Here is a 72,089-nt window from a genome sequence, read left to right as displayed (position 1 = left end):
ATCAAAATTCAGGTGTAAATAAAAAAATCTTGAAAGAGTTAGAAGAAATGAGAGGAATGTTAAATAATAGAGGAGAAGTAGGCAGAAGACATTTGGATGAAGTTATAGAAGAAGCTGCGAAAACTCCATTTACAAGGGAAGTACAATTAGGAGGAATACCACCGACATGCAATTTGCTTGCTTTAACCAGCATTTTTGATGGAACAACTTGTGCAATTCAACACATTAAAGCCTACGTGAGGTGCATGTTGCAATGGGAAAATCATGATGCTGTATTATGCAAGTATTTCGCATCCAGCTTAACAGGAGAGGCGTTAAAATGGTTCAAAGGTCTACCAAAGAATACAATAACTTCCTTCAATCATTTGCAGACTACATTCCTAGGGGCATATATAAGTAATAATTCTTCGCGACCTGGTATTGAAGACGTGTTTGGACAAAAACAAAGGATTGGCGAAAGTTTGAAGCACCTAACTAAAAGATAGAGGACTATGTGTAGCTAAATGGATGGCCGTGTAGATGAAAGATATCTTATATTATCATTTATCAATGCTATGTTTGCAACCAACCTATTGTATGTCCAAATTTTCAGAGTCAAGAATACAATCACAATGACTGAACTGCGAGAACTTCAAGAAGAATATATTGTTCTAGAGGAAAGGCAAAATGAAATGGAATCATACCCAGTTGTGAACACCAGTTCACAAACAGCGAATGCAAGCTTGTTACCCAAGCTAATAAACACAGTAGCAAATACTTCGCAAGTACAACAAGAGAAGGTGACAGGTAACAATCAACATAAACTGGTAGTTATGGGAAGCCGAGATCAAGATGAGTATGAAGGAGAAAGAAATTTCTACAATCGTGGTGGAAATAAAAAGGTTCAAAGACTCGATCAACCAAAAGAAACTTATGGAGGTCAAAGACAAAACTATAATAGAGGACAAGGAGGTCACAAGGTAGTATGGGAAGAAATCAAGATGCCACCTCTAAATGCAAGTGTGGAGAAAATATGGGAATCCATAATTTTGATGGAGAATATACCAACACCATGGAACATGGGAACAGAACCACCTCCAAACCACAGAAGTCATGAGTTTTGTTCTTATCATCATTTTCATGGACATACAACAAATGATTGCAGAAATGTAAAAAGAATTATTCTGAGAATGATAGATCAAGGAAAACTAAACCACTTTTTGGTAGGGCACCCACAATCTCAACCATTGCCACCACCACCAGAGCATCACAAAGTAAACACGATGAAAAAGAAGGAAACATTCTTCATAGAAGTTGGTGCAAAACAAAGAATCTATTCTGTCACTCTATCATACATTCATACAAGACAATTGAAGATTTTCATGACAATGTTTTAAGTAGAGTGTTCGCAAGAGATAATGATGGAAGAGAATTATGAATATTGCGAAAATCTCGCCACTAGAGAATGGCAAAGCAATCATTTCTTTTACCGCAGAAGAAATCCCCGAAGGTGAAGAGGTACATGATAATCCATTGTAGTAAAATTAGAAATTAATCCAAAACCGAAAGAAGAGGAGGATGATGGCTGAAGATTCATGGGCAATTAATAGGATTCTAATCGATACTGGAAGCTCTGTGAACATCTTATTTTATCATACTTATAAAACTATGGGAGGAAGATGATGATCTTATACCATCATATAAGATATATGGTTTTAATGGTACTGCTAACAAGCCTAAAGGGGAGGTTACTATGTGAATTCCATTGAAGGGAATATTCTTCTGAAATCTTATTATGTGTCGTTGATGTAGAATCACCCTACAATGCATTAATTGGTCGACCTTGGCTACATGGGATTCTAGGTGTAGCTTCAACTTTCCACATGCATCAAATTCCCTCACCCCACATGGTGTAGGAATCATAAAGGGAGATTGGGTTGAAGGAAAGGTGTTACGAAACTGAGATAGAATCTTGCGAAGGAAGAGCAAACAAGAAGGAAAAGGCGACACAAAATCAAAGAGACACAAGAAGTGAGAGGTTGATGGTGGATGCAATCGAAAGAAAGAAGAAGATGTTGCGAAACTAATGCTAGCTCAGAATAAAAAGATGAACATACCACTACCAAGGAAGCAGTAGCAGAAAATAAAAAAACAGAGGATGCAAAGGTAATAAAAACAAGAAATGTATGAATGATTAATTGTTGCGACACTCTCGCAATAAGTAAAATTCTCAAAAATACATTTTATTGAATGACAAAATTGAGATTGCGAAATGCAATACAAATATGATGTGCGAGAATCTCGCAGAGATAATGAATTTACAGAAGACAATCAGAGAACAATGACAAAAGAGAAAGGGGCGAACCTTTATGGCGTACACCCTAGTTCGCGAATACAATTTCGCAAGAGGCAAATGTAAGACCTAAAGTACGTCATATAAGGGGGTACCTGTTGCATGGCTCAGGGAAAGGCTACACCGCCACCGGAACCTGAGTCATGGAGATTTGGGGTCAATAAAGCCCATCCGGGAGAGGCACCTTGGATTCTCAGCTTAAGCATATGACTTAGGTTGGGCGACTAAGGTAATAAGGACTCTCCCAAGGAGTGCAGAATCTGATCAAGGCGCCGAGGTACACGGTTGAGTCAAGAGTGCCAGGGGCGTTTGAAGCGTACCTTGCCATTCTTGACAAGTCTTGGCTTATACTGCACTCGGCCCGAAGAAAACCCCACTTAGGGTGCAGTCTCGTAACCATAAACCCTATAGGTAAAAGGGATAAGAGGCTGCGAAAACAACTGGTTGTTGTTAAGACTGGATGGGAGGAGCTAACCTTGTATGGTAGAAGTACGCCTCCTTGAAGGGGCAACCAGGGGGAAGATAAGGGCGGACCCTCCATTAGGGAGCTGATAAGTGTCTTAAGACGCAAATGTCATGAGGCTTTTTACTCGCAAGGGTATTAAGGCTTGTCATATTTGTGCAACAATCCTGAAGAGGCAATAATACAAAAGAAAAATAAGACGAGATCAATGGGTTTTCGCATGAAAGTGCGAAGACGTCCTGCGATTTCGTCGCAAGACGGCAATGTCATGGGGCTTTATTTTCGCAAGAATATTTAGGCCTGTCATATTGTCGCAACATTCCTGAAGAGGCCATAATACAAAAGAAAAAGTTAAGGCAAGATCAATGGGTTTTTGCATGAAAGTGCAAGAACGTCCTGCGATTTTGTCGCAATGACAAGAGGTGGCATAATAAGACCTTTAATTAGGAAGGAAAATAAGACCACACAGGAATGAGATTTTGAAAAGAATCAAAATTCACTTCGCATAAGATTGCGAAATTATACATAAAACTGCGAAGTTGAGGCACAAAATAAGAAAAATCTGCAAAATCTCTCATTTGGATACAAATAACAGAGGCAAGTATGGGAATGAATGAAATTAGAAAATGTTATTTGTCTCCATATGATAGATTTACACAAAATTCAAAAATTAATGATTATATTGATTAACTGTATTGCAAGGAAGATTGTTTTAATGAATGCAGGTCAAAATGAAAGAAACTCATATATTAAGGAATATGGAACCAAAAGAATTCGCAAATATACAGAAAGAAGGAATAAATGTACAAGTATTACAGAAGATCAAAGAAAGAAACAAAGACTACTTCTTAGTTGATCCTTCATCATCTTCATCAGACTTGTTCCCTTCTTCGTCTGCATCAGAACTTCATCACCATCAGAACCTTCATCACCATCAGATTCTTCATCATCAGCTTCGCTATCAGAAATAATCAGACTGGGAATTCTTTGGGATCTCTCCAAGAGACAAGGATAATCAGAATGAGGATACTATGGTCATCACAAACCATTTGAATAGTTTGATTGCGAAAATGCATAGCATCATTCTTAAAGTTCGCAACAGTGATCTTGATTTGATTCTTTAATCTAGAATACTTTCGTTGCGAGAAGAAAGATTCTTTGCGAGTTCCTCTTTTTCAGCTTCAAGTTCCTCAATCTTTTCACGATATCTACTTTCAGAATCTGCGAGCAAAAGACAATCAATTAATAACTTGATGAAAATTCATAAGAAACAAAAGATTAGTAAAGAAGAACAGTTAATACCTTCTCTGTCAGAAATCATATCTCTAATCAAGGCTGTATGCTCAACTTGGAGACTAACATTTACACCTAAATCTTTTCTGGCATCATCTAAGATTTTCGCAGCCCAAGCAATTCATCCTCATTATTATAAGAAGACGAGAACGAATTTGGTTTTCTCTTTCGCAGAGCTCGGTTTCTTGCGGTTAGCTTCATCTCGTTCAAGTTGAACTTCAAGAAGGGTCTCTTGGAATTTCGCCAAAGCCTTAGCACCTTGATCAGAGATGCGATCCTTATCATCTATGAGACCGCTAATTTTGGTTCTCAACTCATTGATTTTCTCTTTAGAATTAAGAAGAGACGCTTAAATCGGTTGGCTAAGCCTAAACTAGATCTATGGTCAATTTCTAAGAGGCGAAATTTGGATCTAGTTCATTCAGAGAAAGAGATGAAATTTTATCATTTGAGAAACTATTTAAAGATTTATTAAGACGCTCAAGAAGGGTATCATTATCCAAGGCATTAGGAAATGAACGAAGAATGGTAGCTTCATCAGAAAGACCATAAATGTCTGCAAAAAGGATCAATTAAATAAGATAAAACAACAGGATGAATGAATGAAGGGAAAGGAGAAAAGTAACATACCATAGATTATTAGCTTGCTGAAGACTAGAGATTTTGTTCTTATACGAAGAAGAATCAATTTCTAGTTGTCTGTTTTTCTTCGAAGACATTTGACTTCAGCTTCCAGTTCTCATTCTTTGTGAAATTGAAGATTCTTCTTTTCAAGATTTCGCGTCTCCTCTCTAGATCTGAGGCAACACGAAAGAAGCTTTTCCAGCCTGCGAGAAAATATAAAAAGTATTAATAGAAAGAGATTTTGAGTTACAACAATGAAGAAGTAAAAGGATGAAAATACCAGACTATTAAGAGAATGCAGGAAATTGGGAGTCACTGATCTAGAAACTCCACGAAGAGAATTCACCATCCAATAAAGGCATCGCAAATTGTAGCGAGAGCTTTACAGGTGTAGCGAATTGTATCTCCCATTCCTTGCAAAGAATCAGAAAAGAGGCCAGAGAGCTTAGCCATAGAAGATTCAGATGGAGATCTTCATTTGCAGTAAGGTCATCATTATCCTCATCATCCTCATCATTCTCGGAGTTTTCATGAGAAGGAATATTTGAAGGAGAAGAAGAACCGACTTTTCTTTTCTTTAAAGGAGGAGCAGTTGGTTTTTCCCTGCGAAGAGCACCTTTGCCTTTATCACCAGTCTTCGCAACATTGGCAGGTTCTTCTATTTCAGCAATAATCTTCATACACAGATAGAAATAAGAAATGGAAGCAACAATATACTGTTTAAAATCATAAAGAGAATGTTTCTTACCTCATCTGTGTATGACGAAGAGCTAACGAGGTACTAGTCTTCCCAGTCATGTTATAACTATCTTTCAGTTTTTGGATCTGTAGAATGTCGCAAAGGTCAGCGAACAAAAGAATAAAGACAAATAAAGAAATATAAAGTAAGCGAAACTGGAAGAAACATACCTATTTCTCCTTCTCGGGCCAAGAGAATACCCAAGGTTGATAGGTAGCGAGATTCTCAGGAAGAACATTTGACCCAGCAATATAAGGTCCTTTTAGCATCAAGGGAAAAACACATCATTTATCATCTTTGGATTAGCGAGGAGTTGTATTCTTACCAGAATGCCAATCAATGTCTTGCATGAGTATTTTAGCTTCATCAATGTTATATTTCCTTTTCAAACGAATACCCCAGCGAGTATTCTCTTTCTTTATGGAGATCAATTCATAATTTTCAAAGAAACTCGCTACTGTGTATTTCTCAGCAATTATCTCCAAGTCTGCGAATTTAGGATCCCTAAGTTCTTTGGAGTACAGAGATCCTTTACCAGCACCACGGTTAGCGAACTCTAACATCAGACGGATGCAATCCCCACTCAATTGGAAAATAGCTCAAAAATCCCGAGTGAGCGAGAATTTCATAGAACATAGGAATATCTGGATCATAAAGAGGAATGGGGAGACCTGCGAGAATTTGACCTAGAGAAATTATGATTGATTGATCATCACAATATTGATCAGAGAAAATTTTGATATAAAGAATTGATTTGGCACTTTCACCAGGAATAGTGGAAAGTGTGAAACCTTTCTCTGCAAGATCTTTTTGGATGTCTTTTAAGTTTTTCTCATGTTTAGGGCCACTTGGAGGCATATTTGAATATAGAGAATAAAAAGTAAGAAGATTGAAGAGGGAAGGATTACAATAGCGGAACTTACGAAAGAACAATAGAGTTGCAGAGATGAGAGAATAAAAAGAGAAGAGAAAGTAAAAAGAAAGTGGAAAGAAGAGTAAGAAGAACATATAAAGAAGTTTTTTTACTTGAAGAAATAAACACCATAAGACGAAAAGACATGAGCGGTTGAAAAGCAACGGTTACAGAAGACGTGTCAAGAAACAGATGGAAGAAAGAATAGTGTGATAAATGCAGAATATGAAGAGATGAACAGCTGCGGCATTTCTCACATCATTCTCTACTTTGCAGAGAAGATATGAGAAGAGGCAAGATGTAGGATCAGAATCTCGCAGCAATAATGCCTCAGCGAAATTATCAACAACACAACACAACGGCGTCGCAGAACAATTTTGGAAGTGACATAATAAACGACGTCAGCTAAAATCATGAGAAAAATGTAATGTTTCTACGAAAATGAGAGAGTTTGCGAGATTAACATTTGTAAGGTTGCGAGAATGTCGCAAGACATATCCGAAAATAAAGGACAGATTAGCTGTCATCCACTATGTATTTCCCTATAAATAGTCGTTCAGTTGTAAAGGAAAGGGAGAGATCTTTTTCTGGGTGAGAAGAAAGTAAATAGGAGAGAGAAAATCTAGAGCAGTGGTTATTCTCAATTCCTTTATCTTTTCTTGTAAGATTGTTCAAAGATTCATCAATAAAATTAAGATTGTTAATCTAAAATGAGTTGAATGTTAATGAAATCATATGAGGGGTGTAGTGTAGGATTTCCTGCAACTACACCAACAATGTCATAAATGGGGGGATGTTCATTAGGGTATTGGTCTGGTGGTCTACGACATGCGGTGTAGCAATACAACCATTATGAGAAGTGTCTGAAACGTGCAAACTGTTTAGCAGAGTATAGGAGTAGTGGGTGTGCAACCCATTCTTCCCTAACAAGTGAGATACGGTTTTGAATTATGCTCTTCACTACCTCCACCTCACCACTACTTAACAACCTCCACTTCCTACGAGATCAGGATGTGCAGTTATGACTCTATAAAGAATTTGTTCTCCAGTATGTTCAAAGGGGAAATCAATCATCATCACACGTATCTAGAAAGTAGAGAGAACACATCGCTTACCATCTACAAGCAAGTTCTACCTTCTGATACATAATCATAAACAACAACACTTCACAGAGTTTATCACTATGACACTTCCTATGCTTCCCTCCCTAAGGCCAACCCTTCTCATTCCTTTGTGACCGAAGTAAGACCGGAATGGCCATTTCTTAATTTAGGCCAGAATTGTACAGATTGGTCTCTCGAATCTAAAGTACTCCTGTGCAGTACATTTGTTTAGGGTTTAAACTCGTTTCTCATCAACTTACCCCATTTTTACTCTTTTCACCAGAATCAGTTTTTACCCACAAATACAACATTATTAGTCTCAACTAGCCAAAGACAACATTTTTTAACAGTAAATTCTCCAGATTTTCGACCATCTTTCCATAACCTTACATCGTCACTAATGGATGGAACGACTCCATTAGAGTCCAGCAGGTGAAGTAATGCAGCTATATCACAGATGACATTGTCGTGAACTCTTCTAGTGATGCCTAAGTTCCAAGATTCAGAGATACTCGAGTACATTTGACTGACAGTGTGTGTCTTCGCATTTTAGGCATTGTAGGCTGCAGGAAATTGGTTAGCTAAGGACTGCTCACCAATCCATACATCGCACTAGAAACTTATCCTACTGCCATCGCCCAGTTTGAAAATACAGTTAGTTTTGAAAGACTCATAGTGCTTGTGGATACCTCTCCATATGCTACATCCATAAGGATGATTCGTTTTCTTGGTTGACCAATCAGATTACGTCGTACCATACTTTTCAGCTGTGATTTGCTTCCATAAGGGATTATATTTTGAACCAAACTTCCACAACCACTTCATAAGCAATGCAATATTCATTAGATGCAGTTGTTTAATACCTAATCCACCTTTTTCTTTTGGCTTCACCAGATATTTCCAATCCACAAGGTGGTATTTTTTGTCGCCAATACCACCATCCCATAGAAAATTACGCATGATTGTTTCAAGCTTACGAATAATGTTCATATGAGCTTCAAAGATTGAAAAATAGTAAATCCGAAGGGATGAAAGTACAGAGATAATCATAGTTAGCTTACCTCCTTTCGAGAGGTCTTTTGCTACCCAAGACGGTAGGCGAGATTCAAATCTTTCTACTATTTTGTTCCACTTAATATTGGATCTGTAATTCTCTCCGAGAGGCAAGCCAAGGTAAGAAGTAGGAAGAGATTGAACTTTGCACCCCAAGGAAACAACATAAGAATTGATGTCATGAACTTCCCCAACTGGAATAAGCGACGTCTTGTGAAAATTCACCTTAAGCATGAAATTATTTCAAACCATATCAGGATGTTGCGCAGGCTGGAAATGCATTGCTGGTCATCTTGTAGGAAAACAAGGGTATCATCGACGAACTTAAGGTGTGTACTTTTAGCTCCACCTGGAACAATTTCGAAGCCTTTGAGCCATCCAACTTGTGCTGCCTTTTCAAAGAGTAAATTTAGAGCTTCTGCAATTATCAAGAATACGAATGGAGAGAGAGGATCTCCCTGACGGAGACCTTTTGAGATTTTAAAATGACCATTAGAGGAACCATTGATAAGCACAGAAAAATTCACATTGGAGATAGATGCTTTTATCCATCGTCTCCATTTAACTCCAAAGCCCATTCTCTTCAAAACATAGACCAAAAAAGACCCAGCTACATTATCGTAAGCTTTTTGAAAATCGATTTTACAGAGAATAACTGCTTGTTGAAACCTTTGAGCAGAATTGATGCATTCATTCGCTATGATACCTCCATCCATTATTTGCCTACCTTCTACATAAGCTGATTGTTGATGACTTATAATTCTTGGGAGAACCGTTTTGAGTCTGGTGGCGATGACCTTTGATATGATCTTGTTTATGCTACTCATTAAGCTAATTGGAAGAAAATCAGTGATGAACTCCAAGTCCTGCACTTTCGGAATGAGAACAAGAAAAGTTGACTTGAGTCTCCAATCAATCGAGTTGTTGTAGTAGAGTTCATCCATGACCCGTAGAATGTCATGCTTCATGAAATCCCAAGACTCACTGATGACAAAGATGTGCATTCCATCAGGACCTGGAGCTTTCTCCTGTGCTAACTCAGCTAGTGCCTTTTGAACTTCTCCTTCAGTGAACTTGATTTCTAGCTTGTTGGCTTCATCATGGGAAATTGAAGGGAAAGTGAGTCTATCTAGCTGGGGTCTAGAAAAAGAGTATTCTTCAAATAATCCCTGATAGTAAGAAACAATTTCCTCTTTGATAACAACTTTATCGCTTGTCAAAGCCCCATTAATGTTCAACTGCGAAAAAAATTTACCACGTTGTTTAGATGATGCATACTTGTGGAAAAAACGGGTATTATTTTCATGTTCTTCAATCCAGTTGATGGTATCTCTTTGTTTCCAAAAATCGTTATGCATCTTCGCTAATCTCTTGAAATCATCCTTTGCTTCTATTTTTTCCATCGCTAGTTGAGCATTATCAGGATCCAACAATAATTTAGACTCCACAAGTTGACCTGCAATGAGATTTTTTTGGATTAAGGTGTCAATTTTTCCAAAAACCTCACGGTTCCATTCACTCAACTTTCTTTTTAGAGCCTGCATTTTCTTTGCGAGAATAAAACCAGGAGATCCAATGAAGCTAAATTATTGCCACCAATGTTGCATAAGCTCCAAGATTGTGGGGTCTTGCAACCACATCTTTTCAAATCTGCACGGAGTTGGACCCCAACCTTCATTCTGCGTGGACAACAATATGGGACAATGATCTGAAAAAGGCTTGGGTAAGTTTGTTTGCTCAATCCTTGAGTAATTGTCTTCCCAAGAGGAAGAAATAAAAAAATGGTCTAGCTTGCTCCAAGAAGAGTTTCTGCTCCATGTGAAGTGACTGCCAATTAAAGGCAAATCCATGAGGTGGTGCTGCTGAACAAGAGACGCAAATTTCTTCATGGATTTAGAATTGCGATTTCTGCCTGATATTTCGTGCAGGAATCTTGTGACATTTAAATCACCACACAACACCCACGGTTCCTCCCAAATGGTTTTGATGTCTCTTAATTCATCCCAAAATTGATTTTTTTCATTGTTAAGCACAGGACCATACATAGTAGTAAGTAACCAATTGAAATTTTCAGAAATAAAACGACACCTGATTGAAACCGAGAAAGCACCTAAGAGGGATTCAGTTACAACAACCTTTTTGGTATTCCACACTACTATAATCCCTCCTGAGTTACCATTAGAATCGAGAGATACCCAATCGAAGTTATTGCCTCCCCAAAATTGATTCACTTGATGCCTTTGCCAAATTGAAACATGAGTTTCTTGCAAACATAAAATGTGAGGTTTCCAAAGACGTAACAAAACCTTGAGTTCATCCCTTCTGCTTCTATCACAAAGACCCCTGATGTTCCAAGTTATAATTTTTGTCTTCATAGATCAACCAAGTTAACGGATGCTGCTGCTTCGTTGGATTCATTCTCTTTCTCTTCTTATGATTGTTCAAATGATTCGAGAAGATTGAACTCGTTCCTAGAAGTTGATTTGTGCATAAGGGCATTGAGTTGATCTTATGTTTGCTGAAAAGAGACACCAATCACGGGGCCAAATTCTTGAAACTGATTAACCAACAATTGAAGCTCTTGCAAGTTTTCTACTGCGATTTGAGGATTTTGGGTAAGGGTGTTATCTGGAGAGCGAGTTGAATAATCTGCTAAAATTTTTCCTGGTTGCTGAGGAGATTCACTTGATAACAAAGAGTCGAAAGAGTTGGATTGCGTGGACTGATTGGGCTTGTCCACTAGGAGAGAATCAATTTTCGTAACATGGTGTTGTACTGCATGGGCTTCTGAATTTCTGTTGGTGCGGGTGTTGATCCATTCGGGTTCTGGGACCATGGGAGCAGAAAATAAATCAAATTCAAAATTTGAATTTGCATTTAATGTTGGTAGTTGCGGTTGCAGGTTTAGCTCTGAGAAAAGTACTTGGTCAACAGCTTGAACGGTACTAAAATCTCTGAAATTTTCAGGTGCAATAACTTCTCTTGATGGAACAGAACCATTTGCTCTTCTATCCCTGTGTTTCCATTTTTATTACCAGAATTGCCATTCGTAGAAGTTCCTTGTTGATCTAACTGATGAACTTGCAGCTGCTGATGAAGAGCATGATTTTGAATAGGTTATGCGAAGTTCCCTGATTCAACAGTATGATACTCTTGGTTATTAACAAGTTCCACGTTGTCTATAGTTTCACCTCCAATTGAGAAAGATGATCCTTCTATATGCATCATCTTGTATTCGACAGGGGAGTTCACCGGACCTGCAACTTGTAAGTAGATATCAGAATAATCAACACCATTCAAAGAGTTTGCATGAGAAGAAATAAGACCACCCCACATTTTGCCTAATTTCCTGTAAGTTTTTAAGTTCCATATGTGGAGTGGAACTCCATGAATCATAAGCCAAACTGGTTTTGGAATATTAGCTCCTTGTGATTTGATACTATTGGCATCAGGTGACCATTCAACAATTCTCATCTTAACATCATTCATAACCCATTCTTGTTTGGTTAAGATTTCCTTCTTTTTCTGCTCTGAATCAACAAAGAATAGAGCATGAGTTTTGGCTGTTGTGATGGGAGATAAAGACACAGACCCTTGCAACTTGAAGGTTGATTTCATTAGTTGAGCTACTCTAGTCCATAACCTAAATTTGAGCACAAATTATAACATCTGAGCACAAATTATAACATCTGAGCACAAATTATAACATAACCTAAAACTAAACAAAGTCCAAAAATATGGGACACTGTTTAAAACACTTTCAACTTTCTGTGTGGTATTTGGAACACATACAGTCCATATTCGTTGTGTTTAAGCATGTACCCAAGTTTTGGATGGTATTGGAAATATACCTAGCTTTCAATTTTTCTTTTGGCGTGTTTTGAACCGAACTAAATATTTTTGCGTTTTTTTAAAAACTAAGCCGCCTAATTTTTCGGGTTTGTTTAAGGCTGAACCTAAAAATCAGAATGTGGTTCAACTGAGCCTATGTTCAGGAAGGTGCTTAAAAAATGTCAAATATTTGGTGCACTTTGGAACACGACCGTGTTTAAAACTGTGGGTATCAAACTTGAGAATAGTTAGACTGAAATAATATATATATTATTCGAGTTTAACATATATGGTATATTAGTTTTATATCCTTTGCACTGTCACCTCCAATATGATATTATAGATGATAAAATCTGAGATGGATTAGACATGCATATACCGTAAAGATGGTTAAGGTTTGTATGAATGCGGAAGGTCTGATTATGAACAGTTTTGCCTAGACCAAAAAAAGGGTCGTTTCAGATACAGTCGTAGAGATAGGGTGGATCTAAGGAGGAAAGTTGAAAAAAGTGATAGTATAACTTGAGTTGCATATAAGTTGCAAACAGAAAGCTCTAGGAGAGATGAAGTTCTACTGGAAACTATTATTCTGAAGTCGTTGTTACTTTTTAGAATGACCAAGAATTAACCTATCCGTAGCTCCAGAAAAACCTACTATCAAGTTAGTGAAAAAAGGGCAGTACCACTGGCATACACCAAAAACGCCACTGTGCCATTACCAGGCGCCAACAGAAGGTAGCCATAATCACCCTTCCTCATGAGATGCAATCTCATCCATCCAAGTTCGCCACCGAACTGACGGACTTGTGGCAAGTTTTAGGCGACCAACCAAGATGAGCCTAATAGAATCACATGTTATTTTCCTGCGGCAAGACTCTTGATTTTGGATTGCCACACGTAGCAAAGTGCTACATGTTTTCCACGAAAACACTCGAGACATCAAACAAGTCACAAACTGGGGGATACTCATCAGGGTATTGGTCTGGCGGTTTACAGCGTGCGGCGTGCAATACGCCCGTTACAGGAAAGTGTCATGAAGTGGAACGGTTAGTGATGGCAAGAAATAATGGTGTAAATGGATCCACTTCCTTCATCATGGAAGCATAATTTCTGACGGTTACACGTTACTCCACTCTTCCATCACTCAATTTTTTCCAATTCCTACGAATCCAGGGTACGTTTTATTACGACTTGTATAAATAGGTACACCTATTTCCACCAAAGAACGGTTTTTTGGTCGGCAACAACATAGTATCCAGAAATCACCAAGAACTGATAACTTTTCACTCTGCAAGCCAGTTCCACTTTCTGATACAAGTCATAAAACAAGCCACGTCTTCAGAATTAACCATTCTGGTCTCAACACTCTCTTCGCTTCCCTCCCTAAGACCAACCCTTCTCCTTCACTTTGTGACTGAAGCAAGTCTGGAACGATCATTTCTTGGTTTAGGCCGAGATTGTACAGATTGATCTCTCGAATCAAAAGTACTCCCGTGCGGTGCATTGTTTAAGTTTAGATTCGTTTCTCATCCACACACCCAAATTTACCAAAACCAGCAGAAACAGTTTTCACCCACAAACAGTAGGTTAATACCGTTGACTTCAAAATTGAGCTACAACATTAGATGCAAACCAAATATAAGCAAAGTTATCTTTAAAATATGTGTAGTAGGCGAAAGCTAAAGGGATCAGACAGTCACATTTTGGGAATGACATCTTAATATGGTGAAAGTGGTCAGGGACAAACTATCTTTAGCAAAATAGACTATAAGTGGTTTACTTAGCGATAACATTAATCTATTAATAATTTTTTGGAATGGGTAAAGTAAAGATATTCCTAGCACAATAAATAATGGTTGAAAAAGTGGGGGTACAACAACCACACCCAATATTTTTCTTAGCAATCTGTCCATACTCCAATATACTTTCAAGAGAATCAACTAGACTCAATCTTAATAAAGTATATCAAAGAGTTGTATCTCTCTTTCTTGATTCAATTCTTTCTCAAGCAAATAGAAATCTGCGAGTCTAATTGAATACAAGAGAAATCACTTGAACGGTACCAAATACCAATGTTCAAGTATCAATCAATTTCAATCAACAACCAAAGGTCGGATTTCCAATTGATTGATTCTAACGCACAACCTGTGATATTTCAATTATATAACAAAATATAATGCGAAATAGAAATAACACAGACACCAGAAGATTATCATTGAGAGAAGAGATCTCTTCATTAGGAACATCATGTTAAAGCTCCGGAGATGAATCAGAATCGCCGTCAGAAGACTCGAGACGAAGTTTCTTGTTAGGAAACAATATAGTCCAGACCTTTTCGGTTTTGCGAGAATTGCAACTAGAGGTAGACATTCTGTCAGAACTCTATGAAAATGGAGTAAGATATCTTACCTCTTATAAGCTCTAGAACTTTTTCTCAAAGATATTTGAGAATATTATTTTTAATTAAATTCATAACCGAAAAATCAATTTTAGATATATTTTTATCCAAATATTTACATCTATATCCTTACTGTATACTATCAAGGGTAACAAGTAAGGATTCATGATAACCGGTCAGGCTGTCACAATTTGGTTGTTGAATTTTCTTCCCTTGAAGATTTCAACAATATGTTTGAGTATTTAGATTTATCTCTTAATCTGATTGTAAGATCATGATCCTCAAAGAGCTTATTCTCTTGTTTCGAAGAGACTTTTGATCTAAGTTTAGATCTTGATTTTCTGGTTTTATACAGTCTTTCTCTCTGTTTAGTATTCAGACATTCCATTTGAAAGTTCCCACCTTGTTTGCACAAGAAACAAACACCAGAGTTATTACATTTTCTGGATTTAGATCCTTCAGATTTGTCTGGAATTACCTTTTTGTCTCTTGAATCATTCATATATGGAGATGATTTTTCAAGGTAATTGAGTCTGTCTCTCAGTTCCTGATTCTATGCTTTTAACTTCCTGATCTCATCTTGACAGTATTGAATATCGGAGATGAGTTTAGACACTTGAGCTTCTTCGGAGCATTGAGTAACTTCGATTTTCTTTAGTCGCTTGTTAAATTTTTCTTTATCATTTCAGAAAACTCTGTTTGAGTTGATTAAGTGATGCTTTCATTTCAACAATGTCAGATTTAAGAAGGTGAGTTATTTTATCTTTACATGGAAAAATCTCCTTGAAAATCGAAGGGTTAACCTCTTCTTGAGTGTTTATAGTTGGAAGAATTCCAGAATCATAGACTTCTGCAATGGTTACAACATGATCTATCTCATCAACTTGATTATTCTCATTAGGACAATAATCAAGTGTGGCAGTGTAAGCATTTCTTTTCCACTGTGTGTCCTTGGTTGGACAGTCCGGAGAAACATGGTCAAAGCCTCTACACTTGTAGCATTGAGGAATAACATCATTATCATCCCAGGTGTCTTCTCGTTTGTGTGGAGGAACATTTTTTTGTTTTTGACACATGTGATTCTCTTTTTCGATGTCTCAACAGTTTCTTGAATCGTTGAGTAATAAGAGACAAATGATGATTTAGTTCAGCTTCATCTTTAGCAGTAAGATCTTCCTGATCATCGGACTCTTCCGAGTATTGAGTCGAAACCCCTTTTATGGCTTTATAGCCCATATTGTCTTTTGTTTAGACCAATTTTCTTGATCAAATATCTTCAGTTTTCCAACTAAGGAACTTCTAGATAGATACGAAAGATCATTGGCTTCAATGATTGCATGTTTTTTAGAATAGTATCTAGATGGCAACGATCTGAGAATTTTGCATCCTATGTCCTTTTCATAAATAGTCTTTCCGAACGAGAAAGAAACATTGATTATCTCAGAGAGTTTAATATGAAACTCTTCAAAAGTATCATTGTCATCCATTCGAAGATTTTCCCAATCAGACATAAGAGTTTGAAGTATAGCTTCTTTTTCTGATGTGTTTCCTTCGAATACGATCTGAAGATTATCCCAAGCTTCTTTCGAAGTTTGACATGTTGAAACATGATGTTGTAAATTACGACTTACAGCATGAATAATCGCATTCAAACCATCTGAATTCTGCTTAGAAAAAGTCTTTTCTTCGTTTGAAAAATCCACTAAGCGTTTATGCTCAGTTTCAGAATTTTCTACCATTGGGTAATTGTAACCATCGACGACTAATAGCCATGTATTAAAGTCTCGTGATTGAAGAAAATATCTCATAGCAGATTTCCACCATAGATAGTTTTTTCGGTCAAATATTGGAGGTACGTTAAATGAAGTCGATTCATGAGAACTCTAGTTCATTCTTATAGGTTGGATCGCACCAAACACAGATTGTTAGATCTTTTCGTGTTTTCCTACTCTGATACCAATTGAAAAGGCGAGGGTACCAGAATATACCTCAATCTAAAAGTTTTCCTACCTATAAGTACTTTCTCCGAAAGTGATTGTCTATGGACTGAGTCGAGACAATACAACTAATCGGTTCACACTTCGTGTGATCGTCTATGGATACGAGATCGACACAAATACAACAATGAAGTATGTTACTTGATAAAAAGGTTCGGACTTAACCAAACACAATAGGATTCACTTATCAAGTAAATAGGAATTAACGTTTGTGTAATTTACTTTAATTATAATAAAAAAATTATAATGCGGAAATATAAAGTAAATGACACAACAAGATTTTGTTAACGAGGAAACCGCAAATGCATAAAAACCCCGGGACCTTGTCTAGAATTGAATACTCTCAGGATTAAGCAGCTACACAAAATTACACCTAACTTCGTATAGTTGAGACCAAGCCACTAAACCTATAGTTCACCTAGTTCCGTCTGTATTCCCACGCCTCCGACCTTAGTCACGTACTTGAAACAATTCCTTTGGTTCGTATTCCAAACAGTAAAGCAACAACAAATATGTTTGGTATCAAATCTATTCAACCAAGTGATATGAGTCGGACAAAGGTTCTTATGTTTATCTTAACATAAACTCTTTTGCCAGGTCCTTAAATCTATCTTATATTCAATTACCGAAGTAATCGTTTAAGATTAAGACAACAACACTATTAATCCATAGAATTTTGTTGATGCCGATCTACTCAATTAATCAATCCAATCTATCACAAGGATAAACCGATTATTAATTGGATCCAACCCACAAATCAGAAATCTTCAATATCTTCTTCGTTTTCAAATCTTCTTAGATCTTCAATAATAACTTGCACACAATCACTTGAATCTCTTGTGACCAATCATGCACAGAATGGAGTCTGTTAACCGTGGATTATCACAAGATCGTCTTTAGAACTAAAAACAGTCTAAAGATCCCTGTCGAAACTCTGAACTAGTTTGAGTGAATCTTATATCAGAAGAGAAGATTGTCAAGCATAAACAAACTAGGTGCAATCAAAGTTCAACCACCGTTAGTCAATCAAATCAATGAAAACAAAAGATAAACCGCAATTATCTAGTTTCCCACACCAATGGTACACGCTAGAGCTTCTCAATCCCAAAGAAGACTTTAAACTGAGCCGTCGTAAGAGATTTCGCCTATTTAGGTTACTCTCCTCTCCTTAATAGGCGGCTACACCAGTAACAACACAACAAAGAGGAAGGTTGTTGTTACGAAGGATTAGTTTGCAAGAAAGGAAAACTTCAAGTATTTATAGACAAGGAAGTTTGGACACCAAGGAATTTCCAAAACCGAAAATATTCTCAAGATATTCATTAAAGCACAAATTCGGTTTTCATAATTCCTGGAAATGCTCTGTCCAAAAATAATGATCGAAATCTCTTGGAAAATCTCTAATTAGTAAATGCACATTACTAATTTTTATTTCCCTACAAGATGAAGTTAAATACCTTAATTAAAAGATTCTTAACTTATTTATGTTTTGATCCTGGGATTCTCTTCCCTTAGCTATTAAGGAATAACTTTGAACAATTAAAGAAATAAACATTCATAGCACGTGTTCAAAGTATGTCGGCATCCTTACTTTGTAAGTTCTCTTTCACACTTACAACCTTGAAACCGATTTGCTACACTTCCAAACAAGTTTAGAATTGGTTCATCCGACTTTCAAGAACTATGTGATTGATCAAATAACATTCAATCACAATCATGGGTTATCGGTTCTACCAAAACAAGTTTCGGTTCTACCTTCCATGTGAGTACTATGCATAGTCACACTAGCTTTCCAAAATTCGGTTGACTAGGTACTAGGATCGGTTCCCCACATATATATGGTATCTAACTTATATGTGTTGGACATGTCCATAGGATCGGTTCCCCTTTGCCTAAAAACGTGTTGCACATGTTCATAGGATCGGTTCCACTTTCTGCTATAAACCTTGATGCACCTCATACAAGGATCGATTCCCCTTTGTGATGTATTGCACCTCTTACTAGGATCGGTTCCCCTTTACCATATTTGGTCAGACATAAAATCACAAACTCGATCATACCATCTCAGGTGATTACTTAAGATCGGTTTCACTAATAAAAGTCATACCAATACATAAGTCAGGCCTTTGTGAATAGTTTTGCCAAGAACACAAACAAGTCATGAGCGGTTATACTAAATCACACATATTGGATGTTCACAAGATATGCAATGAATAACAATCCCAATAACGCCTAGCGATTTCCTTTTCGATTCATAAACAAGTTTATGAACTTACTTCCTTAAAACACATGTAAAAACATTGTTTCCTATGATGAAATCCTCACCTCATATCCATATATAATCACAATAGCATTTAGACGATTATGTCGATGTATTATCTACATAGTTTAATGGTTAAGCAATAAACTTCATATTGTATTCCTTAATACTATGTCTATCTAGAGTGTTCATGCTTCGCAGTTTCGTTTTCAATATGCACGACTTGAAAGATACGTTAGGGAATGAAACAGTTCACGTCAAATATCACCATCCTCAAGTGGAAGGATGATGTTGTCTTTGTAGATTCTTACTTCTTCAAGTCTTCGCAATACTTGTAATGTCTCATATCCTAACACTTTCAAGCTAACATATACGAAGTTGACTCTAGTACATAATCAAGCGACTCTTAAAATGAGTTTTGATTCACTAAAATATGACAACCAAACTTGACATACCAATGCTTGGTGGGTTCAACCGATCTATGCTCTAACAATCTCCCCCTTTGTCAATTTTAGTGACAAAACTCTTACAATCATATGGATAAACAAATTACAAGAATTCATTACACATACGCTTGATTCCCGAATTCAACAACACAATAACCTGCATTCATTCAATCTTTTAAATGCCGTTGTTGACATTATAATAACAAAGCTAATACCCCCCCACCCACCCCCACCCCCCACTAAAGGCGAGATAGGTAGATTTCATCAATCCGCACGTCTTTGTTATACCAATTAATATGATGTGCTACTCCGCCTTAGTCTATGCTTTCACTCTTTTGTTAGATAAACGTTTAAGCACAAATGTTCTTTTTCTTAGTGATACCAATCAATATAAAATCAATACCAGTATCACTTGTTTACTCCATATATTTCTCCCCATTTTGTCACAAAATGACAAAGAAACAAAAAAATAAAGGAAAACATGAAAAGAATCTTACAAATCTCAAAATAGACTTGCAAACCTATAAAGTTAAGCACGGGGGTTCCACACTCCATTTTTGATAACCAATATCAAAACCGAAACAACAAAGTAATTTGTTTTGATATGTTATCAAGGAAACAATTGCTCGAAGCAATTTTCCCAATTTAGTTTAGCAAACCAAAAATCAACTAAGCAACTTAGTCCCTTTGCTAAACCGATTGTACAAATACAACCGCTTCATTCGATAAGACCAAAATAAAGATAACTTTATTTTTCTCATCAGGTTCTAATTATCTATATAACTTAGACCTTTCAATTTTAAAAAAGACAAGTACTAGTTTAGTTAACTAGCATTTCTTGTTAAGGCATTCGATTAGACTTGAATAACCGAAACCTCCCCTTTGATAAGTTTAACTAAGATAAACTTAGCTTCTCTTATCCGGAATCGAATTGGACTAAACAATCCATCCCGTAAACCTTTTCTTTCGTTAATCCATAAATAATTCATACAAACCAAATAAATCAACTTGCAAAATTATTCACCTCAACCAGAAGCAATTGAATCAACATAAGCATTAAAACACCGCAATTGCACCGGAATTTTGTAAGCCTAAACAATTGATACCACACAATAAAGCAAGATAACAATAGTTTTTCTTAACCGGAACCAATTGAATCACACACACATCCATACACACATAATGGAATAAAACATCAATTGTACCGAAATTTTGTTAAGCAAAAGCAAAATATATATGAAATAAAATCAGGCTTTTCTTAAACAGGAAAACAATTAACTAACAATATTGTTACCTCAAATTTCGCATCCACTTCTCCAATATGTTTGCATCTTCTTCCAGGGAGAATTGATATCGAAATATCATTATGTTGTCATCCTTATGAAAAAAAAAAGGATAACAACAACCAACCTTTACCAGAGAAAGGTTGAAAATCGGTTTTAACAATTGCAAGAAAAAGTTGAAAACCGTCGAAACACATATGTTTTTATGCTAAACCAAAACCGATTCAACATATTGTGACTTTTTCACATATTGTTTCTACCAGAACCCCTCATGATCCTTTGATAAAGCCTACCAACATGGGCTAGAACTTAATCCTTCTAAATCAAAAAGTCTCTGAAACCATAAGGGTTCACAATATTATGAGATCGAATATCAAGGTAATAAAACCGAAATCAAACATCCCATAAACATCCATAGAAATAATAAAGAATTCAAGCACCGTCTATGTAAATCAAAAACCATCACAAGAAAAATTATAAATCAAATAATTTTATTCATAATAGTGTTATTCATAATAGACCTAATACAATCATTGAAAGAAATCAAGAATTGATGTCTATTTTCCTGGATTAAGCATTACATCAAATAACTTAATATCTAGTGGTGCTCTTGTTGTCACTGAGGTTTCTTCAGTATTCAAACTTTTAAAGCATGTCTCAAGGGACTTGTCTGCAACCACTTCCTGTTTCTCAAGTTTTTCAACTTGAATCTTCACATCAGTAATATCAGCTTTTGTTTTCTCAATCTTATCTTTGAGCCAATCTTGATGTCGAACAGTCATAACAAGATTGTTTTCTAGTTCTTCAAAACCTTGGATATATTGAGACATAATATCAGAACGAATCCACTTGGTTTTGGTTGGATCTTGTTTGTTTTAAGCCAATAGACATGACTCATCTTGTGAACCAACTGAACTATCAGAATCATAATCAGACATGATTTTTGATATGAATTTCTTCTTCCTCTCTGTATTGATTCCTTGACAATCTTTAACCCTTTGAGCTTCCTCCTTATTAGCTTTTGAGATACTGCGAGTTATTGGAGGCATGCTTGCTCATATATAAATATATATATAGGATTGATCAGGGTATCAGAATACTGACAAGAGATAGTTTCCCTTTAAAAGAGACAACTTCCGAACCGAAAGATATCAGGGGAAACCGAAAATATTAACAATATATTTCGTTTCCTTTGTCCGAACTTCCCAAGTTGGAAGGTTTATTAAAATTCGAAACTTCCAAATATAACCTAATTTTTGGAAGATCATGATAAACATGAACATTTTTAGATAACTATGGATTCGCAGCTATCCATAAGGTTTCAAAACTTTTCTGATAAACAACTACACAAATAAATGTGCTCCAGATTTATTGTGCCTTTCCCATCCATGAACATGAGCACGAAAGAGGATGAGAATGCACGATTTTGATACAACTAGGTTGCATCGGAGTAATATTTTTTCTAGCTTACAGTGAATATCAGAAACATAGATCATGTTTCTCTTAGGGAATTTCTGACCAAAATATTTTCTCCCAAGACGATGATCTTTTCTAACTCTAGAGATATGATCATGTGGAGAAATTGTACTGACGTGAGAATTTTCGGAGATGGCTAAATCTCTCTTAATTCTTTCAATGAGATTTTCATAAGATTTTCTCAGTCTATGGACTCCCTTATGATTCACATCAGTGTGATTATCTGAAATAATTATCGGAAACTCCTGATTGTTTCTTTTGGCAGATATTCTCTCTTTCCCTTTCTTCTGGAGTCGTTCTTCATCAAAACAAGGATTGTTTCGATACGGGTGAGTAGGAACCTTCTTCCAGAAGCGATTATCAACTCTTTCCTCAGAATCTTTTGAGTTGATCTTATCGGGTAGTGGTATAATCTGTCTTTCTACGGAGGAATGGTCTTTCAGTTTTTTAAGACAAGAAACTTCCTTCAATATTTTTACCACCGTATGTTGAAGAAGTATAAGTTTCCTATCAAGTGACTGAAAATTGTATTCCTTAAGATCACCTTCATGAAATCGGTTCAAAGTTTCCTTTACACAAGATTTCGTTTGATCATCAGTAGATCTAGAAGCTGGTTTTTCATCCTCTTCTGACTTGATGTAGTTAGGAAAACTACCATTATCTTGATCTGTTTCAAATGTGACTAAACCGGTTTTATCACAATCTGTAAAAGTCGAGCAAGGACTTTTAGTTTCCTCAGTATCAGAAGAAATCACAACAGAATCATTTGTCAGAGTCATAGGATGTGTCTCTTTATCAGTAAGAGATCTACCAAGAGCTTCTAGTTTGACAGTGAGATCCATATTCTCTTTGGCCAGACAATTCAGTTGAATGTCTTTATCTCTGATCTCTTGTTTAAGAAGATTTGTCTCTGTCTTTAATAACACCACTTTAGAAGACAGAGATTTTATAGGCTTTAGGAGTTTTACCAACTCTTTATCAGCATCTTCCTTTCCATCAGATATGGACACATTTGTTTTCGCAACTCCTGGATCATGAGTCAACGAAGTAGTAACATCTTCAACTTTTGAGTATCCAAACTCTTGCATAACATTAACTGAATCAGACATAGATTCAATTTCTTATAGGTTGGATCGCAACAAACACAGACTGTTAGATATTTTCGTGTTTTCCTGCTCTGATACCAATTGAAAAGGCGAGGGTACCCAAATATACCTCAAGCTAAAACTTTTCCTAATTATAAGTCCTTTCTCCGAAAGTGATTGTCTATGGACTGAGTCGAGACAATGCAACTAATCGGTTCACACTTCGTGTGATCATCTATGGATACGAGATCGTGACAATACAACAACGAAGTATGTTTAGTTGATAAAAAGGTTCGGACTTAACCAAACACAATATGATTGCTTATCAAGTAAATAGGAATTAAAATTTATTTAATTTACTTTAATTATAATAAAATAGTTATAATGCCGAAATATAAAGTAAATGACACAGCAAGATTTTGTTAACGAGGAAACCGCAAATGCAGAAAAACCCCGGGACCTTGTCCAGAATTGAATACTCTAAGGATTAAGTGATAGACACATTTTTGTGTTTAATTTAATCTCAATACTATATATTGTTGGCACTCGAGTTTGTACTAATTTTGGTGTTTTATGTGTTTGTAGGCACCTTTGGAAAATAAACATTTTTTGGAAAATTCGGCTCGAAAAGTTGGTAAAAGCCCCGGAGGACACGTGTTATTCGGACTCTCACCGTTGGATAAGGGGAACCTCAATTACTAAGGGGAACCCCAGGTCACACCAAAAGGCATATGCTATTCGCACCCCTGTACAGGATTAGGGGGAGGTCATCTTGTCCATTTGAATTTTGTTTTTGGCGGGAAAATGGAGAACACTTCTGCACATTTTTGATCGAATTGTTGAACGTGTTCTAGGGAGATTCAATGGCTGATTTTTGGTAGATAGTTTTGATATGGCCTATTAAACACACTGTGGGCGTTTGGTTCGACCAGAATTGGATAGAATCAGCTAAACAATTCACGGGTTGAAAACAGGGCAGTTCGTGTATATCACGGGTTTCACGTGATTTGGAGAAGATTCAACGTGTTTTGTGCGTGCATGGAAGACCCTCACAGCCTGTTGGAGCGTTAAGGAGTTAAATATGGTAATTTGGAGGCTTGAAAACGCGTGAGAAGATGAAACAGGAAAGAAAATATTCCCAGAAATATTTTCTTTACTGCCGAGTTAAAGAGAATTATATGGAGTGAATGAGCGAGATTCGATGGGTTTGTTGGCTATAAATAGGTTGTTGGGGTTGAGTAGAAAGGGTGTCGAGAGTCTGGGGGGCTGAGGAGAGCCAGAGAAGAAGAAATTCGAGTTTTCCCAAACTCGGTTTCTGCTGTTGCTGCTGAAGAACATGAAGAACACGAAGAACGGACCTGCACCAGCAGTCGTTTTTCTACAGTAATAACGACTCACACCTGTGGGTCGTACATCAGGCAGACTTATTTGCTACAGCATTTGCGATACAGCTGCAGCAGTCTTATTTTGTCACTGAGGGTCATAGTTCTCCGGTTTGTAACAAATATAATTGTTACAAACCCGGTTTTATTGTATTTCTCATATTCTCATCATTTGTAAACCATTTTTGAGCATCAATGAAATATTTTGAGAGGTTTTCCAACATGATGAGCGGCTAATTCCCTCGTAACCAAGGCAATGGAGGAAGCTATTCACGCAACATAAATGGGTAACTATTTTATTTAATTATATAATTCACCTAATCGCTGCTTTTGCAGAGTTTTAAATTATTTGAATGATTGTCTTAATTATTTGTTATTCAGTTTGATAGGTTATGCTTGGTTTAATCTCTTGATAATCTATGCTTAAGGTTTACAAATAATGTTTGAGAATCTGTATGATTGATAGTGAACTAAAGATAAAAGAGGACTTAAGAATTGAATAGAGTTTTGAAATATTTTATCATTTAATTTTGCATAATAGTGGAATCTAGTGTCTTGGTTACCTCTCGCACCCATTGTTAATATTTTTGTATATATAATTTTATCAAATCTTTAAATTTAATCTTCACAAGTCCGAGAGTTTGAACCTCATTACTACAACATCATCAAAAAATATTATCAAAATGGCGCCGCCGACGCGGACTTGTATATAGATTTATTTTTATTTTTTTAGGTTTATTTTTATTCAATTTTATTTTTGTTCTTCTTTACGTTTTTGGGTTTTTGTCTTTTTCTTTCAGATTTGGGAAGTTGGAGCGAAAGAAAATTTTGCCAAAGTTTTTGGTGAATACTTAAAGACTGGAGTAAAAGGCAAAGCGAAAGGCGCGAAAGAAGAAGATTTTTTATTTTTTTTTATTTTGATAAAAAAAAGAGAGAGAAAAAAAGAGAGATATTTGTATTTTATTTTTATTTTTTTAGACTTTTAATTTTTCTTAGACTTTATTTTTTCTTTTGCACTTTTTTTTATGGACTTTGGAATTTAAATTTTGGGACATTATTTTTCATACCCATTAATTAAAAAAAAAAGAAATTATATATAAACTGTGTGCAGGGAAGGACGACGATTACAATATCGTCTCGGCCCCTCGGGTTCGCACACTGACACCGGAGTCAGTGGCCCGAGTCAACTACAACGGTTCTTCGCCCGTCTGGTACGGGAGGTAAACTTCTAAACACCCGCGAATCTCCTGTCAGCGGGTTTACTGTCTGCCTTAAGGTGATTATATGTTGAGGACTTAACCGGCTGCTTTAATTTCCTAGTAAAGGGCAAGAACTGACCATATAAGATAAGGGTTCGGATTTCATCACCGTTCCCTTCTTGCCCGCCTTAGGTAAACGAAAGCTAACCCGAACCCAAGCTTAAAATTTGATTAGAACGAGACCGATAGGTAACGAGCTTAGTAGGAAAGTCGTTCGAAAAATATTGGTTACTCTTTTAGCATACTTCGAAGTTCATGATGGTTTTTGTGAGTTGAATGCGTGACTGCGCCGCCTTGTGATAGCGGTGAAGCCTTGGGTATCAAAGCTCCACTGAGCTTCCCTCGCCTCAATTCAACTTACTTTGACTCGGATTGATTCCAGAGGGGTTTGCTTAAATTGTAACGAATTCCCTTTCGAAGGATTAGAAGATGGTCTAGAAACAATCTAAGTGGAGCCATCATGATTTTTGTTTGCTAGAAATCAGTAGGTTTGATTTGGTCGAGTCAGCCTTGTTTGTGATTGTGTAGAATTCCCTTGCAATTAAGAATGTCGAACTGGTATGACAGAAGCCAATACAATGAGTATCGATCTGAATTTGAATATGGACATCATCATTTTTATGACCATGGTGGGAATAGTAGTTGGGAACGCCAACCTTTTCAAGGTTATGGTTCATACCATGGTGAGACCAATTACTATCCACACGCGAATTGATCTTACGAGCAAGAAAATCAGGAACACTGTAGTACTAGTTACTCGTTTTTGGAAACTAGTCCTGATTATGATATTTCTAAAACTGTTCCATCTCTAGAAGAGACCCAACAACGGATTGAAAGGACGTATAAACGTTTAGTTGCAATGAATAGTTCAAAAGAAGAGTTTACACGATATTATGAGATGATAAACGAGAGTGGTAAACGTATAAGTGTTATGCTCAGTGAAATTCAGGCACCTCTAGAGGCATAAAATGAACAGTTGGCTAATGCTGCTCGAAATAATCTAAATTTACAAAATAGGGTTTCTAATTCTACCCTTGATATCAATAGTGAATATTTGCCTAATTTAAAGGACGAGGCTAGAATAAAAGACACTACTTATTTAGATAAGGTTCAATCATCTTTGTAGTATTATGATGATGAGGATAGTAGTAATGAAGAATCTGAAATATGTAGGCATAGTAATCAGGAATCTATTAATCCAATTGAGCTTTATAATGATTATATTATTTCTAGTTCAAATCCAAATAATTTTTATGATTATTCACCTATTCAAAAGGACGAGGATTTAATTAGGGATACCACCGTTTTAGACGATGTAGTTTTTCCTTTTGATTACGAAGCCGATAGTGGTTTAGAGGAACGGGGTTATTTCGAAAATGCTGGTTTAGAGTCTAGCGACTTAGAAACAATAGTATTAGATGAAGAAGATATACCCGTAGAGATGAGTGAGGATGAACCCGACTTATAAGAATCAATTGACCATTTTCGGGAATCCGATGACCTATAAATTAGGGAAGTTGTGACTAGTCTTTCTAGAGACACAGAAAACTCTAAGTTTGGGGGTGATTATCATTCTCCGTGTGCTTTAACTCTTAAAAAGTTCCCTCGTGTAGGACTTGACATTTGTGCCTTAACCATCTTACAAGATTATCTTCGTATACTTTTTCCTGAACCTAATGATGTCCAAAGAGAAACTCAGTTGTTAGAAACCCATCCTCTGGTTGATGTGGTTGACCCAGGCTATGATACCAAGATTTACTTTGTTTTCCCACCAACAAATTTTCTTCCAATTGTGGGAACATTTGATTTTAAGATGTGACGGTTATTAAGTTTTGAGACTAAACCTAATTACTTTAGGAGAATAGGGTCGACACATTTTCTTAAGGAAGACCAACTCTTTCATTGTGGTCAGTTTTGTGAGTCAAGTCTAATTGACTTTAAGGATCCGCAGTTGTTCGGGTTATTGTTATGTGCTTCTAAGTTCCTACTTGAGTATTTCCAGACTCTACAACCTGATCTTAAGAATCCTTCTTTTGAGGAAGTCCAGCCTATGAAAGCATTTTATTTATACCCTTTTATAGAGACTGAACCTGAGCCACAACTAGATATAGTTGTCTTAAAAAAAAAGTTAAATAAGGGTATGTTCGGTATCTTCTTGGTCTATTGCAGTTTCCTCTTCTTGTGGTTAGCACTTTTTGATCCAGATGACCCACAATTATTCCGGCTACTTCTATATGATTCTATGAGGTGACTAATTCCTTCCGATGTCTGGCTGAAGACTTTAAACTTAGCACTTCTTGTGAGGTAACCCAATCTCATGCAACATGGTAATATCTTTCCTTAACCCTTTTGCTTCAAATGGTAACAGTTTCTCCTTGTTCATATGCTTTTAATTTTATCTTTAGAACATTGAGGACAATGTTAGATTTAAGTTTGGGGGTATGGGAGAAACTTTTTAGTTGCATTTTTGAAACTTCTAGCGTCACATGGTATCCGGTTAGCTAAGTTTACATACTGTTTCTCACCGAAAAGATAGAAATTGGAATACTAGGGATAACAACTTATTGAGACATTAGAGAAAAAGACATTGAGATCCTTGAAATTCAGGAAGAGAACTTGTTCCTTTTAGAGGGTAACCGTGATGGACCTAACCATACATGATGGAAAGGCAAGTAGGTCAGGGAAATGCCAGAAAGACAAAGCAACCTCACAATGTAGTCTTAGTTACTGGATTGCGACTCTCTCTCAGTAGAAACTTATCATCATCAACAAGCGGAGCGACATCAAAATCTATGAAGAAAGTGAAGACGTTTTAGGTTTAGAAGCAACAATACAAGAGAATAATTCAAAAATCAAAGTTGAAGTTATAAGAGCAAATGATATAAGTTGTTAGAATCCATGATACCAAGACATCACAAGTTGCGAAGATCCAAGTTTTGAAAGTCCTTCTCTCGTGGCCATGTAAATTTTTGTCTTGTAATTTTTTGTTCATCAAAAAAAAAAAAAAAATGAAACATCATTACGTTCTTTTTGTTCAATAAGGCCATAGGGAAGAAGAAATTTATAAGTCAAGCAAGAAATCGAAGACAAGAGTTAATTGTCAAGGTTCTATGAGGTTCGAGAGTTTATCATCAACAGTTGAAGACCGAAGAAGACGTTATTTCTACTGAGCATTGTGAGAGAGTCGAAGAAAGATGCATTTTGGTTGCTTTGTTAGTCTGCTTTCAATCTGGCACAAGATCTTTCTAGCACTGGTTTAACTCATCAGACGTAATTAGTCCAGCTGTGTAGCAGATGTCCCTCTCATTTTTATCTCTCTCCTAATCTTATCCAACTGTTAAGCAGCGGACGCATCTTACAATGTTTATCTAGCTGTGTAGCGGATATCTCTTTATCTAGCAGTGGTGCAGATGTGTCTCCCCTTTTCTTCAGTCAGCTTTAGAGCTGACACCTTTGATTTCTCTGGCATTCTACTTACTTGGAGATAGGTTGAGAATATGTATGTCCTCATAGATCTTTGGATACTTGTGACCAATTAGGAGTAAAGGTTTTGCGGGTGCACCTCTGGTAAACCTTCCGGAGACAACACTCCGCCGCTAGGGCCACCTAGCGGTTTAACGGCCTGCTGCACGTGCTAAGTGTAATCTTTTTATCTTTTCAAAAATAAATTTTGCTCGAGGACTAGCAAATAATAAGTTTGGGGGTATTTGATAGACACATTTTTGTGTTTAATTTGATCTCAATACTATATATTGTTGGCACTCGAGTTTGTACTAATTTTGGTGTTTTATGTGTTTGTAGGCACCTTTGGAAAATAAACATTTTTTGGAAAATTCGGCTCGAAAAGTTGGTAAAAGCCCCGGAGGACACGTGTTATTCGGACTCTCACCGTTGGATAAGGGGAACCTCAATTACTAAGGGGCACCCCAGGTCACCCCAAAAGGCATCTGCTATTCGCACCCCAGTACAGGATTAGGGGGAGGTCATCTTGTCCATTTGAATTTTGTTTTTGGCGGGAAAATGGAGAACACTTCTGCACATTTTTGATCGAATTGTTGAACATGTTCTAGGGAGATTCAATGGCTGATTTTTGGTAGATAGTTGTGATATGGCCTATTAAACACACTGTGGGCGTTTGGTTCGACCAGAATTGGGTAGAATCAGCTAAACAATTCACGGGTTGAAAACAGGGCAGTTCGTGTATATCACGGGTTTCACGTGATTTGGAGAAGATTCAACGTGTTTTGTGCGTGCATGGAAGACCCTCACAGCCTGTTGGAGCGTGAAGGAGTTAAATATGGTAATTTGGAGGCTTGAAAACGCGTGAGAAGATGAAACAGGAAAGAAAATATTCCCAGAAATATTTTCTTTACTGCCGAGTTAAAGAGAATTATATGGAGTGAATGAGCGAGATTCGATGGGTCTGTTGGCTATAAATAGGTTGCTGGGGTTGAGAAGAAAGGGTGTCGAGAGTCTGGGGGGATGAGGAGAGCCAGAGAAGAAGAAATTCGAGTTTTCCCAAACTCAGTTTTTGCTGCTTCTGCTGCTGAAGAACATGAAGAACACGAAGAACGGACATGCACCAGCAGTCTTTTTCTACAGTAATAACGAGGGTCGTACATCAGGCAGACTTATTTGCTACAGCGTTTGCGACACAGCTGCAGCAGTCTTATTTTGTCACTGAGGGTCGTAGTTCTCTGGTTTGTAACAAATATAATTGTTACAAACCCGGTTTTATTGTATTTCTCATATTCTCATCATTTGTAAACCATTTTTGAGCATCCATGAAATATTTTGAGAGGTTTTCCAACATGATGAGCGGCTAATTCCCTCGTAACCAAGGCAATGGAGGAAGCTATTCACGCAACATAAATGGGTAACTATTTCATTTAATTATATAATTCACCTAATCGCTGCTTTTGCAGAGTTTTAAATTATTTGAATGATTGTCTTAATTATTTGTTATTCAGTTTGATAGGTTATGCTTGGTTTAATCTCTTGATAATCTATGCTTAAGGTTTACAAATAATGTTTGAGAATCTGTATGATTGATAGTGAATTAAAGATAAAAGAGGACTTACGAATTGAATAGAGTTTTGAAATATTTATCATTCAATTTTGCATAATAGTGGAGTCTAGTGTCTTGGTTACCTCTCGCACCCATTGTTAATATTTTTGTATATATAATTTTATCAAATCTTTAAATTTAATCTTCACAAGTCCGAGAGTTTGAACCTCATTACTACAACATCATCAAAAAAATTTAATCATTAAGCCGCTACACAAAATTAAACCTAACTTCGTATAGTTGAGACCAAGTAACTAAACCTATAGTTCACCTAGTTCCGTCTGTATTCCCACGCCTCCAACTTATGAATAAGTCACGTACTTGGAACAATTCCTTTGGTTCGTATCCAAACAGTAAAGGAACAACAAATTTGTTTGGTATCAACTCTATTCAACCAAGTGATGTGAGTTGGACAAAGGCTCTTCTGTTTATCTTAACATAAACTCCTTTGTCAGGTTCTTAGATCTATCTTATTCTCAACTACCAAAGGTAATTGTTAAGATTTTGTAATCAATACTTTTAATCACAAAGAATTGTATTGATGTCGATCTACACATCTAATCAATCCAATCTACCACAAGGATAAACCGATTATAGTTGGATCCTCTTATACCGAAACAAGTATTGTGCACACCAAAGATTATGAACCCCAAATCAGAAATCTTCAATATATTCTTTGTCTTCAAATCTTCTTAGATCTTCAATAAACACCTGCACACAACAACTTGAATCTCTTGTGCTCAATCACGCACAGAACGGAGTCTGTTAACAATGAATTATCACAAGATCGTCTTTAGAACTAACAACAGTCTAAAGATCCCTTTCGAAACTTCGATCTAGTTTGAGTGAATCTTATATCAGAAGTGAAGATTCTCAAGCATAAACAAACTAGGTGCAATCAAAGTTCAACCACCGTTAGTCAATCAAATCAATCGAAAACACAAGATAAACCACAATTATCTAATTTCCCACCAACAATACTCGTAGAGATCATAAATCCCAAAGAAGACTTTAGAATGAGCGGTCGTAAGAGAATTCTCCTAATTAGGTTACTCTCCTCTCCGAATAGGCGGCTACACCAGTAACAACACAACCGAGGAAGTTTGTTGTCACGATGGATTAGTTTGCTAGAAATGCAAACTTCAAGTATTTATAGACAAGGAAGTTTGGACACCAAGGAATTTCCAAAACCGAAAATATTCTCAAGATATTCATTAAAGCACAAATTCGGTTTTCATAATTCCTGGAAATGCTTTGTCCAAAATAATGACCGAAAATCTGTTTGGAAAATCTCAACTAGTAAATGCACATTACTAATTCTCATTTTCCTAAAATAAAATTAACAACCTTAATCAAAAGATTCTTAACTTATTTATATTTCGATCCTGGGAGTTTCTTCCTGTAGCTATTAAGGAATAACTTTGAACAATAAAAGATAAAAATTATTGTACGTGTTCAAAGTATGCCGACATCCTTACTTTGTAAGTCCTCTTTCATACTTACAACCTTGAAACCGATTTTCCACACTTCCAAACAAGTTTAGAATTGGTTCATCTGACTTTCAAGAACTATGCGATTGATTAAGAAACACTCAATCACAAATCATGGGTTTAACGGTTCTACCTACATGTGAATAGTCACACTAGCTTTCCAAAATTCGGTTGACTAGGTACTAGGATCGGTTCCCCACATATATATGGTATCTAACTTATATGTGTTGCACATGTCCATAGGATCGGTTCCCCTTTTCCTAAAAATGTGTTGCACATGTCTATAAGATCGGTTCCCCTTTCTGCTACAAACCTTGCTGAACCTCATACAAGGATCGATTCCCCTTTGTGATGTGTTACACCTCTTCATAGGATCGGTTCCCCTTTACCCAGTTTCGGTTCAACAAAACAAAAACTCGATCATACCATCTCAGGTGATTACTTAAGATCAGTTTCACTAATAAAATTCATACCAATACATAAGTCAGGCCTTTGTGAATAGTTTTGCCAAGAACACAAACAAGTCGTGAGCGGTTATACTAAATCACACATATTGGATGTTCACAAGATATGCAATGAATAACAATCCCAATAACGCCTGGAGATTTCCTTTTCGATTCATAAACAAGTTTATGAACTTACTTCCTTAAGACACATGTAAAAACATTGTTTCCTATGATGAAATCCTCACCTCATATCCATATATAATCACAATAGCATTTAAACGATTATGTCGATGTCTTATCTACAAAGTTTTATGGTTAAGCAATAAACTTCATATTGTATTCCTTAATACTATGTCTATCTAGAGTGTTCATGCTTCACAGTTTCGTTTTCAATATGCACGACTTGAAAGATAGTTAGGGAATGAAACAGTTCAAGTCAAATATCACTAACCTCAAGTGGAAGGTTGATGTTGTCGTTGTAGCTTCTTAGTTCTTCACTTCTTCAAATCTTCGCAATACTTGTAATGTCTCATATCCTAATACTTTCAAGCTAACCTATACGAAGTTGACTCTAGTACATAATCAAGCGACTCTTAAAATGAGTTTTGATTCACTAAAATAGGACAACCAAACTTGACATACCAACGCTTGGTTGGTTCAACCGAGCTATGCTCTAACATTATGGACCTTATAATTTAGAGAAATGAACTCAAAATTGGCATGAGTATATTGATGAAAACATGTCGCTGACATAAACAGGGTAATTATAAGGATAAATTAATAAATTCTTTATTTTTTAAAATATAAATGTATATTTAACTGAAAGATGAACCGTTAGGGAAAGTTTAATATAAATAATAAAATACCTATGTCTGTTTATTTCTAGGCCATTATCGGATATACAAATTGAATAAGAAAATACATAAACTTACTAGTTTACATATGGAGTTCATAGGGGAAGTGTTGGTGGCCTTATCATTTGATTTCATATCAAATCACATCTTTTGAACCTCTTTTCTAAATGATCTCATCAAATGCTCAAATCTCGTTTAATCTCATACTAAATCTTTTTTCTCACAACTCTTTCCTACAATATGGTTGCATCAATCCAAGCTTCCCAGAAAGTTCATGGTATTAAGTTTACCTTAGACGAAGTTGCATCTATTTTTAATAATTATGTATTTCATACATTGGATCCTATCAGCGGGCACAACTGAAAGGAATATGGAAGCAAGCACACTACCAACTTTTTTTCGACAACCTGTGTGAAAAAACCTAATACAATAGCAAGAAGGTTAAAGCAAAGACCCTTGAATAAGATTCTATATGGAGTTTTTCTCTTTTCTCTTCACGATTAATATGTTTATACCAAACAAAAGTGAACCTCATTGTGTAGAAGAGTTCTTGGACGATCTTATAAATCAATATCCAAGATCATTCTAGCTGTATCCAAATTAAAAGGATATGAATTCTATCAAGTATGAAACTTGCAATCTATCTTTAAATATGTGAATTCAATAAGAACAAGTCTTGTTATTGATATCAAATAATAATAATGACTTAAACCATCTAGATTGGATACGTAATAGTTGTGTTATTCCTATATTATATAAAGATAAAACTATATAACGCGGAAAAGAAAAAACACAAGACACCAGAAGTTTTGTTAACGGGGAAAACTGCACCTGCAAAAAAGCTCCAGGACCTCATCTAACCTTGAACACCATACTGTGTTAAACTGTTACAGACACTAGCATACTATCAGACTTCGTACTATAATGAAGTTGATACTGAATTAACCCTCCAACCAATTCAGCTGCAGTCATGTTCCTTACGCCTCTTGAACCTCGCAATATGATGCGCACTTGATTCCCTTAGTTGACGTCCTTTACAGCCTAAACGTTCTTTCAACCTCAGTGAAGACTTTTGATACATATCTGACTTTAGTAGACAAGCATAATTTATTTCCTTTTTGATTTTTTAATATAGGTTTGGAAATCAATTTACAGGAGACAAAGTCCAGCACATCTCACGAATCCGGAACACTTATACTCAGTTAGCTGAGAAGCCTAGATTACTAACCACCTCTCAAGAACAATCCAAACAAATCAAATAAGGTTTTAGATATGTATCTCGGGGAATCACAATGTCTGAGACGAAGAGAACTTTTTGATTTGCATTATCTTTTTCCTGATGTAAGATTACAAAAACCTCAAAGATCAATAAGAACAAGATTCGGATACACGAACTATCGGATAAATGATAGTCTGACCAGGCTTCAAGGATCCCTAAGTGAAGTCTTCAATGTCGTAACTTATATTTCTCAGAGGAAACATATATTATAGAGAATGACTATATCTTAACAATTAGGACACAAGAGTGTCAGGGATTAAGAAATCTTATAAAAAGAGTCTCTATATTTATAGATTTTCAAGGATCTAGGTAGCTTTGAATTCAAGTTAGGGTTGCTTGGAATTCAAGCAAACACTTTCTCAGTTTAGATGAAATTCTTATTAGGAATTCATGTAAGCATATAAGATGTCGGCCTTGAAATTACATAAAAGAATGTGCACTATGGTCAAGGGTTCTGTAACCATGCACAATGATGGTTTAAAGCGTCTCGGTAGCCTTTGAACTTACAATCACATAGTGGTGTTCAATAACACTCAAGACTTAATCAATGATTGATGAACAACAGAAGCTTAATATTGAAAATAGGTAATTAATTAGATAAACAATCACCCAAATTTGGGTTCTTCTACCACTTTGAATACAAGAAGAACCAAAAAATGGAGATTCTCATCTTACAACTTATAGTTTCTCCCCAATATGAATTGGAAACTAAAAGATACTAAGAGGCATCCACTTGAGGCCCTAGAATTAGATGATTTAATTCTCCGTAGAGACAACAATTAGGTCTAAAAGAATAGAACCTCTCATTATTCACAGGATAATCTAAACATGACTAAACTCCCTCTCTTTAACCTTAATCTCTTCTAATTTATACTAGTACCAAGGATATATTCGATATTCTAAAAATAATAGAAATGGACAAAAATTATACTTTAATATTGATTTGAAACATCCAGAATGCATCAATGATCCACAATCACAAAGTGATTTAACGAATAAAGTTTGTCTTTGAAGTGACTATGAGAGATGTAGCAGAAGAGAATACAACCATATAGAAGAGTTCATATACTTCTTCTGACTCTGGAATTGGTTTGGTTTACAAACCAATGACAGTTCGCGAAGTCATGCCACAAGTGTTTGCAAACCGGGTTGGCAGTTCGTGAGAGTCAGTCCATAAGGGGTTGGAACCTTGCTATTTCGCAAAACTCAAATGGTAGGGTTTGCAAAACTACCTCATTCTCGAACACAGACGTAAAGGGTTAATAAATTGGGTTTGCAAACCAATACAATGTTCAGAATTCATACTGACTTTGGTAAAACATATAATTATGTATACCTATCGCCAAACAGTTCCTTTTTCTCATATAACTAATTTGAAAAATTCCAAATAGCCATATATGGTATGTATAACTTCTTGGGAAATTTCCAAATGATCAACTTGAAATATAAATATCTCTTAAATAAAATATTGATTTATTTTGTTAAGGATCTAGAAAATCCATTGCTTGAATCATATTTCGAGAGTTTAACCAAGACAAGTTTGAAGTCGAAATTTTTTTTTTTTTTTTGCAATATTGAATCTACCAAAATCATAAGACATGGTCTCATAAGATAGAAAAAATGTCGTGAATAAATAGAATATGCCAGTTTTGATATACCTATTTATTGATAAAGTTCTCGCAAATGTCTTTGTTTATTTTTCAGTCTTCAATTTTCGAGGTTCATTCAGTGATGTCTGATACCCAACTACCATAATCTAATCCTAGTTTGATACTTGACTTTAGAACACTAGAAATGTAAATACAGTTTTGTATATCTAACATTGACAACAAGCTTAATATAGCAAAACTTTTGAGTTCGACCGAGCGATGCTCTAATAACAATAACAAGCTTTTACACTTCGACAAACTTTCTTGCAAAATTCTGCACTGACACTGTCAACCTCAAAACTCATGACCAACAAGGGTTATCATATCGTTTCAATGCAATTAGCAAAACAATGACATAGTTTGTTGATCTAGTTATACAAATCAACTGATGCAAAAAGAATGGTGAAATTAATACTAACGTGGAAAGAACAATTTGAAATATGAAAGGAAGAAAAAAATATGACCAATGTTTTCCTTTCGAAGGTTGCTTCCACGTCCTTTAGGTGTTGAATAGATTTAACCTTAACTTTTTATATTGTGATGTCATACTACTTAATCAATGTTCCCAGCTTCACATATTTCAGACCTACCCCCATTCCAACAAGTAATCTTATTCTTTTCTTAATCTGGTTCGTGATATTGTGAAAAGATCCGATAGCTACTCTATTTTTATTATAAGAAACACACTCATCACCTAATTACTCACTGGCATGCCTATATCTTCTAAGGTCCACGCCGAAAAAAAAAACAAAACAAAATAAAATGATAAATGAATCCTCTTTTTCATACTTAAGGTTTGGTAAAGAATTTAACAAGAATGGGAACAATAGTAGTCTTTATCGTTTATTTATCCGACTCTTCATCTAAATCTAACATCATATGCAATGTATTGAAAGCAATGCGCAGGTTGAATCGTGAAGCGACGGTTCATGAAGCGACGGTTCATGGTTAGCGATGAAGCATTGATGGTATTTTCAATGATGTTGTAGTAAAGAGTTCGTTGAGGCTTGTGAAGGCAATGAATTCTAGACTTAATAGAACTTAAAAATATAGAAAACTTAACTCAAAATTGATTTCAGGTGATTGGAAAATAACCAAGACACTAGGATCCACTATTACACATGAATGATGTCAAATATTTCATAACTATAATTATCCTTTTAATCCTTTATTTCTTAATCCACAAATAATCAAACATATTCTCAAAAATTAATTGTATCCCCTAAGCATAGATTATCTAACCAAAGCATAACCTATCTAATTGAATCACAACTAATTAAGAAAATTATGTAAACTTTTAAGAACTCTGCAAAAGCAGTGATTGAGTGAATTATAATTAAATATTAGAGAAAATGAAATAGTTACCCATTGTTCATGTGTGAATAGATTCATCCATTGCCTTGGTTACGAGAGAATTATCCGCTCATCATGCTGGGAACACGCTCAAAAGTTGATTTTATTTATGCTCAAAGGGTTACAAATGATGAATAAGGGAGAATTATAATAAAAATCGGGTTTTCAACGCTTATAACTGTTGCAAAAACCGTTACAAAGAGCCGTTAGTGTTGCTGTTGCGTTTTTAAGTCTTCCTGTAAACTGCGACTCACAAAATGAGTTGTTGTCATTGTTCAAAAACGACTGCTGGTGCAGGTCCGTTCTTCGTGTTCTTCAGTTTTGCAGCAGCAGAAATGGCATCTCTGCAAATTTGATTTTTCGCTCCGTGGTGCTCTTTTTCTCTCTCAATCTCTCCGTCTCACTTCTCTATGATCCCCTCACCCTATATATACTCAACAACAGCAAAGTATCACGCCATAACTCTCACAAATTTTCATTAAACTCGGCAATGAAGAAAAATATTCTGGGAATATTTTCTTCCCTGTTTTAGCTTCTCACGTGTTTCTACAGCTGCAAAATCTCCTCATTTATCTTTTTCACGGTCCAGAGTGTTGCTAGAGTCATCATACACGAGCAGAACACACATAAATCTTCCAAAACTCGTGAACTATTCTTCTCATGCACGGGCTGCCTTGATTCCTTGTCACGGATTTTCCAGCCAAATTTGATCGAAACAAACACCCATACCAGCTCTTTTATGACATATCACAACTACCCATGAAGTTTCAGCCCTTTAGTCCACCTAGAACATCTTCAAATTTCGATCGAAACATTCTCAGAGAGCTGCCACATTTTTCACGCCAATTTTTAAGTTTCAAATGAAGAAGATGGTGTCCCCCTAACCAGCTGTGGGGTGCGAATAGCAGCTGCCTTTTTGGGGTGCCCCTTAACCAAATCTGGGCTCCGTATAGCAAGTGTCCTTCGGGAGTGTTCCGAGTGATTTTTCGAGCCGATTTTTCCAAAAATACCTAAAATACACAAAACACCATAATAAGGACGAAAACGAGTACCAACAATACGAAACATTAAGGATAAATTAGACACATAAATGCGTCTATCAAATACCCCCAAATTTATTATTTGCTAGTCCTCGAGCAAAACTAATAAAAAAATAAAACCGAGTTAATCTCGGGAGGGTTTACCAGAGGTGTACCCACAAAACCATGACTTCTAATTGGTCACAAGTATCCAAAGAGATATGAGGACATACATATTCTCAACCCATCTCCAAGTAACTAGAATGCAGAGAAATTAAAGGTGTCAGCTCTAAAGCTGACTGAAGAAAAGGGGAGACACATCCGCAAAACTGCTAGATAAAGAGATATCCGCTACACATCTAGATAAACATTGTAAGATGCGTCCGCTGCTTTACAGCTGGATAAGATTAGGAGAGAGATAAAGATGAGAGGGACATCTGCTACACAGCTGGACTAATTATGTGTGATGAGTTAAACCAGTGCTAGAAAGATCTTGTGCCAGATTGAAAGCGGACTAACAAAGCAACCAAATGTATCTTTCTTCGACTCTCTCATAGTGCTCAGTAGAAACAACGTCTTCTTCGGTCTCCAACTGTTGATGATAAACTATCGAACCTCATAGAACCTTGACAATTAACTCTTCTCTTCGATTTCTTGCTTGACTTATAAGTTTCTACTTCCCTTTGGCCTTATTGAACAAAAGGTAATGATGATTTTTTTTCATTTTTCATTTTTTTTAATTTTTTTTTTTTTTTTTGGAAACAAAAATTACAAGACAACAATTTACATGGCCATGAGAGAAGGACTTTCAAAACTTGGATCAACTTGTGATGTCTTGGTATCATGGATTCTAACAACTTATATCATTTGCTCTTATAACTTCAACTTTGATTTTTGAATTATTCTTTTCTATTGTTGCTTCTAAACCTAAAACGTCTTCACCTTTATTCATAGATTTTGATGTCGCTCCGCTTGTTGATGATGATAAGTTTCTATTGAGAGAGAGTCGCAATCCAGTAACTAAGACTACATTGTGAGGTTGCTTTGTCTTTCTGACATTTCCTGACCTACTTGCCTTTCCATCATGTATGGTTAGGTCCATCACGGTTACCCTCTAAAAGGAACAAGTTCTCTCCTGAATTTCAAGGATCTCAATGTCTTTTTCTCTAATGTCTCAAAAGGTTGTTATCCCTAGCATTCCAATTTATATCTTTTCGGTGAGGAACAGTATGTAAACTTAGCTAACCGGATACCATGTGACGCTAGAAGTTTCAAAAGTGAAACTAAAAAGTTCTTCCCCACCCCCAAACTTAAATCTAACATTGTCCTCAATGTTTCTAATGAAAAAGCAATACCAAAAAGTAAAGTATCATGAGGAATCAGTAAAGAGAGAAGTCGGAAAGATAGTACCTGGGTGAATAGAGAAATCAAAAACTAATATACAACATACAATCGCCTCGATGGTCAATCAAGGGTAAACAGGGTCCTCCAGAGGGACCTCCTCAACATCACCTGTTGGAAAGGGCTCTAAAAAGGGTTTCAATCTCTGACCGTTAACCTTTGAAGAACTACTACCATCCGGTGTCTCGATCTCAACAGCTCCATGAGGAAAGACAGTGCGAACAATAAAAGGACCAGTCCACCGAGAACGTAACTTCCCAGGGAAAAGATGCAAGTGGGTATCATACAGAAGAATTTTTTGACCTGGAGAAAATGACTTCCTTAAAATATTTCTATCATGCACAAGTTTCATTTTGTTCTTATACTCCTTCGCACTATCGTAAGCATCAATACGAATCTCGTCCAACTCATTGAGCTGGAGTTTCCTATGGGCTCCTGCCTTGTCAAGAGAAAATTTTAGCTGCTTAACAGCCCAATAAGCTCTATGTTCTAACTCGACAGGTAAATGACATGCCTTTCCATACACAAGACGATAAGGCGACATTCCAATGGGGGTCTTAAACGCAGTACGGTAAGCCCATAAGGCATCAGTAAGCCTAGACGACCAGTCTTTCCGATTAGGATTAATTGTTTTCTCTAATATACGTTTTATCTCCCTATTGGAAACCTGACCACTCGTCTGTGGATGATACGGGGTAGCTACCTTATGTGTAATACCATATTTCTTCATCAAAAACCTAAAAGGTCCATTACAAAAGTGCGACCCACCATAACTAATTATAGCTCGCGGTGTACCAAAACGTGTAAGAATATTATTTTTCAAGAAATCAATCACAACCCTATGGTCATTGGTTTTACACGCAACCGCCTCAATCCACTTAGAGACATAGTCAACAGCGACAAGGATGTATAGGTTACCAAAAGAATTAGGAAACGGACCCATATAGTCAATACCCCACACATCAAAGACCTCAACAACTAAAATAGGGTTCAAGGGCATCATGTTCCTACGGGAAATGGTTCCTAATTTCTGGCAACGTTCACAAGTAACACAGTAACTGTGGGAGTCTTTAAACAACGAAGGCTAATAGAATCTACACTGCAATATCTTAGCAGCAGTCTTCTTAGCACTAAAGTGACCCCCACACGCATGATCATGACAAATGGAAATAATACTGGACTGGTCACTCTCAGGTATACAACTCCTAATAATCTGGTCTGGACAATACTTAAACAAATAAGGATCATCCCAAAAGAAGTGTTTAACATCAGCTAAAAATCTAGAACGCTCTTGTTTACCCCAATGTTGGGGCATTCGACCAGTAACAAGATAGTTCACTATATTCGCATACCAAGGTAATTGGGTAACAAAGAACAATTGTTCATCAGGAAAGCTGTCCCTTATAGGAAAGGAATCATTAAGGGTATCCACAACAAGTCTAGACAAGTGGTCTGCTACTACATTTTCTGCACCCTTTTTGTCTCTAATGTTCGGAGAAAACTCTTGTAACAACAGGATCCACCTAATCAATCTACGTTTCGTATCCTTCTTAGACAAAAGATATTTCAAAGCAGTATGATCAGTATATATTACGATCTTAGAACCTAAGTGATAGGGTTTAAACTTGTCTAAGGAAAACACAATGGCTAACAGTTCCTTCTCCGTAGTGGTATAGTTCAACTGGGCATCATTCAGAGTTTTGCTATCATAGTAAATTACATGAAGTAACTTGTTTTCTCGCTGACCTAGCACAACACCAATAGCATAATCTGAAGCATCGCACATGATTTCAAGGGTAGGTTCCAGTTGGGTGCCTGGACTATGGGGGCGGTAGTGAGTAAAGTTTTAATCTTCTCGAAAGCCTCTAAACAAGCATCATCAAAGACAAACTTAACATCTTTTGCAAGCAAATTGCAAAGAGGTCTAGAAATCAAGCTAAAATCCTTAATGAATCGACGATAAAAACCAGCATTCCCTAAGAATGACCTAAGTCAGCATTCCCTAAGATTCAGACGCTGAGTCAGCTGCAAACAAACAAGGTCTTAGTGAAGTGGCGCCCGTGATTTAAGATTCAACGCCAAAAAACGTTGTTAAAAGTGTTGATTCAAGGGAGGATTCATCAGGCGCGTTGGGTCTGAAATACAATCAGCGATAGGACGCCAAATGATTTGGCGTCTCAAAAAGTCTTGAAACGCCTAATGGTTTGGCGTCAGGGGGAATATTCTATCCAAGATGCGATGAGACGCCCAACCATTGGGCATCGGAAATCTACTCTTGTGGCGTCTACCCATCCACTCATGCGAAATCGTTGTTTTCGTTTAGAAGAGAGAAAAGAGAAAAAAAAATGGTGAATCGTGCTCATTTTTTAAGGAGACGCCCAATGGATAGGCGTCAGACGGCTTTCTGTTTGGCGTTTCCTTTATCAATCTTGAATCGCCACTGGGCTTAAACGTTGAATTTTGCTGATGTGTCAGTGGATTGAGTATTGAATTTTGCTGATGTGTCAGTGGATTGAATATTGAATTTTGCTGATGTGTCAGTGGGTTGAATATTGAATCATGGGTGACCACTCCACTAAACCTTAGTGTGCAGTGATTGCATTTTTGATCTTTCAACTTTTCCGGAGCCAATTCTGTTTCCACATTTTTGCATTCGTTCTAAATGTTATGCCCATGCCATGACTAATGACAAATTTGATGGTCAAGAGAAAAAGGCCCTCCCAGAAGACTGAGAGGTCACTATTTTGGAAGTGCTTTTTGGATTTTCAAACCTGGACTGAAGATCGTTATTCGAAAATCTATGTAGAATTTTAAGATAGGAAAAAGACAGTGCACAATGGCTTGATATGGTGCGCAATGGCTTGATATGGTGGCCTATCTCAAGGGACAGGCCGATGCAGTAGGTGCTTCGTAGAAATACAAGATAGCACCTCTACAATGAAGATGGTCTACCAGATCATGGGCCAATGTATCTACCCTTGCTCCTCTCTCGCGTCACTCCATAGAAGAAAGAAAAAAACTTCTCTAGCCGAGAACACCACCTGCTCAGATCCCGTCCGTTTTGGACCGAATCTGAGCGGGAATCTCATCTCCTTTTATTACTTTTCACTAGATCTTTGTTATATTAGGTTTATTTATGTTTTTCTCTTATCGTTTGATAAGTTTTGTGCATCTTTATGGTGATTTTATCTCCTCTACTAGAAAGGTTTATCCCGGCTTTAATGGTCGTTCTTGGGTACTATGGGTTTTAAAATCACTTGAGAGCCATTCCAACGACGAGATCTTCATCATTTTTGTCTCCGGCGACAGAATCTACACCGGAATCTTCATCCTTGGATTATCCGGCGACGAACTCTTCAACAATGATATTCTTGACGACGGGATGTTCATCACAAGTTTTAAGAGATTTGAGCAAATCACTCCAACTTTAGGAGCATTTCTTTATGAAGAAGAAAAACAAACAAAATGGTTGGAATTTAATTCCGAAAAAAATCATTATTCCACCGATTTAATCGGTTCTTATTCGTGCTTGTATTCGTCATGTTCCGTTAATCCTTCTCTTTCTCTTGTCGGAATTTTCGGTGTTGTACTGGTATGGCATGTTCTTGTTACTTTGTACATAATAACATTTCATACCCCCACACACCTTTTCAGTAGAATGGCAAAGTCGTCGTCCTGAAAAGGAACTCGTTAACACTTCAATTTCTATCCAAGAAAGTGGTACATGTTCTTCTTCAATCACCTGATTTCATTAGCTGCTGCTTAGGTAACCCGTCCTTGCCCACATTGAAGAGTTCAAATTTGTAACTTGTTGCAAACAATTAGAAGCAATTGCTTAAATTTTACATACACCAGTTTCATTTTTATTTTTTTGATTGATTACACCACTTCCATTTAAATCACCGCAGGAATTTGCTAACTATCAAACATTAACAGTAATAAGATACGATTCATAAAACCCCATATTTATTTTTTAAGACATGTAGTAGCGGTACAAGATTTTGAGCTCCATTAGAGAGATTCAGGATAGAAACAACAACAACAACAAAATGAAGCCCAAATGACGTAATTAGGGAAATATTATTAGCAAACACAAGTTGATCGTTCGATCTAACACAGCTGACCGCAGTCAGCAACAACAACAGGAACCTTACACTTACCACTCTGAGATCCAACTTTCTCAATAGCCCTAACAACATCCATACCTTCCACAACTTGACCAAAAACAACATGTTTCCCGTCAAGCCATTCAGTCTTATCAGTACAGATAAAGAACTGAGATCCATTGGTCCCAGGTCCAGAGTTAGCCATGGATAAGATCCCGGGTCCAGTGTGTTTCTTCACAAAGTTCTCATCATTGAACTTTTTCCCGTAGATGGATTCACCTCCAGTTCCATTTCCAAAAGTGAAATCACCTCCTTGGCACATAAACCCAGGAATCACTCTGTGGAAACAAGATCCCTTGTAGTGCAAGGGTTTTCCACTACTCTTACCCTTACCTTTCTCTCCGGTACAGAGAGCTCTGAAGTTCTCAGCAGTACGAGGAACAACGTCGGCATAAAGCTCCATTACGATTCGTCCTCCGGGCTGTCCGCCGACTGTCATGTCGAAGTAAACCTTAGGGTTCGACATTTCCTTCTCTTGATGCAGAAACGCAATGAAGGCAAATATTGCAGTTAGTAGTGGGTAGGGAGTAGTGATTGAGAGGAGTGAGTATTTGGTGCCGGTTATATAGGATCCTATATCGGCATCTATATTTTATGGAGGATTATAGTCCCGTCCCTGTCCAAGCCTGGTGGGATCCAACCCTACTGTCCAATCCATTGCCAATTCAATTATTCCAAGGAGATGGTGGTGGTATTAATCATGACGGTATTTCCAAGTTCCCAAATGTAAAGCAATTGGTGTGATCATATTGGTAATGGGGACGGTGTGCACGCGCGTTCAACCAGATACCATATACTGCCTTCGTTCTTTTTTAATATGCCAGTTTCTATAAATAAAAGTTTCAAAAAAAATAGGCGAGTTTCCTAATTGGAAAAGTCAAATGTTATTTTAATTTTTTGGGACCACTTTTCTCAACTTCTCTTGATGATAAGTGTCATGTGGACCACTTCACTTTACTTCTTTTGCTAACAAGTGTCATGGGGACCATTTCACTTCACTTCTTTTATTGACAAGTGTCATGAAGACCACTTTCAATGATAAGTTCTCTTAATTTCCTTAAATTTCGCTAAAAACAAAACTGGTCTATTAAAAAAGAACGGAGGCAGTATATTCGAAGACACCAGATATGGCTCCAATCGTATAAAGGAATGGGACATAGTTAGGAATAGACATAGATATTCATCGATTCAATAGAAGATGAATCAAAATGAAAAGAAATAGACAGAGATATCTCCCTAACTTGGATTCCATTATAATTCCATTTGACACATTTTGGCTTACTATGGCCACAAAATATTCCGGAACTTTTTAATAAAGAACCCCTACTTTTAACATTACACTAAAAATATGCCCCCGTTTTTTAAAAATTTGTTAAAGTATCCTTGCCTTGACCGTTTTATTCAAAAAACGTTAAACGACAGTTAGCAGCTGTTAACACTTAGGTGACAGGGTCAAAATGTCCAAAAAGCGCTTCCTCCTGAGTAGAGTTTGATTCTCTTGAATCACTGATTTGAAAGCCGAGTCGAGTCGAGTCCCAGCCATAATGGCCCCTTCTTCTGCTGCTCCAAATCAACTCCACTTCTTCTTACTGCGTGCAACACCAACACCATGCTCTACAATACAAATCAGTCCACCAACATGCATTCAACCATTCTCATGCTCAGTTCATATACATTTGGCAGATCATTCAATTTCTCTAGCTCCTGCAATTCATGTACTCTCACCATGCTCTACAGCTCTTTCAGCTTCACCATACCAACTCCATAATTAGCTCCATCTCTTCAGTCTTTTGTAGCTTCAATCCCACAACTTTTCACCATCACCTGCAATTCAGACCTGCGCATCCATTGTCTTCCCTTACTCCAGACCAGCACAATCATGTACTCCCCTTATCATTAAGCTTCAACAACAACATCTTCGTCAATTAAAGCTTGAGTTCATCACTACCTAGCCATGGCAGTATCACCAACCATATCATTGCCACTTTAGTTGAGACCTCTTTCTGCTTCCATCTTTGACTCAGCTTGTAATGTCACCAGTTTGAGCTAAGCAATCCAACTCAAATCCTTACAATTCAAGCAACACCTCCCTGTAAATTCCTAACATACATCTATTGAGCATCAAACCCTCTTTCTCAGTCTTGTATTCACACTGTACCAATTCATTTCTAAGCATACATCTATTCAGCTCATACCAACTGCAACTGAATTACCAACTCGAGTACAATCAATTCAGCTCATACCAACTGCCACCAGCATATCCACCTCATGTGACCTAAGCATACATCTAAGCATCCACCTGCAATGTCATCTCAGTCCACCTGCACTCACCAGAACAACAACAACATCAACTCCATGGTTCAAACCCCTTCTCTCAACATCTTCTCTGTATCTCTGTATCTCTAACAAAACATCTTCATATTCCCTATCACAAAACAAAAAATCACCCAGTGAGACTAAAATCTGCAAAGTGTTTGAACCAACAGAATACGAATCGGCAACAACACAACCACAATGAACACTGACTTTTTAGTGAGTCAATTACACAATCACTTTGTGTTCCAACAACATTATATCCCCAATATTTTGAATTGGTTGATTCAAATCAATTACAGTGATATAGCAATAAAGATAAGAAGATAGAAACAAATAAAATCAAACAAATCTATAAAACAGTAGTAATTTGCGAGTTAGAATTTTTCCTTGAAGCATTAACAACCCATTACACTGATATTGATATGAACATGGATGAAAACTTACCAAGAGATGCAACAGTGTGCATTGAAGACAACCCGGTACTTGAATATCGATCACGTAGCACAAAATACCTCGAACAAAATTGCAAACCATCAATTCAACACTGGAATCTGAAATCGCCCTAGATTCTTCTTCTAAGAACCCTAAATCATCATCAATTGCTCCAATTTCATTCACCATCAGCACAATCATCATCACAACCACATGAATCTATGCTCAAATCAAACCCTAACCCTGTATTATTTCTCTATGTTCTTCTCTTCCTTCCAAGCCTCTCGAATCATCAAACCCATCTATTACTTGACCACAAAACCTCAATTTATCCCTTTCTATGAAACTTTCATTCAAATCCACTTATTCTTCTTCTGTAATTCGATTAGCAGCACCCTCTTCTCTGTCGAACTTTGAGAATTCAGGAACCCAAAAACCCTTTTTCTTCTTTGCTCTCAAACTTCGGTTGATGAATACCCACTGATCTCTAAACTGGTAAACCCTTAATTTTTGCTTCTCATCCAACTCAGTCCACAAACAAAAGCTCTTGATCTCAACATCATCAGCGTTTTTATTCAATTTCAGAAACAGAAGGGAAGGAAGAAGATTATTGTCGGCTGAGAATGAAAGAAGATGAGTTTTATTCTCTCACTCGATTTAGGTTTACTGTGGGGTTTAGTGTAATTTGACCCGTTTTTTGACTAGATAAACGATCCGTGACTCAATTATGCGGGTGCAAGATGTGAAAGTAAACGGTAGGACACTTTAACAAATTTGAAAAAACAGGGGCACTTTTTTTATGGATATCAGAAAACGGGGATTTTATCAAAATTCCCTATCTTCTTTCTCTCGCATTCTCTCTACTCTCCTAAAACATCCAACTGGTTCATTGTTTCGAGACCTTATCTCAGTCTCCATGGCCGCTTTCGTTTCAACCTTATCAAGCAAAACAGCTTTAATTTCAGAATCTCGCAAACGGACATAGGGTTAGCTAGTAACCACTAGTGAGCTAATCATCTTGTTAAAGAAGTTGCCTAATTTTATCTATAGCGTTCTTCTATCCAGCTGAACAACTTAAAGAAAACGTATGTATTGCAGTTTCTGATTATCACGGATATATCCACTACATTATATTCATCTGTACACTTCACTAAGGGGAATTGCTCACAGCTGAAAACACCGCTATAAACCGAAAAACCTTCAACCCTACTTTTTCATTTAACATTTCAGCTTGTCACATGGCACCAGTTCTACCTATTGTCCTAAAATATAGTCTGTTAGTTACTGTGAGGGAGGACCTTTATATGACCATTTTTTTTTTGTAAATTGTAAGTGATCAATTGACACAAAAAAATTGGATTTGGTGTTCATGGTTAGTCTTTTTCACTTGACATAATTATCCCTCACTTTTAGTCCAATTACTCCCTCCGTTTAGAAAAACTGTCCGTTTTGACTTTGTCAAAATATTAAGGAGACCGTGGTATTTTACTTGACTACCCTTAGTTACTTATTTATTTTATTTTAATAAAAATGCTAGCAATAACAACTACCTAAAATTGTTAAGAGGATTATGAATACAAAATATATAAAAAAAATATATATTGAATTTTTTGAGTAAAAACCTTATAAGGAATTTAATCTTTGGAATTAAATATATACTCTCTTTGTTTCTGAAAGACCGTCCTCTATTCCTTTTTCGTCTGTTTCAAAATTGTGTTCAGCTTCTGTTTATAGTCATACTTTTTCAATGAACGCTCTAATATACCCTTGAATTCTTTATATTCATAAATCCATTTTTAACGTGACCCAATCTAAAATATTAAAGAAATTAGTATAATTGAGGAAACAAATATATCTTTCATTCCTTTTAAGGAAATATACATTTAACTCTAAAAATTAGATTCCTTATAAAGTCTTTACTTCTTAAATTCAATATCTTTTAAATTTCCCTTTTATATTTCGTATTTATAATTCTCACACCAATTTTGGATATTCTTTATTGTTAGCATTTTTATTAAAATAAAATAGATAAGTAACTAAGGGTAGTCAAGTAAAATAATATGGTCTCCTTAATATTTTGAGAAAGTCAAAATGGACTGTCTTTGTGAAACGGAGGGAGTATTCTCTTAAAAGGAATGAAGGATCTATTTGTTTCCTTAGTTATACAGATTTCTTTGGTATCTTAGATCGTGTCCCGTTATAAATTTATGATATAAAATTTTTAAGGGTATACTAGAAAGTTCATTGGAAATATATGACTATAAACAGAAGCTGGACATAATTTTTAAACGGACGAAAACGGAATAGAGGACAGCCTTTTTGAAACAGAAGGAGTATTCCTATTTTTTTAGTGGTATAATTGGAATGCAAACTTTAATATAACATACCTAAAAATCTGTGCCTTAGAATTTTACAAATTTTATCTCGTTCGAAAGGTTAGAAAAAAATATACACAATAAGTACAAACAACAATATCAAATTTAGAGTTGTTATGAGAAATTCGGAGGTATTTATCATTTTAGACACCATTTAAAAAAAAATTAAATGTATATCCATTATGCAAACCACCGCAAAGGATATATAATACTTTATGTAGCCATATTTTGGTTTATACATCAACTAATTTTCCGTTGCAACTAATAAAACAATGCACGATCTCCGGTTCAAGAAAAGTGATACTTTCACACTAGGCACAATTCTCGAAAATTGAATGCATAGCTATTATGCAAACCGCCACAAAGGATGCATAACACATCATGCAACCATATTTTGGTTTATGGATCGACTAATTTTCTGTTTCAGAAAAAGTGATACTTTCACATTATGTTTCGGAAAAAGTGATACTTTCGATTTGTTACATAAACGGGGCGAAAGTAGTCGCAGACAAATCCCATCTTCAGATTCTTCTTCGGTCGGCCTTCTCACCGTGGCAACGATTATACTAGCATTATGTCCCTCTATGTGTATATAGTGTACCCATAACACAAGAGATGGACAATTTCTTTTTTATATATAGATAAACAGAGGAAGCTGCTACAAAGCAATGGCTACTCAATTACAAAGGTGTGGGAAGCAGGGCGAAGGCTAGCACCATGCAGGAACCTCGCATTTATGTATAAAGTTTTATAAAAAATACCACTAGTTTCAACCGACTGTAAGATTTGAAATAATTGCAATAACTTTTGGCCTTTCCAATTTAAAATTCCTATAGCCATAGAATGGACTGCTGACTGAGCTAAACTAACTGTCGTTTTGTTATGATCATTCCCCTCTCTAACACGAAATCAATGACTTCAAAATTTCCACCTTTCATCTAATGAAATCCTAGGTTGAAACTGACTTGGATTTTTGCAGATCCTCTCCCCAACTGAGTGTTAGGTCTGCTCCTCTTCTTGCTCTGCAGGCTACAGAGATATGGTCTTTGAAGTTTCTTACTCCATGCAGTTCTCTGAGAAAGACATAACAATAAGAACAAAGTTAGTATACTAGTAATAAGTACTACTAACAGCAATGGAATGGACATCCAGAATGCTTATGCTAATAGTGACTCCAAAATTTTCTCTATGATGCATAACCTGATCATTATGGATATAACTCCAATATTATGTAATAGTATCTTGAGAATCCCTTTGAATTTGGAGATTGTATAAAATGTGGCCCTGATTATGCATAACCATGTCAAAGGAGCAGAGATGTTGTCTGGCACTGTTAGAAATAGAATCAACTAAAGAAGGAACCTTTTTTAATATGAAGCCACATATGGATTCCAATATGAACCAACCAAGTAGTGGGGAAAATGGGATTCTAGCAACTGAGATTGTTGATGGGAGTGAACTATTCGTTAACCCAATCCTGAAAAGAAGTGGAGTTCTCAAACATCTGGTGATGTAGACCAAGCAACCGGGTCCAAACAGAAAAAAAACAATGGGGCATGACATCAGGACATGGGTAATGTCTTCTTTGGCACTTTTGCAGAAGTTGCATATATGATAAATTTAGCTGAGGATACTAGTTGTCTTATCACTTGTAGGAAGAATGTCATGAACACATTTTCATATGAACAATTGGATGGCTGGTGAATTATCCAGTTTCCAAATTTTCCTTTAAACTGTGTGTTGATAGTGTATTTTATATTTCTCAGAGATTTTACTGAAAGTTCCTCTTTGGTATGGAGACTGCAAGTGATGTTGTCTTCTTCCTGAATGTTGCTTGTATTTTGAATGGCTAGTTAGTCTTCGGGAGTGAACCAGAGAGCAAGGGAGGTGGAATCCCATTCACCACTAAAGTTTATCAGTTGTTTAACTTTAATAAGGTCATTGGGACATTGATTGGGTTTTACCAGAATATTCTCTTTGTTGTATATCCATTTATCTTCCCTGGTGTGAATTTTTTTATAATTCTCCACCTTCTATCAGTAGTATTTTTTGATTTTGTTCATTCCTTCCAAAATGTCTTTTCAAATCCAAGAATCCATAGCCTTTGGCTTAGTGTTCATTCTGATTACTTCCTAGTTCTCAAAGTGAGTAGCTTTCATAATTGAGGACCATAGAGAATCTGGTTCAGACATAAGTCTCCATTTTATTTTAGTTATCATACCATTGTTGAAGAAATCCATATTTTTAAAACCCAAACCACTCAACTCTTGTGGTTTACATACAAAATCCCATGCAATATATTATAAACCCCTGGGTATTTCAGGATCTTTACTCTTTGAATTTTGTTTAACTCCTTGCAAGTGGCTTTTGAGAGTTTGAAGGAGTTCATCAGATATATATTGGAGGTTGACGTAACAAAATTTATTACGATAGCTTTGCCTATGGAAGAGAGAGTGTTTCTCCATCCATCTAACCTGACTTGAGCTTGTCAATATAAGGTTTGAAAGCTTGGATTTTACTTTTCTTGGTGAAGAGATGTGAGCCTAAGTAATTATCATTTATATCAATCTTATGAACATGCATGAAGTAACTGATGTTTTTTGTGGTATCTTCAGCAGTATTCTTACTGAAGAAATCCCTGATTTAGAAAAGTTTATCATTTGGCCTGAAGAGTTACTAAAATCACTTAAACATGAACCAAATTCTTGCACTCTTCCATATTTTATTTACAGAATACCATACAGTCATCAGCAAATAGAAGATGGCTTATGGAAGGACTTGATAGCAGAGTTTGGTACCATGAATCAAACTAATTGCTTAGTATTTGTTAGACTTCTAGAAAGGGCTTCCATACAGAAGAGACGGATATAAGGAGATAGAGGTTCTCCTTGTCTTAGGACTTTTGAAGGTTTAAAAAAATTTCCATGAGAGTCAATCACCAAGACAACAAGCTTGGTGGTGGAGATATATTGATGAATAAGGTTGCACCATTTATCACTGGATCCCATTTGGGTCATGATTGATATTTGAAAGCTCCAGTCAACTCTATCAAAGGCTTTAACCATATCAATTTTAATTCTCATTATGCCTTTGTCACCTTTCTTATCATTCCTGGTGTTCGTGTAGTGGATTAGTTCATGAGCTATGACAATGTTGTCAGAAATTCATCTGTCATGAATGAAAGAAGATTGGAATGGTGAAATGAGCTTGGGTAGAATGGTTTTTAGTATTTGAATAAAGAGTTTGAAGATGATTTTATAGGTGGTGTTGTATAAAGATATGGGCCTATAGTGAGATGGAGTTATAGTAGTTTCAATTTTAGTTATGAGGGATATAAATGTAGAGTTCATTTCTTTAAGAATGAATCAAGAATTGAAGAAGTTCTGACCATTTCCATAATGTCTTCCGTAACCACTTCTCAGTTGGCTTGGAAAAAATTTGGAGGTAAACCATTTTGACCAGAATATTTATCTCAAGCCATACTGATGAGCATATTCTTAATTTCCGGGGCATCCGGAGTAGCAAGAAGGTTTTAATTTTCTGAGGTTGAGATGTTTTTAGGTCTACAATGTAATTAATGATATTTTGGTTAATGTTGATGGTTTCAGCCGTGGCCATTTTTTTAAAGTGAGAGGTAAAGAAGAAATAACATTGATGTCACTGAGCCAAACTCCCTTGAAATTCTTGATAGATTCAATTTTATTTCTTCTTATTCTTTTTTTAGCAGAGTCATGGAAGAAATTAGTGTTTTTATCTCATAGACTGATGAATTGATCTCTTCTTTCTGTTTTCCACAATTTCTCTTGTATATCAGGTTATTGCTGAATATTCTCATTGGCTCTTTGATAGCATCACCTATAACATTGTCAAACTTATTCTTGGTAACCCATTCCAAATGTTTAACACTCTTCTAGATTGGACTTGATGTTTCGATAGACAGTTTTGTTCCATAACCTGACTCTAACCTTGATGTAGTTGCAGGAAATCCTACACTACACCCGTCTTATGATTTCATGATTGATCAACCCATTTTTAGGTTTACACTCTTAATTTTATTTATTAATTTTTGAATGTTCTTACAAGAAAGATAAAGAAGTCAAGAATGATCTCTGCTCTGAACTTTCTCTCTCCTATTTACTTGTTTTTTACTCAAGAAAGATCTCCTCTTCCTTTATAACTCGAATGACTATTTATAAGGAAATACATAGTGGATGACAACTAATCTGTCCTTTATTTTCGGGTATGGTTTGCGACATTCTCGCAACCTTACAAATGTTAATTTCGCAAGCTCTCTAATTTTCGCAAGACTATCACATTTTTCTCATGATCCTTGCTGACGTCGTTTCTGAAATTGTTCTGCGACGCTAATGTGCAATACCATTGATAATTTCGCTGAGACATAATTGTTGCGAGATTCTGATCCTACAACTTGCCTCTTCTCATATCTTCTCTGCAAAGTAGAGAATGATGTGAGAAATGCCGCAACTGCTTATCTTTTCATATTCCACATTTATCACACGTACTCTCTCTTCCATTTATTTCTTGACACGTCTTCTGTAACCGCTACCTTTCAACCGCTCACGTCTCTTCGTCTTAATGGTGTTTATTTCTTCGAGAAGTAAATTTTCTTTATATACTCTTCTTCCCCCCTCTTTCCACTTTTCTTTTTACTTTCTCTTTTATTTTTATTCTCTCATCTCTGCAACTCTGTCATCCTTCTGCAAATTATGCTGCTGTAATTTTTCTTCCTTCAATTCTTTTACTTTCTATACATTCCCATACTCTATATTCAAACATGGCTCCAAGTGGTCATAGATATGAGAAGAATCTACAAGATGTCCAAAAAGATCTTGCTAATAAAGGTCTTACACTCTCCCCCATTCCTGGTGTGAATGCCAAATCAATTCTTTCTGTCAAGCTTTTTTCCAATCAAAATTGTGATGATCAAACAATCATAATTTCTCTAGGTCAACTTCTCGCAGGTCTCCCTATTCCTCTTTATAACCCAGACATTCCTTTATTTTATGAAATTCTCGCTCATCTGGGATTTTCGCGAGCCATTTTCCAACTAAGTGGGGACTGCATCCGTCTGATGCTAGAGTTCGCTAATCGTGGTGCTGGCAGAGGATCTCTTTACTCCAAAGAACTTAGGGATCCAAAATTCGCAGACCTAGAGATAGTTGCTCAGAAATATACATTGGTGAATTTCTTTGAAAACTACGAACTTATTTCCATGAAGAAAGAGAATACTCGCTGGGGTATTCGATTAAGAAGGAAAGATAACATTGATGAATCCAAAATTCTTATGCAAGATATTGACTGGCATTCTGGTAAAAATACAACTCCTCTCCAATCCAAAGATGACAAATGGTGTGTCTTTCCTTTAATGCTAAAGGGTCCCTATATTGTTGGATCAAACATTCTTCCTGCGAATCTCGCTGCATATCAACCTTGGGTCTTCTCCTGGACCGAGAAGGAGAAAGAGGTATGCTTCTCCCCTTTAACTCATTTTATATTTCTTTATTGATTTTTACTATTCTGTTTGCCAACTCTTGCGACATTTCGCAGATTCAAAAACTAAAGGATAGTTATAACAGGACTGGGAAATCTAGTACTCTGTTAGCTCTTCGCTCATACACAGATGAGGTAAGAAATTTTCTCTTATGACTTTAAGTATTACTGTTACTTTCATGCTTCCATTTATTATTTCTATCTGTGTGTGAAGGTTATTGCTGAAGTAGAAGAATCTGTTGATGCTGCGAAGATTGGTGATAAAGGTAAAGGTACTCTTCGCAGGGAAAAATCAACTGGTCCTCCTCCAAAGAAAAGAAAAGTTCGTTCCCCTTCTCTTTCAAATGTTCTTCCTAACGAAAGTTCTGAAAATGATAAGGGTGATGAAGATAACGATGATCTTGCTGCAACTAAAGATTCTCCACCTGAATCTTCTATGGCTAAGCTTTCTGGCCTCTTTTCTGATTCTCTACAAGGTATGGGAGATAGCCAATTCGCAAATACCTGCAAATCTCTTGCTACTCTTTGTGATGTCCCTTTACTGGATGGCGATAACTCTCTTCGCGGAGTTTCTAGATCCGTGACTCCCGACTTCTTTCATTCTCTCAATAGTCTGGTATACTTTTATCTTTTTACTTTTTTATTGTTATAACTCAAAATCTCTTTATATATTAATATTTTTTATTTCTTTTCGCAGGATGGAAAAGCTTCTTTTGTTGTTGCCTCAGATCTGGAGAGAAGACGCGAAAATCTTGAAAAGAAGAATCTTCAATTTCGCAAAAAGAACGAAGAATTGGAAGCTGAAGTTAAAAGTTTTCGCGAGAAAAATAGACAATTAGAAATTGATTCTTCCTCGTATAAGATTAAAATTTCTAGTCTTCAACAAGCTAATAATCAACTTTGCGGTATGTTACTTTTCTCTTTTCTCTTTATTCATTCATCCTGTTGTTTTATCTTATTTAAATAATCCTTTTTACATACATCTATGGTCTTTCTGATGAAGCTACCCTTCTTCGCTCATTTCCTAATTCCTTGTTAATGATACCCTTCTTGAACGTCTTAACAATTCCTTAAATAGATTTTCAAATGATAGAATTTCATCTCTTTCTCTAAATGAACTTAGATCGAAATTTCGCCTCTTAGAAATTGATCATAGATCCAGTTTAGGCTTAGCCAATAGATTTAAGCGTCTCCTTATTGATTCTAAAGAGAAAACCAATGAATTAAGAACCAGAATTAGCGGTCTCATAGATGATAAGGATCGTATCTCTGATCAAGGTGCCAAGGCTTTAGCGAAATTCCAAGAGGCTCTCCTTGAAGTTCAACTTGAGCTAGATGAAGTTAACCGCAAGAATATTGAACTCTGCAAAAGGGAAAATCAAATTCGTTCTCGTCTTCTCATAAGTAGTGAAGATGAATTTTTCTGGGCTGCGAAAATTTTAGATGATGCTAGGAAAGATTTAGGCGTAAATGTTAGTCTCCAAGTTGAACATACAACTTTGATTAGAGGCATGATTTCTGACAGAGAAGGTTGCTAATTGCTCTTATTTACTAATCTTTTGCTTCTTATGAATTTTCATCAAGTTAATAATTAATTGTCTTTTGTTCGCAGATTATGAAAATAAATATCGTGAAAAGATTGAAGAACTTGAAGCCGAAAGGAGGAACTCGCAAAGAATATTTCTTCTCGCAACGACAAGTATTCTAGATTGAAGAATCAAATCAAAATCACCGTTGTGAATTTTCAGAATGACGCTATGCATTTTCGGAACCAAACCATCCAAATGTTTTGTGATGATCATAATATCCCATATTCTTATTATCCTTGTCTTTTAGAAGAAATCCCACAGAATACTCCCAATTTGATTATCTCTGATAGCGAAGCTGACGATGAAGAGTCTGATAGTGATGGAAGTTCTGATGGTGATAAAGATTCTGACGCAGATGAAGAAGGAAACAAGTCTGGTGAAGATAATGAGGACTAACCAAGAAATAATCTTTACTTCTTTCTTTGATTCTTTGTAATACTTGTACACTTATTTCTTCTTTTTGTATATTTGTGTTTCTTTCATTTTGACCTGCATAAATGAAAACAATTCTTCTTTGCAATATAATTAATCAATATAATTATAATTCTTGAATTTTTGAGTAAATCTCTCATATAGAGACAAATAATATCCTCTAATTTCACACATTCCCATACTTGCCTCTGTTATTTGAATCCAAATGAGAGATGTCATAAAACTTTTCTTATTGTATAATTTCGCAACTTTTTGCGAAGTGGATTTTGTTTCTTTTCAAAATCTCATTCCTGTGTGGTCTTATTTTGCCTTCCTAATTAAAGGTCTTATTATGCCACCTCTTGTCATTGCGAAAAAATCGCAGGACTTCCTTGCATTTTCATACAAAAACCCATTGATCTTGTCTTAAATTTTTCTTTTGTATTATGGCCTCTTCAGGAATGTTTGCGACAATATGACAGGCCTAAATATTCTTGCGAAAATAAATCCCCATGACATTGCCGTCTTGCGACGAAATCGCAGGACGTCTTCGCACTTTCATGCGGAAACCCATTGATCTCGTCTTATCCTTTTCTTTTGTATTATTACCTCTTCAGGATTATTGCACAAATATGACAAGACTTAATATCCCTGCGAATAAAAATCCTCATGACATTTGCGTCTTAAGACACTTATCAGCTCCCTAATGGAGGGTGCCGCCCTTATCTCCCCCCTAGTTGCCCCTTCAAGGAGGTGTACTTCTACCATACAAGGTTAGCTCCTCCCATCCAGTCTTAACAACAACCAGTTGTTTTCGCAACCTCTTATCCCTTTTACCTATAGGGCTTATGGTTACGAGACTGCACCCTAAGTGGGGTTTTCTTCAGGCCGAGTGCAGTATAAGCCAAGACTTGTCAAGAATGGCAAGGACGCTTCAAACGCCCCCGACACTCTTGACTCAACCGTGTACCTAGGCTCCTTGATCAGATCCTGCACTCCTTGGGAGAGTCCTTATTACCTTAGTCGCCCAACCTAAGTCATATGCTTAAGTTGAGAATCCAAGGTGCCTCTCCCGGATGGGCTTCATTGACCCCAAATCTCCATGACTCAGGTTCCGGTGGCGGTGTAGCCTTTCCCTGAGTCATGCAAGGTACCCCCTATATGACGTACTTTAGGTCTTACATTTGCCTCTTGCGAAATTGTATTCGCGAACTAGGGTGTACGCCATAAAGGTTCGCCTCTTTCTCTTTTGTCATTCTTCTCTGATTATTTTCTGTAAAATTCATTATCTCTGCGAGAGTCTCGCAATTCATATATTGTATCTGAATTTCGCAATCTCAATTTTGTTGTTCAATCAAATGTATTTTTGAGAATTTTACTTATTGCGAGATTATCGCAACAACTTAATCATTCATACATTTCTTGTTTTTATTACTTTTCCCTCCTCTGCTTCTTTATGATTTTGCTACTGCTTCCTTGGTAATGGTATGTTCATCCTTTTTATCTGAGCTAGCATTAATTTTGCAACATCTCTTCTCCTTTCTTTTCGATTGTATCCACCATCAACTTCTCACTTCTTTGTACATCTTGATTTTGTGTCGCCAGTTTTCCTTCTTGTTTGCTCTTCCTTCGCAAGATTCTATCTCAGTTTCGTAACATTCTTTCCTTCAACCCAATCTCCCTTTATGATTCCTACACCATTGGGGTGAGGGAATTTGATGCATTGATGGAAAGTTGAAGCTACACCTAGAATCCCATGTAGCCAAGGTCGACCAATTAATGCATTGTAGGGTGATTCTACATCAACGACACAGAATGAGATTTCAGAAGATATTCCCTTCAATGGAATTTGCATAGTAACCTCCCCTTTAGGCTTGTTAGCAGTACCATTAAAACCATATATCTTATATGTTGATGGTATAAGATCATCATCTCTTCCACCCATGGTTTTATAAGTATGATAAAATAAGATGTTCACAGAGCTTCCAGTATCGACTAGATTCTATTGATTGCCCATGAATCTTCAGCTTCATCATCCTCATCTTCTTTTGGTTTTGGATTAATTTCTAATTTTATTACCAATGGATTGTCATGCACCTCTTCTCCTTCGGGAATTTCTTCTGCGGTAAAAGAAATGATCTGTTTCTGCCATTCCTCTAGTCGCGAATTTTCGCAATATTCATAATTTCTCTTCCATTATTATCTCTTGCGAACACTCTACTTAAAACATTATCATGAAAATCTTCAATTGTCTTATATGAATGTACGATAGAGTGACAGAATAGATTTTTTGCTTTTGCACCAACTTCTATGAAGAATGTTTCTTTCTTTTCATCGTATTCACTTTGTGATGTTCTGGCGGTGGTGGTAATGGTTGAGATTGCGGATGCCCTACCAGAAAGTCGTTTAGTTTTCCTTGATCTATCATTCTCAAAATAATTCTCTTTACATTTCTGCAATCGTTTGTGGTATGTCCATGAAAATGATGATAAGAACAAAATTCATGACTTCTGTGATTTGGGGGGTTCCGTTCCCATGTTCCATGGTGTTGGTATATTCTCCATCAAAATTATAGCTTCCCATATCTTCTCCACACTTGCATTTAGAGGTGGCATCTTGATTTCTTCCCATATTACTTGTGACCTCCTTGCCTCTATTAAAGTTTGGTCTTTGACCTCCATAAGTTTCTTGCGGTTGATCGAGTCTTTGAATCTTGTTATTTCCTCCACGACTGTAGAAATTTCTTTCTCTTTCATACTCTTCTTGATCTCGGCTCCCCATAGCTACCAATTTCTGCTGATTGTTACTTGTCTCCTTTTCTTGTTGTACTTGCGAAGTATTCGCCACTGTGTTTATTAGCTTGGGTAATAAGCTTGCATTCGCTGTTTGTGAGCTGGTGTTCGCAACTGGATATGATTCCATTTCATTTTGTTTTCCTCTAAAGCAATGTATTCTTCTTGAAGTTCTCGCAATTCAGTCATTGTAATCGTATTCTTGACTCTGAAAATTTGGAATACAACAGGTTTGTTGCAAACATAATTGATAAATGATAATATGAGATATCTCTCATCTACACGGCCAACCATTTCGCTACACATAGTTCTCCATCTTTTAGTCAAGTGTTTCAAACTTTCGCCAATCCTTTGTTTTAATCCAAACACATCTTCTATACCAGGTCGTGAGGAATTATTACTTATATATGCTCCCAAGAATGTGGTCTGCAGATGATTGAAGGAGGTTATTGTATTCTTTGGAAAACCTTCAAACCATTTTAACGCTTCTCCTGTTAAGCTGGATGCGAAATATTTGTACAATACCGCATCATGATTTCCCCATTGTAACATGCACCTCACATAAGCTTTCATGCGTTGAATTGCACAAGTTGTTCCATCGAAAATGCTGGTTAATGCGGTCAAATTGCATTTCGGTGGTATTCCTCCTAATTGTACTTCCCTTGTAAATGGAGTTTTCGTAGCTTCTTCTATTGCTTCATCCAATTGTCTTATACCTACTTCTCCTCTGTTATTTAGCATTCCTCTCATTTCTTCTAATTCTTTCAAGATTTGTTTATTTACACCTGAATCTTGGCCCATTGGTCTTTTTAATTTTGCTTCTCTTCTTCTGCGTTCACGTCTATCTTCTCTTGCGAAATTTCGTATCTCTTCTTCATTATCCTCATCTCGTCTTCTTCTGCGATTCTCTTCCTCATCCCTATCTTGAATTCGCAAATGATGATGTCGTTCATTTTCCCCTCCATAATTTTGTTCATTTCTTATCAACTCAATTCGCTGTCTTTCATCCATTCTCTTCACTCTATCATACTTTTCATTGAGATTATCATTATTCTGGTTCTGTATACGCCTTCTTTCTCGATTGTCATGATTGTTCTGGCGAATTGTCTCCTGAAGCTCTTGCTCTTCCATTTCCGCTCTCAACCTTTCATGTTCGCAGATTAAACGTGCTTGTTCAGCATTATGTCTTTCAATTTCTTTTTCAATTGTCTGTTGATTTCTTTGATTTACTCTCATATGTAAAATTCTTCTTCCCTCCTCTTGATTTCCTTCGCCATCTTGGTTATTTTGTCTCTGAATTTGCCCGTTCTCTTGATTTCCTCCAATTTGCCCATCATCAAAAGTTTCATTTTGTGGAATGTAACGATCACCAGTTTTTTCTCTATTTTCGCGATATTCTTCATTAGGATTTGATATTTCTTCTTGAATATTGTTTCCAGCATTGATCGTGGGTAAATTTTTCCTCATTTCCCTTCTAGTCGATCTGGAATATGATTTTGTAATACTTCTCGATCTTCTATTATGCAATCTGATATTTTCCGTCCTTAATTCGTGATTTTTCCTTGTTAAATTCACACGTTCCTCTGCCTCGGCTCTTCTTTCTTCATGTATTCTTCATCTCAATGTTTCTAACGCTCAAATTTCCTCATTTCCATGAATTATTCCTTCATCTGCTTCTTGATTTCTCTCTTCCTGTCTATAATTTCTATTTTGTTGCTCTTCTTCTATTTCTTCTGCTGAATTTGATCGCCAAGTGTGTACGCTCACTCTGTCATAATCTGTATTCCTCTCTTGAACTAATGTTTGTTGAATTGGCGATTGAATTAGATTTTCTCTGTTATTTCTCATTCTAGTAGATTTTCCCATTTCACTTCTTTCTCTTCCAGCAATTCTCTTGCTTCTTCTAATAGTAGTCGGTTGTTCGGATGTATTTCTTCTTCTAGCCATTTCTTCAATGCTAACAGTATTGCAAGAAATTATGAAAAATTCTTAATCAATCACTTTAAATTTTCACAAATCTCAATATCAATCTTTAGCTTTCTCTAGAATAATCTTCCACTCGTCCCTGTTTCTAGCGCCATTATGTAGTTGCAGGAAATCCTACACTACACCCCTCATATGATTTCATGATTGATCAACCCATTTTTAGGTTTACACTCTTAATTTTATTTATTAATTTTTGAATGTTCTTACAAGAAAGATAAAGAAGTCAAGAATGATCTCTGCTCTGAACTTTCTCTCTCCTATTTACTTGGTTTTTACTCAAGAAAGATCTCCTCTTCCTTTATAACTCGAATGACTATTTATAAGGAAATACATAGTGGATGACATCTAATCTGTCCTTTATTTTTGGGTATGGTTTGCAACATTCTCGCAACCTTACAAATGTTAATTTCGCAAGCTCTCTAATTTTCGCAAGCTCTCTAATTTTCACAAGACTATCACATCTTTCTCATGGTCCTTGCTGACGTCGTTTCTGAAATTGTTCTGCGACGCTAATGTGCAATACCATTGATAATTTTGCTGAGATATAATTGTTGCGAGATTCTGATCCTACACTTGACATCCTTTAATTTGCTAGTTATGATAAAATCATAACATGAGTGTTTCTTTTCCGACATTTAGTAATAATGTCCTTTCAGTCCTAGTGATCAAACCAGGGACCAAATTTTTTGAAAGGAATCTTACCACCGATCTAGTTGGGTTTGATATTGAGAAGTATATGGTTATGATCTGAACCAATAGCTTGGAGATTTGAAATGATGGACTTAGGATAAATATCAAGCAAGTTCTCAGTAGTTAAACCTCTGTCAAGTCTTTTCTTAGTGAGGAGATTGACAGTTTTTCTATTGGACCAAGTGAAGGGGCATTCAGTGTAACTAAGATCCGTGAGACCAATTTCTTCAATTCTATCCAACAATATAGAAGCTTCAGGAGAATCAATAGGATGCTAGCGATATTTTTCATGCTTATAAAAAAGAAAGTTAAGATCACCCATAAAAAGCCAAGGTAGAGTATTTTTATTGGCAGTATTTTCAATTATTCTCCAGGAGTTCAATTTATCCTGAGTAGTATTGGGGATACCATAATATCATGTGAACAACTAATGAATGCCACTGATTGGTGTGATAGTGGAAACACGTGGTTACAAGAGAAATCTAAAATGGAGATAGTAACATTTGATTTCCAAGCAAGAGGTAAAAACGCAGGGGTACCAAGTACACCACCAAATTTTTCGTTCGGAAACCTGTATGGACAAACCTAATACAATTGCAAGTAGACCAACTGAATTATCCTTGACAATATGTATATAGAGTTTATATCTCTACCTCTTCTTAATCAGTATGTATATAGACAAAGGGTCTGTGAACCTGATTGTTAAGAAGAGTACTTGGACGATCTCAAAAATCAATATCAAAGATCAATCTAGTCGTATCCAAATAATTCAATCGCAATTCTTCCAAGTAATTAAACTTGTTATCTACCTTTCAAGATACGAATTCTATAAGAAACGAGTCATAATCAATCACAATCAGATGGACGTATCTACTAAGATTGAATATGTATAACTTGCGTAAATCCAATTACAAATATAAACAATATAATATAGAAAAGAAAAAACACAAGAAACCAGAAGTTTTGTTAACGACGAAACTGCAACTGCAGAAAATTCTCGGGACCTCGTCCATATTTGTACACCAAACTGCATTAAGCCGCTATAGACACTAACCTACTATCATACTTTGGACTAGAATGTAGTTGAGACCGAATCCACCCTCCAAGTAACTCAGTTACAGTCACGCTCCTTACGTCTCTTGAACCTCGCAAGGCTCTACGCAATTGATTCCCTTAGATGACGTCCTTTACAACATAAGAGTTTTTTGAGCCGAAGTGAAGACTTTTGATACCAATTTGCCTCTAAGAGATAAGCCAATTTGATTTCCGTTTTAGATCAAAGATCAAGGTGACTAAGTTTGTTTTCAATAGATAAATCTGTTAGAACATTGCTCGGTCAAACTCGCATGCGTTGCTATCTCAAGCATGTTTTTCAATGTTAGTGATCAAAACTATAAGTCTTGATTTCTAGCCTACTATAGCTAAGGTCTCGGACTAGGATAGAAAGTGTAATTGAGCTCAAGAACTCCATGGCAATCATCATATAAGACGAAGGACTACTCATGGAACCGGTGGATCTTCATCGACTAAAAGGTATGTGGAGACTTGAACTTATCTATCACTCAAAAGTCTATCTACTCTATCCCCTATTCTTGAGACAAAAGTCGTTTTGCTATATAAACTTTGATTATACACATTTGGTATTTCGAGCCGAGTTTATCTCGCATATCTATTTCTCGAAATGTGTGTTGGTAAGATTTCGCTTTAGCCAAATTCATCTTTACCTAGTGACGAAAGTCATGTTATGTTCCAATCACTTTGAAAATTTCTCTAACGAAAAATGGTTTGTGAATAACAACTATATAACGTCCTCTGAGAATGTTTCAATGATTGAAATGAGAGTTTAGATTATATAACCATTGGTGGATATAAGCATTGTTGTGGAAACACATATATGTATATGTCCTTATTCCTTGAACCGAAGTTTGCGAACTTTGTTGATCAAGAGAACCGGAATAGTGGCGTGAGCTAAGTCCGCGAACTGGCGGAAGTTCTCGACCCGAGAAAATCTGCTGGATTTTGTGAACTCCTTCGGGGAACTTAAGTCCGCGAACCCAGTCCGCGAACTTGAGTTGGTTATATCTAAAGACGATTGTTCTTGAACTCATGTTTATATAAAATAAGGAATGCTTTTGCAAACCGTGGCTATGAAGTTCATGAACCGATTCGAGTGAATCAAATCATTTTTGCTTCGATTGTGTCTTATATAGTTACATAATATTTCCTTGCAATTGAAAAACTCTCTAACTAGTTCATTTGAGTCATTTGAACTAGTTATGGTGAAGAAGAATATGGTTGATATGAAATTGCTCATATGGCTAACCATTTGGTTAACTATTGTTGAACCAACAAATGTACATGTTTGGGTACGGTTACACAAGCCTAGAAACGTGCATTTCTTTTGTGTATAACAAGCTAAGATTTCGATCTAACGGTTGAGAAATATTAGCTTGAATTTAATCAGGTTTTCATCTAACGGTGAATATTGAATGCTTTGTTACCAAGCTAGCATTGATTGCAAACCCTGATTTGAAAGACTATATAAGGGAGAACTCTAGCAACTGGGAAACCTAATCCCCACACCTTACATGTGATACTAGTTGTGTAAGCTAGAGTCGATTCTCCTTTAACCTTTGATTTCTTCTCTAAACCAGGTTAACGACTTAAAGACTTCATTGGGATTGTGAAGCCAAACCGATACTACTTTCTCGTAGTTGTGTGATATAATCTTGCTGATTCTATCATGTTGAGTACAATCGTAATGATTGGCTTGAGATCTTTATCTCCGATAGGCAAGATATAAAAGTAATCACAAACATCTTCGTATCATCGTTTGTGATTCCACAATATCTTCTTTCGCCGCGTTGATTATGATTATTGTGAGGTGATTGATAATACTAGGTTGTTCTTCATGAATATAAGTATGGGTTACCAATTGGTTCATGTTCACCTTGATTAATCAAAAGACGGAACAAAACTTGTAGGTACATTCGTGGGAGACGGATTTATCTATTCTGTAGACTTTTCTGTGTGATACAGATTTGTTTATTAAAGTCTTCGACTTTGGGTCGTAGTAACTCTTAGTTGTGGGTGATATCATCTAAGGAAATCAAGTGCGTAGGATCCTGCTAGGATCAGAGACGTAGGAGCATAACTGTACCTTGGATCAGTATGAGATTGATTGGGGTTCAACTACAGTCCAGACCGAAGTTAGTTTGAAGTAGGCTAGTATCTGTGGCGGCATAATACAATGTGTGTTCAATCTGGATTAGGTCCCGGGGAATTTCTGCATTTGCGGTTTCCTCGTTAACAAAATTCCGGCGTCTGTGTTATTTCTATTCCGCATTATATTTTGTTATATAATTGAAATATCACAGGTTGTGCGTTTGAATCAATCAATTGGAAATCCGACCTTGGTTGTTGATTGAAATTGATTGATACTTTAACATTGTTCTTTGGTACCGTTCAAGTGATTTCTCTTGTATTCAATTAGACTCGCAGATTTCTATTTGCTTGAGAAAGAACTGAATCAAGAAAGAGAGATATAACTCTTTGATGTACTTTATTAAAATTGAGTCTAGTTGAGTCTCTTGAAAGTATATTGGAGTTTGTCCATACAGATTGCTAAGCGAAATATTGGGTGTGGTTGTTGTACCCCCACTTTTTGAAAATCTAATAAACCTCATAAATGCGGAATTCACGACTCCTGAAGATCAACCTAAATTCTTAACCACCTCTCAAGAACAATATTCAAAAGACCAATTAAGATCAGTTATCATATATCTATCTTGAGAAATCAACAAGACTGAGACGAAGAGAACTTTGCGATTACTATCTATCTTGCCTGAAAGATATTACAAAAACCTCGATAATGGAAAAGGAAGATTATGATACATGAAATATCAAGGTAAATATAGTCGAACCTGGCTTCACGAATCCCCAAAGCGAAACTTTTTAGTCGTAAAACTAATTATGTTTCTAAGAGGAAACCTATGTCTATAGAGGACGACTCTAGAATCAACTAGGACACAAAGTGTCAGGGATTGAATTTCCCGGTTGAAAGAGCATCTTTATTTATATTTTTCTAAGACCTGGGGTCGCTTAGAACTCAAGTTAAGATAACTTGGGAATTAAGCAAACACTTTTAGGTATTGAAAATACAATATAAGAATATACACTATGGATCGGTTCTGGAACCGTGTAAAATGATGGTTTGGTTTGGCAAGTATGCCAAAGAACTAAAAGCAATTTGATGTTCATTTAAACACCTAAGAATTTATTCATGATGCACACACATAAGTGTTTGAGTGATCAGTGAAGTCTTAGAAGTGTTTGAGAGATAACTAGCAATGCTAAGCATATTTTAAATATAAGTCTTTAAGTATCTGCAAAAAAATGTTGGGACAGTTAGTACAACGGTTTGTGGATTGTAAGGCTTGTTCACGAATCAGGGTGCAACAGTTTGTGAACCGGGTTCACCAACCCTACAAGACTACCGAACTCAGTTGACCACGGTTCGTGAACCGGGTTTGCCAACTGCTAACCTAAAATACTTCAAGAATTCAGTTCACAACGGTTTGTGAACTGTTCCCAACGGTTCGTGAACTGTTCCCAACTGAACTCACGGTTTGCAAACTGGTTCGGACACCTCATTTTTTCAGCATAGGTTTTCTAGGGAAAGATTTTCCCTTTTTGATTCAGTGCTTGTAGGATTATGGTAGGACACCTCATTTTTGTTTTTCATTTCCAATTTTATTCTTTCCCATAACATCTTCTTTTGGTTCTTAAACTCTTCATGAATGTCAGCTAGAGAAGGGATAGTTGGGTAAGGGTTAAAGACATCGATAAAGATTTTGGGGAAGATGTTTTCAGGGTTATGGATTTCAGTGTTGTTTCTATTGCTATGGCCTTGCAGACGAGCAACATTCTTGATGTTAAAGGTTTTTCTTTTCTGGGTTATTTCCTTAAGCTTGTGACTAACAACAATTTTTATGTGATTTCTTTCACATGCCAGGACATCAGGGTTTTGAGTTGGAATTTCATCCACAATAGGGTCTTGGAGACCTGGTTTAAAGATTATGAAATCTTCATTTCTATTAGCAAACACAATCTGTCTTTGGGAATTTCTTATCTTGGCAGCAAACTCAGCAGCAACATCTTTGTCAAAATAAATTATTTTATTGACATGGTACTGCGGTTCAGATGAGAGGTATTGATAGGACTAGAATTAGGAAGTGAGTGGGGTTAGGGGTGTTAACATCAATTTTATCTTCACATAGAGGACCTGGATACCTGGATGGTCAATGATTCTACAGACCTTGCAGTATTGAATACCATTTAAATCATAAGAAAATTCCATCCACTAGGAAATTGTAGGTGAAAAAGAGAGGGTCTAATAACCACGCCCCAATATTTCGTTCGGAAATTTCTATGGACTAACTCCAATATAATTCCAAAAGAATCAACTAGACAGTCAAAATCAATCAAGGAAAGATATCCAAGAGTTATATCTCTTTCTCAAATCAATCAGCAAATCAACATGAATGAATCCGTGAACTGATTGGTATGAGAATAACTTGAACGGTACCAAAGACCAATGTTCAAGTGTCAATCAATTTATATCAACAACCAAAGGTTGGATTTACAAATTGATTGAACTACGCACAACGTGTGATCAAAATATAATGTGGAAAAGGAATAACACAGACACCAGAAGTTTTGTTAACGAGGAAACCGCAAATGCAGAAAACCCCGGGACCTAGTCCAGTTTTCAACACCATACTGTATTAAGCCGCTATAGACACAAGCCTACTACAAGTTAACTTCGTACTGGAATGTACTTGAGCCCTATCCAAGTCTCATACCGATTAAGGTACAGTCACGTTACTTACACCTCTGAATCCCAACAGGACTCTACGCACTCGATTCCCTTAGCTGATCTCACCCACAACTAAGAGTTGCTACGACCCAAAGACGAAGACTTGTAAACAAATCTGTCTCCCACAAAAAAGTCTATTCTGATAGATAAATTTGTCTCCCACAGAAGTACCTACGAAGTTTTTGTTCCATCTTTTGATAAATCAAGGTGAACATGAACCAATTGAGAATACGGTCTTATATTCCCGAAGAACAGCCTAGAAATATCAAGCACCTCACAATAACTTAACTATATGGTAGTAGAAGAAGTTATTGTGGAATCACAAAGAATGAGACGAGAGCTTTGTGATTACTTTTTATATCTTACCTATCGTAGAAAAATCTTGAGCAAATCTTAGAAAATATAATACTCAATAGGGTAAAACAAGTAAGATCAGAACAAGCAACTACAGAGAAAATAGTTGGGTCTGGCTTCACGAATCCTAAATGAAGTCTTCAAGTTGTTAACCTATAATAGTTTTGGAAAAACCCAGGTTAAAGGACAATCGACTCTAGTCGCAACTAGGACACGAGAAAGTGTCGGGATTAGGTTTTCCAGTTGCTAGATTTCTCCCTTATATAGTCTTTCAAATCATGGTTTGCTTTCTAAGTTAGCTTACTAACATAACAATCAATATTCACCGTTATATGAAAACCCGAATTAGATTCAAGTTAAGTTTTCTTAAAACCAAAGCAATATTTCTCAACCCTTAGATGGTTTTAGATTGTTACACACAAATGAAATATACCTTCTTTAGATATGGGTAACCGTACCTAAATGTGTATATTGAGTCGGCTCAATAACAGTTAACCGAAGTTAGCCATATGAACACTTTTGTATTAACCACATTCATCTAACACTTCTAAATAAAATATGATGATCAATCAAACATGAAAGATAATAAAATGAATCTAATTATGTTACTCATATAGTTGTTAAGTTATTTATATCTCATACAAGTATACAAGACTTAATTGAAGCTAAATCGGATTGATTCGTAGTACTTATACAAGAATCAATTCATGAACATTAAGCCACGGTTTGCAAAGATTGCATTCCTTAATTTATAATGTATTTGTTCATGAGTATGAAATCATACTTAACCGATTTTATAACTTTAACCACCAAGTTTGCAAACGGGTACGCAAACTTAAGTTCCGGACTTTGGTCTTGTCCAGCAGTTTGCAAACGGGTACGCATACTGCTGTCCCAGACCGTAACTCAGGTAGAACTGTTCGCATACTGGTATGCAGACTTGGCTACCGGACTTTAACAGTTAAAACCGTTCGCGTACTGGTACGCAAACTTGGTTTCCGTACCTGAATCATACCATGACAGTTTGCATACTGGTATGCATACTGTATTGAATCCCGACAATGGTTAATTGTTCTAAACTCCCATTGCAATGATTGAAATATCCTTAGAAGACGACAATAGGTGTCTCACACAAACTATTAGCTTATAATTAATTTTCAAGTGCTTGAATGATCAATACGATACATTCCGAGTCGACATCAAATGGATGTCTCACACAAATCATGTAAGATGTTTCAAGGCAATTTTCACATGATCATCTTTAGACTTATTATTTAGCTTCCAACAAATTGATTGTGTCCAACTAAACTCGTCAAGAATAATGATGAACGTAACTAAAGAAAAAAGCTTCCAACATATATTTCAAAAAATGGATAAGCGAGATAAACTCAGCTCGAAATATCAAATGTGCATAATGTAAAAGTCTATATAGCTATACGACTTAGTATCATTAGGATATAGAATAGAATAGACTTATGAGTGATAGATAAGTTTTAGTCTCCACATACCTTTTGTTGATGAAGTTCCTTCAAGCTCTTCTCAGTAGATCTTCGTCTTCAATCGATGAACACCGTGAAGTCTAAAGCTCAACTATACATTATATCATAATCCGATACATAGCTATAAATATACTAGAAATCAAGACTTATAGTTTTGATCACCTAAACTTGACAAACATCTTGAGATAGCAACGCTTGCAAGTTCGACCGATCAGTGCTCTAAAAATCTCCCCTGTTGTCAATTTTAGTGACAATACTATCAATACATATGGATTACAAAATAAATAAACTTTGTAGCTTCTCATCCAACATGCTTGATTTCCTTGGTTCTTCAACATTCATTGAATTCTTCGTCAGTCCAAGTACTTCAGTGATTCTGAACGTGTTCAACTCAGCATCATTGTTGTTTAAGATCTGTAGCCATAACAATAAGAAAACAGTTGTTCTCAATCATTGTTATACATTGTCATAATATTATTACACAGCATCAAAGTTCAATTGTATCACAACTTTGACAATAATACTATGGTGTGTATCACTCCCCCTTAGTCAATATTTCATCTCAAAATGAAAACCACTCCCCCTTACATAATAATCTGTAAACCATATGTATGTAGTGTGTGTTAGAGCATAGCTCGGTCAACCTCGCATGCGTTGCTATCTCAAGCATGTTTGTCAATGTTAGTGATCAAAACTATAAGTCTTGATTTCTAGCCTAAATATCTAAGTCTCGGACTAGGATAGAAAAGTGTAGTTGAGCTCAAGAACTTCATGGCGATTCATCATACAACGACGAAGATCTATACAAGGAACCGTGGAACTTCATCAACAAAAAGGTATGTGGAGACTTGAACTTATCTATCACTCAAAAGTCTATCTCTTCTATCTCCTACTTCTTATGAGACAAAAGTCGTATGCTATATAGACTAGATCATACACACTTGACATTTCGAGCTGAGCTTTCATTGCTTATCTTTTATCTCGAAATCGTGTGTTGGTAAAGCGTTTCTCTTTGATCAAGTTTATCTTCACCTAGTGACGAAAGTCATGAAAAGTTTCAATCACTTTGAGAATTTCTCTGACGTGAATCGTTCTGTGAATAACGGCTACATAACGTCCTCTAAGAATGTCTCAATGATTTAAATGAGAGTTTAGATTACATAACCATGTATTCCTTGAACCGAAGTTTTCGAACTTTGTTGATCAAGAGAAATCGGGAGGATTTTGGAATAGGCTTGCCAAGTCCGCGAACTGTCGGAAGTTCTCGATCGAGAATTTCTGCTGGGATTTTACAAAACTCGTTTGTGTGCTAAGTCCGCCAACTCAGTCCGCGAACCCAGTCCGCGAACTGGCGGAAGTTCTCTTTCCGAGAATTTCTGTTGAGTTTGGAAAACTCAACCAATTAACTTAAGTCTGCGAACTTGTTTGTGAACTTAATAGGTTATGATCTAAATATGTGCTCTGAACATGAAACATTAAATTACTAAGGAATGCTTTATGCAAACCGTGGCTATAATGTTCATGAGTCGATTCAATCGAATCGAATCATATTTGTTTTAATTGTGTCTTGTGTAGTTACATAAGATCTCATAGC

The 72,089-nt window shown here is 36.3% G+C and overlaps 1 protein-coding gene and 1 long non-coding RNA gene across 2 annotated transcripts; both read right to left on the bottom strand.

Annotated features, from left to right (window-relative positions):
* Positions 1 to 44,440: 44,440 nt before the first annotated feature.
* Positions 44,441 to 45,218, bottom strand: LOC113357163 (peptidyl-prolyl cis-trans isomerase-like). The gene has a single exon (XM_026600459.1). The coding sequence runs from the start codon at positions 45,126 to 45,128 to the stop codon at positions 44,607 to 44,609; it is 522 nt and encodes a 173-aa protein (XP_026456244.1). The 5' UTR covers positions 45,129 to 45,218; the 3' UTR covers positions 44,441 to 44,606.
* A 661-nt stretch (positions 45,219 to 45,879) lies between these two features.
* LOC113357162 lies at positions 45,880 to 48,526 on the bottom strand. Its single transcript, XR_003363523.1, has 2 exons — positions 47,423 to 48,526; positions 45,880 to 47,087 (listed from the first exon to the last, which is right to left on the bottom strand). It is a non-coding gene; the product is annotated as an uncharacterized LOC113357162 (long non-coding RNA).
* Positions 48,527 to 72,089: the final 23,563 nt, after the last annotated feature.

The sequence above is a fragment of the Papaver somniferum genome, chromosome 3 (genome assembly GCF_003573695.1).
Source record: "Papaver somniferum cultivar HN1 chromosome 3, ASM357369v1, whole genome shotgun sequence".
NCBI classification, from domain to species: domain Eukaryota; kingdom Viridiplantae; phylum Streptophyta; class Magnoliopsida; order Ranunculales; family Papaveraceae; genus Papaver; species Papaver somniferum.
The sequence above is the reverse complement of the archived record's forward strand: the minus strand, read 5'-3'. Positions and strand labels throughout refer to the sequence as shown.

Bases quoted from the DNA above. Each gene is read 5' to 3' on its own strand.
- LOC113357163 (XM_026600459.1), bottom strand. From the start codon at position 45,128: ATGTCGAACCCTAAGGTTTACTTCGACATGACAGTCGGCGGACAGCCC.